This window comes from Drosophila willistoni, unplaced genomic scaffold (genome assembly GCF_018902025.1).
Source record: "Drosophila willistoni isolate 14030-0811.24 unplaced genomic scaffold, UCI_dwil_1.1 Seg861, whole genome shotgun sequence".
Taxonomy (NCBI): Eukaryota; Metazoa; Arthropoda; class Insecta; order Diptera; family Drosophilidae; genus Drosophila; species Drosophila willistoni.
In genome coordinates, this window is record NW_025814758.1 from 79,397 (window position 1) to 151,485 (window position 72,089).

Below are 72,089 nucleotides of genomic sequence, written 5' to 3' on the forward strand. Positions count from 1 at the left end.
AGCTTGCCAGCGGATGCCCAAGGTTTTTGCAGTGCTCGCGTCTTCCAGCTCGAGAAAGTCCTCTCGCAGCAGGTGCTCTCTCGGAATAGCTTGAAGTACTTCCTTCTTATTCTCGTATGGCGAGACGGGCGTCGGCTTCAGTGTGAGCGCCGGCAAGGACATCATAAACATACATGTAGTTCCGAAGGATTTCGCTCGCCTGAGGATACATCGCTTGCACGTCTTGTGCCAGTTGTAAAAGGACTCGGATCGCCAAGAATGGCGCGCAGTTAACCCCAAACGTGACAGTTTGTAACTCATAATCCTGAATATTGCCGCAGCGGTTTCGGTAGAGGATTCGCTGAAAGGGGGTATGCCTGGGTTCGACTCGGATTTGTCGATACATCTGCGTTATGTCAGCGTTGAAAACGAATTAAAAGAACCGCAATTTCAGTACCTGAAGCGTGAGATCGGCCTGAAGAGTAGGGCCGGTGTGCAAGACATCGTTAAGGCTGACGCCTCGTGTGGAGGGGCTCGACGCGTTAAATACCACGCGTACCTTGGTGGTGGTGCTATCGGGCTAATACACCGCGTGATGGGGGAGATAAAAGTTTTTCCCATCTTGAGGCGGCGTCACCCGAATCATATGACCCAATTCCTCGTACTCTTGAATAATGGCATCGTACTGCGTTTTTAGGACGGGATCCTTGAGAAGGCGTGATTCATTCCGCAGGAATTTAGCCAACTCGATCGGTCTTGAGTGGCCCAAGTCGACGCTATTCGGACCTTTGAACGGTAGGGACACAACATATCGGCAGCCCTTCCCTCTTTGGGTGGTCTCCTGGAAGTTCCGCTCGCAGAATACGTCATCCTCCTTTTCCGGCTTTGCGGGAAGGTCTTCCACCTCCCAAAACTTGGTGAGGAGAACCTCAAGTTTTGCTTCTGGACTAACTCGCGTCTGTGCAGCGAAAACTGATCGAGACACCGGAGGGTCACGCATCATAGCCCCACACAGAACCCATCCAAAGATGGTTTCTAGCCCGACGAACTTACCAATATCCTTTTTGATCCGTTCTCCGAGGATGTGGGGAAACAGGTCTATACCGATAATCATGTCAACAGGCGCGGGCTTGTTGTAGTACGGGTCCGCCAGGGGGCGATCGAGGCACTGCGTCGGAACCGTATTAAGGAATGGAGCCGTTGGAATGGCCCCTGACAATTTGGATACGACCAGGGCGGAGACCTCAATCTTGTTCAGTCTGTCACACGGGGGCGACAGCATTAGCAGACACACCTTGTCGGCGCAGCCTCCATCACTCTGGCCCATGCCAGTAACCGCGGCGTCTACTGGGTAAAAGGGGGCTGGACCATGTTGAAGACACGCTCGGAGAGAGAGAGTCGATCAACGCCCGAATGTGGTGATCCACACCACGATGGTGCAGAGTGACAATCGCAGTGCCTAAAAGGCCTCTGCCTGGGGTAGATGCAAAATAACTTTGAGCATTTGTGAGCTGGTTGCTCGTGGACGGACGCTCTGTGGCGCTGGATGGTGGGACTTGCGCAGCGGACGGCGAGGGCACGGACACATCACTAGGATGCAACAGAGTATGATGACGTTCCTTGCAGGTATGGCAATTATGCGCACTGGAGCAGCCCTTCACTTGATGACCGCGGGCAAAACAGTTCAGACAAAGTCCCTGCTGTCTAATGGTTTCCATACCCCTCTGAACATATCAAGAAAACTAGGGCAGAGCCGTATTGGGTGATTCTCCCGATGGCACAGCTTACAAGACGCCGGTTTGAGCTGAGCTTTCGCGGGAAACGCTTGGACCTTCATCGTTGCAGAGGATTTGCGGGGGCCAATGGGGATGGCTTGCACACTTGGGGCCGACTTATGTTCTTCGGTGGCATCCAGGACAGGATACCGATCGGTAAGAAATTGGTTCAAATTGTGACCAAGTTGAGACGCCAGTCTTTTTTGGCACTGATTGCTCCCACAGGAGGATTGTGGCCTTCGGCAATGTGCTAGTGCAGATGGCGATAAGTAAGATATCCCAATTCTCAGTACTAACACCCGAATACTCAAGCGCGGTAAGACACCCTTGAAACGCAGTCTGCAGCTCTCGCAAGGATTTGCCCGACTCTTGTGCCACCGCGGGAATCTGAAGGAGTTGTCTGGCTTGAGTCATGACAAGCAGACGGCTATTTTCGTACCGTGCGGTGAGGTTCTCCCACGCTGCCTGGAAACCCTCATTCGTCAGGGGGATTTAGCCACGATGGTTCTCGCTTACCCTCGCGGCTTGGTGTTCAAGTGATAGAGCTTCTCCAATTGTGACAAATACGGATTGGCGATATAAATGGCGGCGAACAAATCGCGGAATGTGGGCCATGCTAGGCTGTCGCCATCAAATGTCTCCACCTCACACGGAGGAACTCTATGCCCCGGCGGCCCCGACGGAGCGGTTGGCTGACGGATAAGACTCGTCATCTGTGCCGAGAGCTGTTCGATGCGTTTTCCGAACAACGTCCCGCATCGCACATACGCCGCGTAAGCGTATTGCCTTATGTTTGCCAAGCTTTCCTCGTCGGTTTGGACTGTCAAGGCCTTGTGACAACGGGAGTACTCCATCTCAACAGTTGACCAAAGAGATTTGAGCTGCTCTAAGTGTATTTTAATGGAAAACAAGGGCACTTCAGAAGTTAGAGCTTCACTCTCCCGAGCTTCGAACAGAGTCAATGCGTCGCACGCCAGAATGAAATCGGAGAGGGACATTCTGGAGTGTTCTCTGCGCTGTTGTGATACGGATCGGGTGACGGTAGGCTGGACGAAGACGGACGGGATCTTGGGGATTTTGCGCGAAATATCCGTACGCTTCACGGTCACCGGAGTTATCGGAGGCCGAACCTTCTCCGGAGTTGCAGAGGGAGACGAAAGACTGTTAGACTTCGGCGCAGTCTTGGACGGCTCCGTGGACATACTCAGGGGACGATCTTACCGACGAACACCACGACGAACACCACAGAAAATGAGAAGTGGACTGTATGAGGACGCCAGAACTTTCTCACTGTGCACCGCAGGATTGCGGGGGAATTCTCTCGCGTGTGGCTCGGAAACGGAGCCCTTTGAATGGGGATAGATCAACAGATGACGATGTGTGTATGTACGTAGATACGCGCGTGCGGCAATTAGTTTGGCATTAAAAATAATTATTTCAACACATAAGAAAACGCGGTGAACACTTGGATTATTATTTTTTTCTATTTTTATAACACTTTAATATTTTTTTTTGTTTTTTAACCCTTTACGCGGACTTGGCAAACAGCTGTGGAAATTACATGTACATGTGAATGCATATGTAAAAGAGGTGGATTTGGACAAGTGCGGGGAAAAATATAAATAAAGAAATGGAAATGTAATGGAAAACGAGAACGTTGGACAAACACGCTAAGGATTAGGAACTACCATGGACCCTTGAAACAGGTCAGGTATGTACATACAATATGTAAAAGTGTGTAGGTCGCTATGGAGAAGCGGGAAAACCTCACACTTTTATTAGTATGTAGGGGCAAATGAAACGAATAATGAAATTTTGTACTTATCAGGAATTCCGCCGATGCAAGCTGGAGGAGCGGAAGGATATCCGGCTCGAAGGACCAATGTTTGTGGCGGGGCGGAAGGACCCGATATAGTATCCAGTGGTTGGCGGGTGCCAATATCTTCAGGGTCTCGTACGTGAGTAGAGTGATTAATTCGTTTTAATTCTATGTTTGCTTTATTTAGTTCACAAGATATACCGGCACACACACGAAATGGTTCGGTTGGAGAAAGTGACAAATCGCAAAATTAAAGCTAAAGGAGATGAACGGGTGTTCGGGTGAAAATCTCGATTCGGAATAATGGCGATGCCCATTGGAAAAAACCCAGTCACCCCTCCTGGTGTGACCGTAGATGCCGAGGATCAAAAAACCCTCCTCACTCTTCACTGCTCTTCGCCGCTCACTGCTGTTCACCCGGTGGCGTGAACAGTAATGATTATCAAATAAGTTTTTTAATATAACTTATAATGATTACGGTCCCTGATTTAAGTAAGTAATTTAAAGAAAATAAATTAAAGATAAGTTATTTCGATCTGCAAACGCATAATAACTGATGTATGATGGATTGCTGTACTCTTACAGTGTTATGAAATAATTGAAATGTGCTTTTTCCAATGAAAGCCCCAGCAACAATTGAATTTAAATTGAAAAAAAAAAATGGTCTTAGGTTTATTTTAATCTTTTTTTCGACGGCTGGTTTGGACTCAGTTTTCCTATTTAAAAACTGCTTAAATAATTTTTAAATGTTCGGTCCGCATTTGTTGAACCTCATTCAGTTCCGCTGCTTTGACAATGCGTCGCGCTCTGTCGCTGCGCGCGGGGCATGATACAATAACATAAGGTAGTCTCGTCGGCAGCAGAACTGTCTTAGCTATGCTTGCAATAAGTGTGAGTGAGAGGCACTTTGTATAGTGAGTGCGAATGAAATGGCTGTACAGTGTGTTGATTAACCCTCCGCTGGCCCTTGGGGTTTGAAATGGCCAAAAATAAAAATAAACAAATAGAAGTAATTTTTTCATAGTTTTATTTTTAATAATTTTGAATTGCCTACTAAGCGTTGTTTTTGTTGCTGTACACTAATTTTTTTGTTTAAATTCTTAATTCTCATATAAATTCTTATCTTAAAATAAAAAGCCTTTACTAATTGGTCTAACAGCACATTTTGTGCAGCCAATATTAAATGTTGTTTAACATTTTGTGTTAAATAAAAATTTTCTTTTAAATTGCACCGAATTTCGAAGAGACGACAATATTAGATGAAGAGCGGCACTACAACAAAAGGTTCACCATGAAGATGTCCAAAAGTTCCAATTCAATTCAACTGCCGCCGTGTGCAGACGTGTTTTTTAATGCACTCCGCAAAAATTGAGTGTAAAAAAAAAAAAAAAAAGTCTGCGTTTGCAAAAAGTTGTGTAGGGCTCTCAGTCGCCTCAGAGACGCCTATTTACAATCATATTGCTATTAGATTGCTATAATAGCAATAAATACTAAGTTGCAACAACAAAGTGCGTAATTTTTACAAAAGCCATGTCCACCAATTCGGGCCCAAGCTCTCTCGATCCCCACCAGCAACAGCTACAAGAACTAATTGTACAACAACAACGTGAGCGTCGACTCTCGGTCAAACGCAACAACGCGTACTTTTCGGTGGTGTCGCCGACTCCACCGAATGCTAACGTAAGCAATAACACCGAAAGTGCCAGCCACTCAGCAATTAACAGCAACTTACCGTGGAGAGAGCAGTGTGCTTCTCCATCAATGTCGATAACTGGGTCACCGATTGCACCAACCAGCACCGTCAGCTCGTTGACAGCAACCAGCACCGTCAGCTCGTTGACAGCAACCAGCACCGTCAGCTCGTTGACAGCAACTACTGCAACGTCTGCCGAAGTATTGACCTGCCTCAAGCCGTCAACGACAAGTCGCCCAGAGTCAGCCACAATAGTAAACCCAACGACTTCTGTCCAAACTGGAATGGACAGATATATTAAAATAACTAAGCGGAAGCTAAGCCCGCAAAAGAAAAAAAGTGGCAATACGCCGAAAATAACCAAACCAAATGAACGAGTGGCACCCCTTAGCGATAAAGATAAAGTTAAATCGGCTAGACCACCCCCTTTATACATCCGTGGAGCCAACTGCAGCGCCCTGATTCCTGAAGCTAGTAGAAACAGTAGGGGCAAAAAACTTTGTTGTAACCCCTCTCAATAGGGGTAACATTAAAGAAATTAAATGTCAAGCCCAAACTGAGGACAATTTCCGCATCATCGAAAAGTACCTCCGTAATGCTAACATCAACTTCTATACCTACCAACGTAACCACAAGGCCAACTACAGAGGATGTCCTGTCTTTAAGGATCTTAAAACACACCTAAACGGGCGCAAACCCCCAGCTGGACCAAAAATCATCTTGAACGCCTCCAAAACTGCACCTTTGCCAAGTCTGCTAGATCATCCAACATGACTGCTACAACCAGTCCTAGTGTATCCTTCGCTAGTGTGCTCCGAACTGGACAGACGGAGCCCGCGAAAGAGACCCCGTCACTCCGCCATCTACAGAATCCGCAACCTAGCGCACCAGAGCTTGGCCAGCAAACTCCAAGTGGTCTAGAGGCCCTATTGATCTCACTCAATCAAAACATGACCACTTTTATGACGTTCATGCAAAACTGTATGCACGAACTGATGCGAAATCAAAACCTGCTTATCCAGAAGCTTATCGAGAATAAATAATGGCTTCCCTACGTCTATGTCTTTGGAATGCTAACGGCATCTCCAAGCACAAAAATGAACTGCAACTGTTCCTAGACTCAAGTGAAATCGACGTTTTGCTGATTTCGGAAACACATTTAACATCAAAAAATAATTTTCAAATACCAAAATATACCTTCTACGCAACAAACCATCCAGACGGAAAAGCTCATGGCGGGATCGGTATCCTAATCAAAAACCGTATAAAACACTCGTTCCTCAACAGATTTGAAACACAGCACCTACAAGCAACTGCTATAACCGTCCAAACCAGCTGCGGCAACACTACATTGGTCGCCCTGTACTGCCCACCACGATCCTTAATCTCTGAAAAGGAATTTACCGATTTCTTTAACACACTCGGAGATCGCTTCATTGCAGCAGGGGACTATAACGCCAAACATACGCACTGGGGATCTCGCCTGGTAAATCCTAAAGGAAAGCAGTTGTACAACACAATAGTCAACCCTCTCAATAAGATGGATTGCGTCTCACCGGGTAGGCCTACTTATTGGCCCACAGATCCACAGAAAGTGCCTGACTTGATTGATTTCGCAGTAACCAAGAGGATTCCACGTAATCGGATCACTGCGGAAACACTGCTAGATTTAACTTCCGATCACTCTCCAGTGCTATTCACATTATTAACAAGACCTCAAGTACTTGATCGCCCATATAGGCTTACAAACAACAAAACAAATTGGCTTAAATTTAAAATGTACATGAGTGCCCACATTGACTGTTCGCCGAAACTGGATGCTGCAGAGGACATTGATATGTGCGTCTCTGCACTTGAGTCGATGATGGGAGCTGCAGCAAGAGTATCTACTCCACATGCCTCTTCTTACACCAAACCTGTCGACAGGCCTACGAACCGGCGGATAGAACAATTAGTAACGGAAAAACGACGTCTAAGAAGAGAATGGCAGATTACTCGATCACCAGCAGCAAAACTTCGCCTAAGGCAAGCTCATTGCAACCTCTCCAAGGCGTTAAGACAAGAGGAAAGCTGGGCTCAAAGGAAATACATAGAAAAGCTGAGTCCAACAAGCACTAAACATCCTCTGTGGAAAGCCCACCCAAGGATAAGGAGTCCAACCGGTGGATGGGCCCGCAGTGACGAAGAGAGGGCATCCGTATTTGCCACACATCTTAAAATGGTTTTCCAGCCAAATCCAACATCAAACTCATCTGTACTTCCCCCTTCGAACACATTAACGGATAGTGAGTACTCGGAACTCCAATCGGACGAGATCACTGCAGTTATTAAAAACCACATAAAGCCGAAAAAAGCCCCTGGCCATGACCCAATCACACCGAAAATGATCCTAGAACTCCCTATCATTGCAATACAATATATCTGCAAACTGTTCAACGCTATAATAAAAATTGGCTACTTCCCAAGAACATGGAAAAAGTCCACTATCATCATGATTCCTAAAGTGGGAAAGGACAAAACCCAGCCATCATCCTATAGGCCAATTAGTTTGCTGCCATGTCTTTCGAAGCTTTTTGAAAAGGTCCTGCAGATCCGCCTAAACTCATTTCTGGCATCGGAGAACACAATCCCTTCACACCAGTTTGGCTTCCGCGAAAAACATGGTACAATTGAACAAGTCAATCGCATAACATCCGAAATACGAACAGCATTCGAACTAAAAGAATACTGTGCGGCTGTCTTTCTCGACGTTGCCCAGGCTTTCGATAGAGTTTGGCTGGAGGGTCTGATGTTCAAAATCCGGCAAAAACTGCCACAGTACACACACAAACTCATGGAATCTTACCTTTACAATAGGAAATTCGCTGTAAGATGTAATGGCTCCGTCTCCGCTGATTTTGAAATCAAAGCTGGTGTACCGCAAGGCAGTGTACTCGGCCCATTGCTCTACCTGCTGTACACTGCAGACCTACCAACGAGTTTAGGACTTACAACGTCCACTTTTGCCGATGACACGGCAATCCTTAGCAGATCCAAATGCCCAATACAAGCCTCTGCAAAACTAGAGGAACACCTTAAGGTGGTAGAGGAATGGCTAGCAACCTGGCGTATCCGGGTCAACGAGCAGAAATGCAAACATGTTACATTTACGCTTAACAGAAGAAACTGCCCAGCTCTAATGCTAAACAACGTACCAGTTCCTCAAGCCGTGGATGTCACTTACCTTGGCATCCACCTAGACAGAAGACTAACTTGGCGCAAGCACATCGAAGCAAAAAAGTCACAGCTTAAACTGAAAGCGAGTAGCCTACATTGGATCATCAATGCTCGGTCCCCTCTACGTCTGGAGTATAAAGTCCTCCTATACAACTCCGTACTGAAACCCATCTGGACTTACGGAGCCGTACTATGGGGAAATGCAAGTACCAGCAATGTCGATATTATACAAAGAGCGCAGTCGAAGATTTTAAGATCAATCACGGGGGCCCCGTGGTATATACGAAACGACAACATTCAAAATGATCTAAATATACCTAGCGTAAAATCTGAAATAGGTACTCAACAACTAAAGTATTCTGCGAAACTGGATGCACACTCAAATGTTCTTGCCAATTCCCTTACGCTAACTAATAATAGAACTCGTCTTAAAAGAAATGACAGACCAACGCAATAACAAGTGATTAGGGCCGCCTGCAATATCCCCAGGATTTATCTTAAGTACTAGTCTAAGAAAAATATCTCAAACTAGGCTCTAATTTAAGAGTAGATTCAACAAATATATATTAAACGTTAAAAAAAAAAAAAAAAAAAAAATGGAGATGCTACATATCATCAATACACCGAGCGCCACACGACTTAACTTTAAGACTGATACTGACAACTGCGCTCACATATACAGACATTTACTTGACAAGAATTAGTTCGTAACTCCACGAAACTGTTAAATAATGTATGTTACAAAAAATTTTGTTAAATGTCACATAATTGTTAAATGTTCTTGTATTTTATTGTAGTTGTAGTTTTCCGAAATATATCGGAAAATAAATAAACTTAAAAACAATGTTTTTATTCTATTTGAAAAAATGACCTAAAGCCTGATCAAAATTTTAATATAACAACACAAAGGTCGCAAAAACTACCATAATTTTCTTTTATAGAATTTAAAAATATTGCCTCAAGCTGTGTTATACTATTTTTAAACTCCGCAGACGGTTTTATTAGACCGCCATGTGATACCTCATCCATGTAGGTGAATGAGCAACGATCTGTGCTACAATTAGACAGCCTTAATTTTTTAATTACATAGCCCGCAAGATATTCGATTGCATCTTCTGTTAACTCATACATCTCGGTATCTTCAGGTATGCTGTTGGGAATGACTACATCAAACTCTTCAGGCTCGTTCTCTTTATTCGAAATGCGATAGCTGAAGTCAATGTTCAGCCAATCATCATCATTCTCATATCAACGTTTCCGTTATTAGACAACAATTCTGTGTTCTTTGCTGAAGAAAATAAAATCTTATTAAAATATACATAATAACAAATGAAGAAACAGACATAGCACAAAAGACATTCACGGACAAAACGTTTCTGAAATAAAAAGCTAAACATTTAATTAGTTTATGTTATTGAAATGAATTATTTGCTCATAGATTATTTTAATTTTGTCATACCTGTTATGTACTTTCTTAATCTATACTTAAATTGAAGCGGAGTTGGATGGTCATACCCCGCGACCGCATGGCGCCAAAAAAATTTTCCAAAATGTCTTGATTCAGACGACTTGTTATGATATATTCCTTTTTATACTTTTGCTTTAAGTATATATATAATGCATCAAGGGACGCATTACTAACTAAAAAGCCTTTCTTAAAGGGAAGTGTGTGAGATTTTCCAACAATATCACTGCTCATCAGGTTTGAAACTTCCAGTAAAACTTTCCTTTGAGTCTCAATTTGCTTTCCATAAGGCTGTGTTGTCTCAATGGAATTCGCCGTGCAAAGTTTTGTATTGAAAATGTCGAACCAATCGTTAATAAGTTTAAAGAAATCGGCAGTTTCACAAGCATTCTCTACTTCATACCCTAGAGCATAGCATCGTCTGATGGAGCTGGCGGTTGTATTGGAAAACAACTGAGTTGCCAATTTAACTTTTTGTTTAGCGAGAGAACGCACATTAGCGGACGTTGACGATACTATGCGCAGTACGTTCAAGTGGCCCCTACGACACCAGGACAAAGCCTGTTACGCGCGAGCCCAAGCAGATAACTGCCCACCTCCCACCCGACCGACTGAGGGGTGCAGCCGTATAACGCACGGCACGAATCGCGTGGACAAAATTCACAATAGAAAAGACAGACAAACACATAATACTATAGCTATCTATTAACTAAATGGGATAGGATAGATATTTTAAGCATATTAATAGAAAACTCTGAGCCGATTACAGGGGATAGAAGATTGTAATCAGAGCAGAGGACCCTAAAAGGTTCATGCATAGCATAGTTAGAAGAACAACGACTAAGGGATAAAGGTATTAAAGGATGTCTACTCCGTCTACATGGTACCGACAGATTCACCTGAGCTAATAACTCAGGCGAGTCGATATCACCAATTAGGAGCTTGTGCATAAAAATGACACCAAGCATAATTATACGGTTAGTTAGGGACAGAAGGTTAATCAAGAGAAGTCTACTAGAATACGAAGGCAAATTGACATTGCGATCCCAGCTTAAGCCACGAAGAGCAAATAGCAAGAACTGCTTTGAACGGATTCTAGTCTAATCTGGTGCGACTCATATTGAGGTGACCAAATGCAAGATCCATACTCTAAAATAGGACGGACAAGCGAAGTAAAAAGAACTTTAGTTGTATAGGGGTCATCAAATTCTTTTGACCATCTTTTAATGAAACCCAGGACACTCATGGCCTTTGCGACCGTGGTGGAAATATGGGTGGTAAAATTTAACTTATGGTCCATAAGTACGCCCAAATCATTCATATTATTTAGACGTTCTAAAGGGCTGTTGTTTAGAATATAAGTGACCAGTTGAGGAGAGTTACGAAAAAAAGTCATTACCTTACATTTGGTAGTGTTAAGATTTAGTAGATTAAACTGGCACCAGGATTGAAAGTTTTTAAGATCAGCTTGTAGCCGACTAAATGAATCTGTATCTTTATAAGTAAGACAAAGCTTGACATCGTCAGCATACATAAGCACACGCGAATGAACAATGACTGATGGAAGATCGTTAATAAATAGTGTGAAGAGCAGAGGGCCAAGATGACTACCTTGAGGTACACCAGAAGTCACAGAAATGGAAACGGAAAAAGAAGACTTAGAAAGTACCTTCTGTTTTCTATTTGTTAAATATTCTCGAACCCAAGAAAGGAAAAGGGGTGGAAACCCAATGTCGCTCAGCTTAGAAAGTAATAGGGTATGATTAACGGAATCAAAGGCTTTGCTGAAGTCAGTGTATATGACATCAGTTTGTTTACCATTTTTGAACCCCTTGATAATTATTGATGTAAATTCTAAAAGGTTAGTGGTTGTAGATCTACGTTTCACAAACCCATGTTGGGATGGCGAAATAATAGAGCTGCAAAAATGTTGCAATTGAGAAGTTATAATTTTCTCAAAAGCTTTCGGAATAGCGGACAATTTTGAGATACCCCTATAGTTAGAGGCTTCGGACTTTTTGCCATTTTTATGCAGAGGAATAATATACGACTCCTTCCAAATAGATGGAAAAGAGGAAGATTCTACAGACAATAGAAACAATTTTAAAATGGGTTTACATAATGCGTTTGCACAGAACCTGAGTATACATCCAGGAATACCGTCTGGCCCCGGAGAATAAACAGGTTTAACTAATTTAAGTTCGGTAAGAATAGAACTTTCATCAATCACTGGATTGAAAATGCAATTAGCCTTTTTTAAATGATAAGGATACGGACTTGCTCGATATTCCGTTGAGGAATAAGTTGTTTTGAAAAAACTCGCAAACATATCGGCAATTGCCTGATCAGTGCTCGCTTTTTTATTTTGAAAAGACAAAAAAGATGGGTGCACAGAGGTCTTACGTTTAGAATTAACAAAATTATAAAATTGTTTAGGGTCAGAAGAAAACTGAAGCTTACACCGCTGAAGATAATTCTTATAGCATTGTGTATTAAGCATCATGAATTTTGAACGAGCGACTGTATACAGAGCATAATCTGATGAACGACGTGTTTTTTGGAACTTCTTATAATATCGTGTCTTCACATTTTTCAAATTGGATAGCTCGCGAGAGAACCAGGGAGGTTTGTTAAGCCGCTCCAGCCTACCAAGAGGCACACAAATATCAAAGAGTGAATTCAGAGTATCATAGAAAAAACGAACAGCCGAGTTCATATCACTACAATTGTACAGATAAGACCAATCGGTAGTAGCAATGTTTTCATTAAGGCTGGCAAAGTCAGTCTTACGAAAGCACCTAGTTAGTGGTAACTCATTTGAACCAAGTAATGGTGAAAGCAAGGGCAAATCAATTTTTAAATTTAATGTAGGATGAAATTTGTCTTCTGGAAGAACAAATGGTTCGATCCTAGAAACCTCACAATAAGAAGAATCCAATACAAAAATAAGATCTAACGATTTTCCATTAGAATTTAAGACAGGATTGACTTGGGATAAAGATAAGCCTAGAAGGCCATCAATAAAGTCATGTGACAAAGAGGGCAGCAACGTGGTAGATTCATCTGTTAGTGACCATGCTAAAGCGGGTAAATTAAAATCACCTACAACTATGAGCATGTCTTGACTCGAAACTAAAGAGGAGACAAACACCATGTCTGACAATGGTGGAATATAGGAACAAGTAATGAAAGCATTAAAAGATTTAAAATTTACTTTAACACCGACAAACTCAATCTCCTGGGTACTAGAAAATTGAATCATTTCAGATGATAAAGCAGCATCCACAGCTATCAGAACGCCACCACCTATGCGAGAAATCCGGTCACGTCTGAAAATAGAAAAGTTTGTGGAAAAAACCGATGCATCAGCAATATCAGGCTTTAGCCACGTCTCTGTGAAAGCTAGAATGTTATGCTCAAAAGAAAGACTATCTACATAGAGATTAGGAAGTTTAGATTTCAGTCCTCTAACGTTCTGGTAACCCAGGTTAAGGGACGAAGCTAGTTTTTTGACACACCAGCAGATGCTGATGTGGCAGGAATAGTATTAGTTGTTGTTGTAGGCAAGCGAATCGGTTGCCGATTTTTCTTTTTTACAGTATATTCCTTAACTATTATATGTTTAGGCCAAAAATCTTCTCGACATATAGTGTCGAAGATATTGGCAGAAACACTAATTTTAAAGGACGAAATGTCCGAGAATAAGAAAATTTAAACTTCTCCACCGCAATATTCGAGACGTTAACTTTCTTCCGAATATAGGCTATTACATCATCAGATGTGACAACAGGGTCTAGCCTAGAAACAAATATATGTTTCTTTGGTGGTATGCCAACGAGAGGCCGCGGTCCCGAAGCGTCAGCCGCAGCAGTAACGTTGGACAAGTCACCCACTGCAGCAGTCAACTTGTTCACGGGGCCCTCGATACTTTTAGAACTATCGGCAATTTCCATTGGAATGGGTAATTGCCCAGACACATCGGACACTACAATAGGCATCGTTTTTAAGAGATCATTCCCTCATTACATTAGGAGTGGACGGTGCATGAGACCGGTCAGGGACGATAAGAGACGCTGGCGGATCTACAGATACAGAAACACCCCAAGGACTGGTCCTTTTACGTTTCGGAGACTCATTCATAAGCGATAAACTTCTGAACTGAGTCTCCACCGCAGTAAACTCCGCTTGGAGTTTATTAAAACATGACCTTAAAGTGTCAAAACTATCTCTAGTCCGCCTCATGAAAGAGCGCATCTCATTCTCGACCTCCCGGCAAGCATCACATCCATATTTTAAGCCACCACCTTTAGCAATAGACTCCTTGATTCTGCCTGTGTAACCTGCACACTTAACGTGAACCGCATTGTCACACAACCAACAAAGAATATAATCATGGGAGTCAACCACATTAGTGGCAACTATGCAATTATTTTTTGAGCAGACAACCATTTTATCAAAAGTTTAATTTAATTACAAAAGGAAATACAAAATATCAAAGAAGCTAACTTCGGCTATGCCGAAGTTTATATACCCTTGCAGTATACTTGGCAATAATATTTTTCCTTTTTGAAATTTCTTTCCCTGCAACTCAATTCATCAATACACAAACAAAATATTATTTCTCTTTTTACCACAAGTTTTTCTTCTTCCATCATTTTCTAAGCAAAGCACGGCACGCATACACATACAGTTCATGTAGCGTTGCGTCTGTGTGTGTATGCGTGTGCTCTGTTGATTTGATGATGGCAGTAGTAGGCAGCAAGCAGCGCTGCCGGCAGCGTTTGAACCGATTTATATTGACTGTAACTTGTGTTCTATTTATCGGATCAGATTCAAATTTTGGGATCTGAGATTTTATATCTATTACTATCATATTGGTAAATTTCATGGGGATACTCCAATTTTTGCAAAAATGTTTCTTCTAGAGCTATATGATTATCTCACCCGGGTAAAAAAAAGCTCCCAAAAAAAATTTCATCCCGATAGCTCTTAAGATGGCTGAGTAAAACGCGTACGCACCGACGGACAGACGGACAGACGGTCAGACGGACAGACGGACATGGCTATATCGACTTAGCTTCTCATGCTGATCAAGAATATATATACTTTATGGGGTCGGAAACGTCTCCTTCTGTGCGTTACAAACATCTGACCAATTTTATAATACCCTCTGCAAGGGTATAAAAAATAAAAAATAAAAATTCTAAAGGTAAAAAATCTGTGTATAAGAATATACTGACCAGTTCTGACACAAGGGTTAATGTGCAGAGTAAGCCTTCACAACTAAAGAATAAAAAGAAATGAAAACACAAAAACAAAAACACGTATCACAGAGTCGCGGGTAAGCAAAAGACGAGAGCGCAAATCAATCAAGAATAGGAAAGAGCGGGAGAGCGCGTCAAATTGAACACATGCAACAACAATTTGTACGCAAGAGCGCGAGAGTTAGTTAAAACGGTAAAGACACAAAAGCAAAAGAGATAAACAAAACAACAACACCGCTAATGCAAGTATTGTTGTAAGTTTTGATTTTATTTAAATTTAAACAAAAACGACAGCAAGAATTCGCGAAATGAAAATAAAATCCGGATGTTGTAATTGTTATTAATTAAACCGATAATTTAAGAGTTATATAAAAGTATTTAATCGCGAGAAAAAATAAAAGTTGATAAGCGCAAAAAAAACACGTCCGTCCTCTGCAACGAGTGAAAGTTAAAAAAGAAAAAAAAAAATGTGGTTATCAGTAATTTTGAACATTATTGACACATCAGACTTAGAACAGTGAGTCAATGCTTGCTGAATTGTAGTCTTATTCAATTGCTTTCCGTTTTTTTTTAATCCAGTTTCCAAGTAGTGGTTACGGACTAACTTTATAAGATGAGGGGCATCCGAAAAAACAAAAATCTTCAGTTTATCATCCACTGGATGGCTAAACCAGGTTTTTTCTAAAAACATACGAAAAACAATTAAAACTTCTCTCTGATTATAATTCTTGTAATACACTTACTTTCTGAAATACCAAGCTCTGTCCATAGTCGTTGGTTTCCGGCGCCCAAATCGGACACAATTGCTACTACTGGATATCCTCTACGGTGCAGCTTCCTTAAAATGGTGTTAAGTGTGTTCATGTCCATTCGGGTGTTGTAATCAAAATAAACTGGCTGCTTCCATGATTTTCGTAACCCGCGCACAATTGCCAGTTGCACTAAGTTGCTTGGCTTGTACACGACGTCCGCTGAGCTGTCATATTCGTAAGCAACTGTAACCTTCATCTCGTCGAAGGCCAATACGCAAAGCTTATCAGTTTCGTCCACTTCCTCATTTGCCATTAGGTCAATGACGACATCCAGGGTACCAGTCTTTATATCGACTTCTGATAACCATCTGTATAAGGTGGCACGACTCGGTAAAGGGAATCCCTTTTTATATAGATGATTGTACGCCCGAGGGCCTGCGGTATGGAGGCAAATAGCAGCAAACATATCATCTGGATTGAATAAAGTTCGTTTGCCACCATTTTTCAATATTTTTATCTGGGTTTCTGTAAATATTTTGCCCAGAGACTCTTCCAGTTGGCAGAACTCCTCAAGCTGTTGTCGTAAGCTCTGTCGTAAGCTCTTTTGCTTCAGTATACCATTTTCCGTATACAATGTTTTATCTATCACTTTATCTTTGCAATACCGTCACATATAGTTAACATGTACATATAGTCATATATCCGACTCCAATACCCAATAACATATAAATATTTCGCCCCCTAAAATTCATAACGTTAAAGTAAACATCCGTTTTTATAAACAATTGTCCCCCTCAAAACCAAAGCGTATGAACGCTAATCCATAAAATTAACATAAACAATTGAACACTTGTAATAATAATTGTCCCCCTAACAACCAAAAGCGTGAGAACGCTAACTCAGCAATTAAAATCGGACCAATCAAATCATCGAAATATCAATCACGCCACCAAAGGGCTCCCAAATTTAGCTTATAAATATAACCATAAGACATTTTTGTAATCAGTTCTAAGTTTTCATTCAAATAATAAAGTACATTGCTTTTAACTCACAAAAAATATCTTTTTTTTTCCTTATTGGGAAAATCGGATATTTAATTATATATACATTTATTTACACACTTAACTTACGTTGTTTGTGTGCTCGAATTAACATAGCCTTCTTTAATAATGTTTGATTGAGCCTCTTCTCGTTTTGGAACGGCATCTTCATTAAGGCGCCTCCTTTTATAAATTTGGCCGTTTTTAGATGCAAGCGTGAATTGAGAAACATCAAAATGTGTGTCGCAAATTCTGGAGTTTTCACCAAGGCTGCACCCAAGGCTTTCCTCCCACAACTTCCTCTTAACAATACATTTTGGTGCGTGAATGGTTTTCACACCCGGCACACTTTTGCGACAAAAATAGCAATAACTCATTGTTCTTTTTTTTTGGTCACACAAGGGTTAACAACTTTTAATAAATTCGTCCGCAGACAACCTTTTCATATGCTATGAAGCTAAGACATATAAACGACGAGCCTCTGATGACGACGAGACTACCTTATGTTATTGTATCATGAGCCGTACTCAGTGAGTTTGAAAGAATCATCGCATTTTTGGGTTGCGCGCACATTAATCTTATCTTCCACACACATATGTCTCGTCCCTGCTTGTCTCACTCTCTCGCCTTCTCTCTCTCTTTCACTGCTCTCAGTTCTCGCCCTCATCGTTTGTCGGTGCCTGCTGTCAACACCAGAGACATTGGAGGCCATGCTCCCCTCTCTTTGTCCCTCCAATATTGTCTTTGCTGAGATTTCTCGACCAAAACCACTCAACACTTAACAATCGCCTCGGTTCGCTCGTTTTAATGTCATATAAAAATTAATTTGTTTGTCGCTCCGGCTCCTCTCCGCATCGCAGTTTGGATCTCTTTTTTTTCGGTTCTGCTCTTGTGGCATTTTGTTTAGCGTTTTTCGATTAACTTCTGTGGTCTGTTTATGTTCCATTTCCACTTCCACTTCTCCCCACCTCTGCCTCTGCAGTGGCAGCTCCAAGTCATCACTGTTTAAGTGGAAATCGTTGTTTTGTTGTCGCATCACAAAAAGTTTTATATTTTCACATGTGTCTGTGTGTTTCTGTGTGTTTGTGTGTGGGTGGGTTAATTAATCTACATATAACAAATGTAGAAGAGTTTGAAACTTCCGTCTTGTGTTTTTTTTTTTTTGTTAATAGTTTAATGGCTTTTTATATGTAGCTTAATACTTGTTTCGTGTGTTAATTGTTTTATTATATTTTCCTTTTGTTTGCGGTCGACAGTTTTCCAAAATGCAGGCATAATTTATTAACCTGAAATGAAATTAACTTTTTTTTTTTATTTTCATTCACAGGATCTCTGATTATTTATGCGAGTAGCCCTGATTAATGCATATTCAATTTTCGTGTCTTTTTTTTATGATTTCTTTTATGCATTTTCTAATCTTTTGAAGTGATCCATCTTACCTCCTAATCACTAAGTTTTACTTGGGTGATTTAGTTGATTTTTTTTAAGTCCCAGAACATGTCTTACAGATTTAAATGGAATTTATAATTCCCAATGGATTTTATTTTTCCAATTCTAAGTTGCAGTGTTACCTAATAATCCTTGGTGGTAGTGTTTAAGAAGGCTTTATAGTTTAATTCCTGGGTAAAGCAAGTATTTGGTAGTAAATTAAAATCTGTGTAAATATGCCTGGATAAGCCGGGTAATGCGGCTCAGAGCAGGTAAAAACAATAAATATCTCTGATGGATTTATCTAGCTAAATCGTGATAATCTACTATACATACTTTCAAACTTGGATATTATGTGCAGAATTTTGCGTGTTGCTCATTTGCGTTAAATACCAAAATAAATATGCATTGTCTCTTGCCAGGCGTAAGTAGGGTATATCCTTTAAGTAATAGGGAAAATATCTTTTGGAATAAGATATACTTAAGAACTATGTTATCATTTAGATTTCCATATATCGATATGGGATAAAGAGACAGGGAATTCAAAATAAAAACTAGTAAACCAAATAATCACACAAACTTAGCCCAAATTATACTTAGTTAATAGAGAGATTTAGGCCATATACCTCATTTTTACAGAAGAGTATCTTAAAAGTCGCTGAACTCATAAAAAATTTTCAAAAAATTCGTTCACTCCTTCCCTTCTGTTTGTCGTTGTTGTTATATTTTTTACGGCTACTTTGTCAGCATCATAAATTATGCCTCCGTTGTATGTGAATTATTTACTAGCAAAAAGTGAGAGAGTGCGAAAGAGGTAGCCAGCAAATAAGACCGAGAGAGAGAGTGAGTAAGCAAGGGGAAGGGGGGCATATAAATAATACAAAAATATTATAAATTACACGCAGGAATGTAAGTAGCAAAAGTGAGAGAAGCCAAGTAATTTAGGTGAAGAACATTGTGATACCTCCCAAAAGTATGCTAATGTTCTGGCATAACAATTTTATATAAATGCCTCATTTATCAAATTTAATTCGTTATCTAAATTGTCGTAAGTTCCTCAATGCTAATTCTCTTTCTACATTCTGGAAACTATTGATCTCTCAGGATAGAAACATAATTTCCTTGGGATCTTAGTTCTTGGTTCTTATTTATTTACTTTTTATGCACTGTCAATTGAAAGACATTTCACTTCACAATTGAAGTGACAAAATGATGGTAAGATGGTATATTTCCCACAGTTTGAATGAATATCTTTCTGCTTCAGTTGAGAAGTTGGTCGTTTGATCAATCTTGATTGTTTTGCCCATTATACCCTGCTTTCCTGTTTGCGAAATAGAGAGAGTATAATTTGTAGCCGCGAAAACATTTATATGAAGAATATAAAAAGGAAGCAACTGCCGCCGCAGCACATAAAATTAACCACATATTTCTTCATTTTTATGGCATTTATTATCACAGAAATGTTGTGTGATAAAAGCAGAAGCAAAAGGCAAACGATGAACGACGACGACGACGACGACGACAAGAGGCAACGATGGCGGCAGCGGCAACGCCAGAAAGGCAGTCATAAAAATGCAGCCATTTACCTTTTGATTTATGCACAACAACAGTAGAAGGAGCACAAGGAGAAAGGGGCAACTGCTTGTGATGGTGGTGGAATGAACAGGAACGACAGCACCAGAAGTGCCATGGGTCTGAGGCACGCATGTAGCATGAAACTCCAAAAGGAAAAGCAAAAGCAGCGAAAAATAATGCAATAAATTTGACATTATCTATGGCAATATGAAGTGGGTGTAGTTCGGGTAAAGTCATCGTTCGTTGTCGTTGGCGTCATCAGGATTACGCATGAGCCAGGACGAAGGATTCCCCAGAGAAAACAGCAAAAACTACAATAATTGCTTTTCCAGGCTAAGAACTTTGAGGTCATAAATACTTTATGAGAAAGCGGAAAACGGAAGGAATAATAATTTTCAAAAATTATATTTTGAATTGATTTAAAAGTCAAAGCTTATTACTAAACTCTAAAAATAATATTAAACTAATCAAAAGATAATAAAATTTGTTTTTTGTACTTTTCCAATTTTTCATTTATCCTTTTGAAAAAGACTGATAAACAAAAATATTCCTGATAAATGTTATGCAGAAAAAAATTATTCAAAAACTCTTCAATAAGTTCTCAAATCTTTCAGCTACTGTGATATCCTGATTAGATCATTTGCTCATTTTATATAAAGGCTGGAATATATCCTTCCGTTTCATCTGTATTATATCCTCCCCGCCATATCAAACACGAACAATAATTCACTTTTGAGCATTCGAATGCCATTTACAAAATTGAAAAACAAACTGCAATAAATTCAGGAAAAAAAAACGAAACCTAAGCACACAATACATAAAACAAAATGCCCAAAAAAAAGAAAACACAGGATGGCAGGACCGAGGAACCTGGGTGTAAATAAAGCATAAAGGAATCAAAAGGGATACACACACACACACACACACATTTGCTCCCGCTGTGAGAAGGAAGAGCCACAGTGAGCAACTGCCACCGAGACTCGCCTGTCGATAATTTATCGACAACAATTTATCTCGTAATAGTTACGAGGGGACCAGCAAGAGAAATGGCAACACACAAAACTGCCAATGGTGACATTGAAATTTTATGGTAAAAAAGGATCCTTGCAGTGCTTTTATATGTATGTCCTTTTTTTGCGCAATTGTCTAATATTAAGGTAGACGGCTGGAATGAGAGGAGGAACTTTTTTATGGACATTAGGGTCTCAATGTCACTAGAGGGTGGCAACAATTTCGAGAACTTCGCCGTAAAAAAAACATAATGAAATATTTCGAGAAGAGAGGAATTATTCCTAATGCTTAAGTAATTCTTTTATGAGGAAGATTGAAGAGTAAATTTGTGAATGTAATTGACTTTATTCAGATAAAAGATAATGTCCAGAAAAGGAGCCTTAAAATATATATAAAATACACAGAATGACCATCTGCTTAAATTTCTTGCTTCAAATTGATTGATTAAATTAATAAATGGTTTACTTAAGACAAGATAAAATCCATCAGATACAGCTAGATTTTGTTATTGTAAAAATATTTCCATTGATTTACGCACAGTAAAAAGTAAATGAAATAATCATCAAGCGTCAGGACTAGAGGGAAACTGCGGTCAATCAAGGACATCGTTAAGCGTCCTTTACCTTTGATTTATGGCACACAATTCATTGTCAGCAGCAACCACCAAAGTTGATGCTTCTGAGACGAGTCACTCCTCTCGCTATCTGGTGCCGTGACCCACCCCTGGTCAAGTCTCGAGGAGTCTGTCCCTTCTCCTAGTCCTTTTGACACTTTGACAAATAATTTTATTGACGCTCACAGTACTTGGATCGCTGTTTGGTTTTTAATTGTCCTCGGCTCAGCTGCTCTGCACGTGATAATTGCTCATTTTATGAGGCATTTATCAAAGTGTCTCGAGGTCCATGCGGCATTGTTGTTGTTGTTGGCTGTCCTTGGCTGTTGCCCCGGGTGAGTTGAATGCCGCCAACATGTTGCTCAGTCAGTCCGACAAAACAGAGAAAAAAAAAACATACATATAAAAACCCTCAATCCGTCTCAACCTTCCATCCATCCATCCATCCAACGTTCCGACACACAGAGACCGACCCACGCACTATTTAATTTAGTACAAAATTATTATGCGCAACATTAGCACTCCGGCCGGGCTGGGGTAAGCGTGAGGTGCCTCAAATGAAGTGTGAATTTTGCTGTCAAACCAGTGAGACACAGTCTGACGAGTCGGACATACATACAGACGGAGGGACATACCGAGATAGGAGCAAGAACAGAGGCCAGAATGCCGACGACAAAGCCGTCGACCACTTTGTTTTTCAGCTCATTTGGTTTTTCTCGTTTCTTTTGGGTTTCAATTTTTTTACTGTTTCTCAAGGATTTTGTTTATGGTCTTGTATTTTTTGTGTGTCTTCCTTGTTGTTTGTTTTTGGTTCATGCCATGAATGCGTATTAAGTAATTAGTACTGACTAACGATAACGTTTTGATTATCCTTCTAAAAAAAACACACACACACACAGAGGGTAAAGAGGAATGTTAACATTGATTCCCGAAGTTTAAAGTCATTCGCACTAAAAACTATTCGATAGGAAATTAAGTTGATGTGATTAAGCATTAAGTCTATATATTATAACTGTCGTAGCTTATTTGTATCGTAGTAAAAGGCCTCGATCAATATCGATACATCTAGTATTTAAGTTTCGATTATTTAAATGTATGCTCAGTTTAACAATATACGGCCACACTCGAAAAAAGACCACGCCGCCAATAAGAACATTGTAAAGGCATACTATTAAGAAAAAATCAAAATAAAGTTTATAAGCGTCTAAAATATAATTAACAATAACATTATATAATAAATAAATATTGTAAATACAAAAACGCACATTTTTGGTAATTTTCTCACATTATTTAATTTTTAATTTGACGTGAGATTTTCAAGTTTGTCTCTCCCCTTGGTTGGTAGAATTGACTTTTTTTCTCCTTCGTATTGTGAGATTATCGTAATTAAAGGGTTTTTTAAGATTTAAAATATTTCAGGAGATATGACGTTTTTTGTGAGACAAAGTTCTCCTCATGTGATACAAACATAAAACTAAATTTTTTTAAAACTGGCAGTTCTTAACAAAGAACGGCGAATGACGACAAATCTGGTCCAGTCTTCATGCAGAATTTTAGAGTTTTGTATTCCCTTGCATATCTCGGATTCAGACGGATCGGACCACTATATCGTATAGCTCCCATACAAACGACAAAGTCACGAGTGACTTTTCTCAATAACTTTTTTGTTTTTTAAGCTATAACAATTAATACTTGTTAGTTTTATATATTTTATATATATTAATGACTTTACAAAATTTAATCAAGATCAGGTAACTATATCACCTGTATATCGTACAGGAACGATCGGTCAAAAACAGTGACATTTATGAATAACTTCGTTACTTTTGGAGCGATTGCTTTATTCACTTGTCAGTTTTTATAGATCTGTTTATGACTGTGCCAAATTTGATCAAGATCGGGAGACTATATCATATACCTCCAATAGGAAACAGTGACTTTGATCAATAATATCTTTGTTTGCTATGCTAAAATTGTAGCCCATTCTTTGTGCAAATATTAGACTTTTTAGATAAAAAGTTTTTGAAAAATTTCACGTTTGAAAAATATAAAAATATATTTCTTTATTATTTATTAAATACTATTTAAATATTTCCCAAATTCTAATTAAATAGTAGTCTTTGAGAAATAATTTATAGTAAATTCTTTTTTTTTTCTGTTTTTTGGTAAACATGGCAAACATTTTTGACACTATTATAGAAGGACTCCTTTGTCCGGATAATAATCGTATAAAAGAGGCTACAGTTCAGTTATATGAGGCCTTCAAGCAACCGGACGTTCTATGGAACCTGTGCGAAGTCCTGACATCCACTCGTGCTGTGGAGGTGCGTCAAATGACAGCTGTTCTACTGGATAAGCGTCTATCGGATGCTGGGGTCTGGAACGGGTTATCCTTTGATCAGCAGATGGGCGTCAAGAAATATTTATTGGAGGCTTTGGTAGCCGAAAAGGTGCGAGCAGTGAAGAGTGCCATCGGCCGAGCTGTTGGCACAGTGAGTCGATATCATAACGAGAAAGGGGATCAATGGATTTCCGACGTTCTGAAGTATACTTTCGAACGATGTGTTGCTCTGGATCCTAATAAGAGCGAACCGGATTCTTGTACTTTTTCTGCCATAGCCGAATCGGCTACAACACACTTAGCGGATGAGATGCCCACTGTATGCAAGATGTTTGAGACCATCATGGTTAATTCCGATGCCCAGAACACTTTAGCCTCACGCACTGTGGCCAATATGTTTAACGGAATGGGATATCTGATTCCATTTCTAGGGGAATACCCAGCAGGTGCTGAGTTGATGGTCAAGTTGATGCCTCTGATATTGAAGACAGTAAAATTAAATGCACTTAATGGCGATGGCGCGGAATTTACTGATGTCCTTGCAGAGTATGTTCCGAGGGCATTTCACGATACCGAAGCCGTGGCGAAATTACTTCTGGATGCGTCGGCGTGTGAGCAAATCGAGAAGACAATTCGACTTCAATGTATGTCATTCATTTCTGAGTTTATGCGTGTGAGTAAGACAGAAATTCTCAGACAGAATATGCTGCTGCCCATCGTAAGAGTTCTATTTGAATTGATATGCAAGCAACCGGCCGATAGCGAGGATGACGAATTGGATGGCAATAGTTATGCGGAGGGGGCCAGTCATGCCCTCGATGAGATAGCCATGATTGTGTCAGGTGACCAACTTTTGCCACTCTTGTTTCAGTTAATGGAGCCGGCTATCCAAAGTACGAACAATCTTACTCGTCGGGCAGCCTATAACTGCATGGGCACTATCTCTGAGGGTTGCATGGAGATCATATGCAAGCAATACTTGGAGATAATGTTGAATGTCATCAAAACGGGCACACAGGATCCCGATTTGAGTGTGCGCGGGGCTGCTTTCTTTGCCCTGGGTCAGTTCTCGGAGAATTTTCAGCCTGATATCAACAAATATTCTCCAGAAATATTGACAATGCTTTTGGAATATCTTCGCCAATTGATAGGGGATATGAAACGAGGAACGATACCAATAACCAAACATGTGGATCAATTGTTTTATGCCTTAGAAAAGTGTTGCGAATCAATGGACAAGATGATTGACCATCACTTACCCGGGGTAATGGATTGCCTCTTTAAAGCCTTGAATTCACCACACACGCTTACATTGAGGTCCTATTGCTTGTCGGCTCTTGCTTCTGTTTCTGGTTCGGGCAAGCTTATATTGCCGTATTTTCCTCAAATTGTCGCTGTGATGCAGAATTATTTGGTCAAGGACTGTGATGAGGAGATCGGTCGGCTACGTATTATAGCTATCAATACATGGTCAGTTTATGTTCGAATCGTGGGCGATGAAGTTATGGCGCCTTATTGCAACGAATCGATGGGCTATTTCCTACTGATGTTATCAAAAGGTCCGGATGATCCAGAGGTTCGATTTGCTATTTACAATCTTCTCGGAGCCCTTTCCAATGTTTATCGGGAGAATATGGCTGGATATCTACCCAAGATAATGGCATCCTTCTATCTGTTGTATCACCATGCGGTATTCTGGCCGGAGGCAAGGATTGCGGAGATAAAAAAGACGTTGATGGCGACGATTTTGATATGGTGGAAAATGATTACGTCACTGAAATGGAGGAGGCAATTTTCAGAAACTACGGGCGCTGCTTTTGCCCCTTATCTGCAGGCGGTGTTTGAGAATGTATATAAAGTGATTGAACATCCGTTACCATCAGTACGTAAGGCGTGTGTTGAGAGTCTCTCCAAATTTCTGACGGCTTTCCATCGCCTGGGCAATGAAACGGCCTTTACCGAATACTCTAAGATTATAGGATGCAAATTCTATGAGATGATTATTAAAGATGATAACCGGACTGTGGTTGTTAATATTGTGGATGATTTAATTGATCTCATCAGGGATTTTGAGGCAGCCGCTATACAATCTCAAGAGGTTGTGAAATTGCTCTTCAAGGCCACCCGTAGGTTATTGACCCAATCAACTAGATGTCAAAACTTTGAAGGACGTCAGTACAATCTAGACGCGGCGGAAGGCAGTAGACTAGATGAGATGCTTATTGGTTATGCTGCTGGCTTATTTGTGGAGTTGGGATATGCTACCGAACCGGCACAATATGCCGTATATTTTGACAAAGGTATATGCATACTGTCTAAAATGCTAAGAATGGCCATAGATAATAATTGTGCTGCACGGAGGACTCTGATATACGAAACCATCGCTGATAGTATCAAGCACCTGAACATGCAAGTTGTCGACTATTTTGATTCCCTATTTAATGTTTTCTTTAATGGGACAAATGACGCAGAAGCCAAATGTCGCCAGCATTGCTATTATGGCCTAGGAGAGCTACTATTTTATGGAGATACCAAATCTCCAGGAGCTTGGCCTGAGGTTGTCAAATGCATAGCCAATGCCATGACAAAGGAGACGGAACCAGCTGTAAGAGATCGCATTTGCAGTGCCCTATCACGTCTTTTGATAACAAATCCAACGGACTTTCAATTTGAAGAGATTCTATCAGCCCTGTTAGATCTCTTGCCCTTGCGTGAAGAATTTTCGGACTATGATGCAATTCTACAGGCTTTTCAATATGCTTATACAGAGCAACGTAGCCGTCAGCTCAACTTTGTACATCGGATATTGGAACTAACACTGCGGATTATGTTTAGCAAGAACTTGCCCGATTCAGCGACAGAATGCACTGCAATAGAATTATTTCAGAAAATTGCTGAAGAAAACCGACAAATTGTTACATCGATATGTGCTGCTAATCCCGAATTTCACTATTTTGTAATGTGTTTATAAGCTAAGAAATCCGTCTGATTTCTTGGCCCCTAAATTTTGTTATGTGCCTTTCATTTTTGCCATTTTGCCTAACGATTGTTTAATCAGTGTTCGAAATCAAAAGTAAATTAAAGTAATTGTTTCTCCGAAAAGTAGGTTCTTGTGTGACTACGTTTTGGCCATTAACCCTTTTTTGGCATAACCCTTAGCTGTGCTTAACCTCTTCATCTAGGTCGTCGCATACTTCAGATACACAAAGTCAACCAACTGAGTTGAGTCATGGGGCAAACAGAGTGAAAGCATCTCGTTTTCATTACATTTAAAATGCTGTCAGCACCTAACCTGACATGACTTTGCCGTCGCCTTCCATCCACCACCACCACCATCAGTACGTCCAAAGGTTGAGACATAGATGCGGGCTCTCAAAATGTCTTCATGTCCTGGCCTTCTATTCCATTTTCTTTTCTTTTTAAATTTTGTGGCACTTTCAACGCATCATTGAGTAAGCCGCGAAGCGTACTCATCATGAGAAGGACAAGAACATATATAGAAGGCATTCGGGCTGAAAATGAAGATGCTTAGAAATGGAGTGTGCGTTTATAATCAAATTAGAAACGATGCGTAAGATCAAAGCCAACGATGCGCAGTAGGCGCGACATAATACCGAAATGTTCAAAACACCAGAGAAGAGCGGTACCCCGAAAATGGGACTGGGACATCATCAAGAGGGGCGCCCTGACAACTTCAAGTGGAAAGTGACTGAGCGCTGAGTGCGGAATGGAGCTGCAAAACCTGAAGAAGACGTCTCATTAATGACAAACAAGGAGTCGAACAAGAGGTACGCGTAAAATGAAAAGGTGTATTATGCACTCAACTTGAAAACCAGAAATTTCTCTCTCTCTCTCTACCTCTTTCTCTTAATGTCTCTCATCCTGTCAATTCCTACTCAAGTATGCTGCTTTTTTTTTTTCTTCTTCGTTTACTCATTTGTAGTAGGTTTGGGCCTCGGTTCTGTTCAAGTGTTTTGTCGGGCACATTGCACACACTTCCTCGAAAGGATCATATCGCGTTGGGCATTAAAAGAAAACGACAAGAAAAAGACAAAAGTAAAATAAGGAGAGTCAGAATGATTTTCAATGTTAAAGACTGATGACAGGTTAAACGTTTTCATTATGAGCATGCCTCCAGTTTGCCTTTAGAGCTCCAGTGGTTTTTCCATAATTGGAGCTGCATTCAAGTGTCTTGAGAGTCTTGGAGTTTTATTTTTTTTCTTTCTTGTTTCGTTGTTCTGTTTGGAGCTCAATTAGTTCTTCGAAAAATGTAAAGAAATAAAAAAGATGAAATGATTTTCCATAACTTCCGCCGCCGCCACTTGAAGTGAGAATTAATTGTGTGCACTTGAGCCAATTGACGAAAGACAAATTGGAAAATGAAAATTCAACAATTTCTCTACTCGTTGAAAATTTAAAGAAAAATGTACATTTAGTATAAAATTGATTTCAATTTAGTTGATCAATATTTTGTTTTTTCAACAACAACAAAGAAACTCGGCTAAGTTTCAATTGCTTCCTGGAATTCGGACTAAATAAATCTCACTTTCTTCGACCGGAAATGCATTTTTATTTTTATGGTGACATTGTACTTGACCGAAAAGCCATTAATAAGAAACCTGAACTCCCTTTTTTGGCCAGAGAAAACCACTTATCTTTAACAAAAACTCTAGTGACATGTTTATTACCAACAATCGAAGAAGGAAATAGGGAAATATATCTACACACATGTTATAGAATATACAATTGCTTATTAGAATTTAGAATGCCACCTTAGAAGTCGTCGAACCTGTGGCAAGTAAAAAGGGTTAACTAGTTCAGTTCATTGGCAACCCTTTTGCCAACTGTGCGTTAAACAAACTTCCTGTTTAATCCCCCCCGCCCAGGCCAATGTACGCATAAACTCATGAATCTTGTCAACCCAAAACCAACCATACCCGAACCTGATTCAAACCCAACCCAACCCCCGTTTCTGTTTCCCATTCCTTGCCTTTGTTTGCCTGAAATTGACTGATTACCCACAAAATTACCGAATTTATTTGTACGTAATTTGAGACATTAATAAAAATAAAAAAAATAACCTGTTCCTCAGGCCATGTTTGTTTTCTTTGGTCTTGTATACAGTACATATATATATGAAATTATACGTATGTAAGTATATATTGTTCACCAGTTGACAGAATATAATCCCCTTATCCTTTCATTCGGGCAACCAATATATGTGACAGTTGGTTATGTAATATTTCAAAATTTCAAACATTTGTTACCATACCATTTTCCAGCAGCTAATTAGCTGAGACAGTTTTTATGTGAGTTTTTGCTGTTTGAGAGATTCGGATTACCAATTTTTCAAAATATTCAATACTTGTAACAAAGAATGGGAAATGTGAAGCATGATCCTTGGAATTGCTGGAAAAGTATCCCTTTTATTTTATAGAAGTGTTAGTTATTCTCTATAAATATTTTTTGTGTATATTAATCAGAAGATAAAATGCAGGAGATAGGAGAAAATTATTTTGTTATTTGAGTAAGTCATTAAATTGTGGGATTTCTGCGAAAATTTTAATCTAGTTGATATTTGAGTCTCAATTTTGTATACATATATTTGGTAATTTGCTGTATCTTAAACGATTAGAAAACTATTTATATTGAATATATATACAAATATAAGAAACAGATTCTTAAGATTTAATGAAAATAAAAACCGCATTCTCCTATTTTACATCTTTAACCATCTTTAAGGTAACTAGAAAAAACTAGAAAAAAAATGTATAGGATACATATTTTAAAATGAGAAGGAAATTTCCAAATATTTCCTTTTATTCGGAAAATCATCAGAAATCTGAAATATTCTGTTTATTTATACAGAAAATTAAGTTACAACAAGTAATGTTTTATTTAGTGTGCTTAAATAGTTCTGAAACGTTTTTGAATAATTTTCTAGTTACTTTAAAGATGGTTAAAGGTGTAAAATTGGAAAATACGGTTTTAATTTTCATTCAATGTCAAAACCTCAAACCTAAGAAAACGCAACAATTTTAAATAGTGAAATTCGTGTAGAGAAGTATTGAAACTGCTGATAACTTAAGACGGACCTTAAAGTGATAAGCAAAAAGTATTAATCCCGTTGACTAGAAATGTGCTAAGACTATTACAAAATGTACATACATCTCGAATAATAGCTTTATCTTGGAAAGAATATGATATTACATAAAAATATGTAATACTAAACGATAATATAGGAGTGGAGGAGGATGAAAACTACAATAATTTGTTTAAAACTATAAAAATAAAGATTGTGTAAAATAACAAAGAAGTAAAAAAGTTATATTAAAAAAGCCAGTTATATTTCTCCGTGATCATAGTGATATTTCTGATCAACCGTTTTATTTGTGGGGTTCCTTATCAAGTAATTTCCAATGTGAAAATCAAAAGTTCAAACGTATTATTTCAATTGTCGAATGTGGAAAATTCCAAAACATTTTATTTCTATATTTTTATGTGTGTGTGTGTGGTAGAGTGCTGCTGCCTTTTGGATAGAATGAGAGCTGGTGGGTGAATGGCAGTGTGTGTGTGGCTAGAAAATATGAAAATTAACTGCCGGTTAAAGCCAAATTTTCCTGTGCTGCTTCTACAGCTTTTTAGAGAGGGCAAACAATTACGCTACATTGCCATATTGTGTGTGTTCGTGTGTGCGTGTGTGTAATTTCATTCATGTTGGACAAAATGAACACAAACCATGTTGCAATACGACAGCATGGCTGGTCCTTGATCAATGCCCGGCGCTCGACTGCTGACTCCTTGCTCAAGATGGGATAAATTGCAATAGGATGGACGCTCTGCCCGATTCGGGAACGGCAATCAAAGCAAAGATGCTACAAATGCTTAAACTTCGGCCACACGGCGGCAAAGTGCAATTGCTCAATAGATCGCACAATGGTGTGGGGCTACAGATCACAAGGCAGCCTCATGCAGCAACTTTCCAGTCTGCTTCAACTGCGTAGACGCCAAACGTCAACAGGTGGGGCATTACACTGGCAGCCGACGTTGCCCAATGACGAGTGCAGGAGCGAACCAGCAGCAAACCTATAAATTTCTACAATTAAATTTGAATCACTGTGCGGCGGCGCATGATTTACTAGCGCAATCAGTAAGGGAAAGAATATAGACGTGCGATTCTGAGCGAGCCATATAGAATTCGGCCTGGCAGCTCATGGGCAACAGACTCTTCGGGAAAGCTGCAATCTGGTTGTGCGGCAATCGTACTCCGCCTATGCAGCACATCTACGCACATAGAGGATTTGTCAGAGCACACATAGGCGACATATGGGTGTACAGCTGCTACTGCTGGGCAAAACAAAATGCAGGCGACTTTAACTCGTGGTCCACGGAATGGGGTAGTGCACGAACAAACTCCAGGGGCCGTACAATTCTTGAGAGCCTCGCCTCACTCGAACTTGTCGTGATAAACACGGGCAACAACCACACGTTCTGTAGAGCTGGCTACGGATCAGTGATTGACGTCACATTTGCAAGCCGGCAATTGCATCACAGACCAACTGGCAATTGTGTAGTCATATACGGCTAGCGACCATTAGCCATTTGTCACTATCGGCAGCGCCCGCGAAAACGTAACCACAGACCAAAACGCAAAATGTTTAGAGTGGATACTTAAATACACAAAATTCGAGGAATCCTTCAGAATCCCAACTTACTGGAGACGCAAACAAGTTGCTAAAACGCTTGTAGATGCCGTACTAGCAGCCTGTGATGCCAGTATGGCTGCCCGTAGATGCCACAGCAAACAAAAGGCCCTGTCTATGGTGGAACGCATCAATAAACGAGGCGAGGAGGAGGTGCCTGCAATGCAGACGACAATACCAGAGGGCGCGTGGAATGCCAGAATTCTTTAGCCTCCAGGCCCAATACAAGCTTAGGCGAAGAGAACTAAAACTTGCTATTAAGGAGAGTAAACGCCAATGCTTCTTAGAAATGTGCAACGCCGCCGAGAACGACATTTGGGGGGCTGCTTACAAAGTGGCCATGAAGAAGCTCAATGCAAACAAGCCCGCGACTCCCAACGAATCCCAAATGAAACTCATTGTAGAGACTCTGTTCCCGAACACCCCAAATATATCGCCAAGACCCACTCGGATCGCTAATACGCGAGTCATTCGCGATATCAGCACCGAAGAAATTCTTGCAGTCGCCGCTAGACTGCAGGACCAAAAGCCCAGGCCCGGATGCGATACCAAACAAGGCGCTAAAACTGGCACGCCTCCAGCCGAAAATTGCAGAGTTTCAAAAATGCATGCACGATGGCATTTTCCAGACATTGGAAATGCAAAATCTGGTGCTTCTGCCAAGCCGAAGAAGCCGGCATAGAGGCCAATCTGCCTTCTGGACTCGGTCTCGAAACTGTTTGAAAAACTGCTGGTGCAGAGAGTTGAGTCCGCCATCAAGACTCTGGCGACCTCTCACCGATGCAGTTTGGGTTTAGACGCGCAAAGTCCACAATCGACGCGCTACAAAAGTAGTTGACATAGCCAGAATGCCATGAGGGCCAGCGATGGAAGGGTGGAAAAAAGAATACTGCTTGGTCACCACTTAGATGTGAAAACGCTTCAACACCGCAAACTGGAGTCGGATCCTAAGCTCCTTCGGGAGTTTCGGGTACCAGAGTACCTAGTCCTCATGGTGGAAGACTATTTCCGAAATCGTATCTGCGCTACAACACTCAAAGTGGCTGGCGCACACATGTCGTCAAAGGAGGTGTCCCGCAAGGCTCCGTTCTGGGTCCAATCCTTTGGAACGTGATGTATGATGGCGTGCCTAGGCTTTGTCTCCCACCTGGAACCCGGATTGTCGGCTTTGCAGATGACGTGGCGATAGTGGTGGTAGCGAAGCACCTACATGAGACGGAGAGCAAAACGGCCGTGGCAGTCGACACAGTCAAAGGATGGCTAAACAATGTTGGCTTGGAGCTTGCAGTCCAAAAAACCGAAGCTGTCTTGATCAGCAGCCGCAAAGTCGTAGAGGTAGCGGAAATTTCTCTAGACACATGCAAAATAATTCATCCAGGGCAATACGCTATCTAGGCATCCTACTAGACACCCGCTTAGCTTCAAGGAACACTGGAGCACGCAAAACAAAAGCTGCAGAAATAGGCCGCTGCATTACGCGGTTCTTGCTCAACTCCAGAGGCCCAAGCCAACGGCAGCGTATACTATTGGTAAATGTGGTGAGATCGATAATGCTCTATGGAGCTCCTATTTGGGCAACGGCTATGCGGCAGAAATCATATCGCCAAGGGCTCGAATCAACGTACAGACTGGGAGCCATACGAGTGTGTCGAGGCTTCCGAACAATGTCAGACGAGGCTGCGCTAGTCATAGCTGGACTAACACCTATCGACCTTCTGGCGAAGGAGTCCCAGTTCATCTATAATAGAAGGCAAACTAGCGAATGGACGCCACTGGCAAAACAAGAGGCAAAAGAGCAGCCAGAAGAGCGAGCTTAGAAGACTGGCAAGCAAGATGGCATCCTCATCCAAAGGCAGTGGACGTTTAGGCTGATCCCGAACCTGGAGCCTGGCTCTCGAGAAGTCACGGAAGGTACGTTCGAGTTAACCCAATGTTAAGTGGCCATGGTGCTTCACGCATACTACACCGATTTGGGCACGAACAGCCAGTATGCGTTCTATGCAAAAGATAAATGCGAAGCTTTTCGCTGATCAAGTGAAGAGGAGGGCAAGAAAACGTCATTGGCCAAGTGGTGCGTGTCGCGTTATGGAATTTACAGCTCATGGAAGCCAACAAAAAAAGCAAAACTCCATAAAAAACAAAAAAAAAAAAAAAAAAAAAAAAACAATGATGATAAACAAATAGGTAAAGTGGTGCGGTCCTTTACTCGCGGGCGCTCCTTTCAAGATCGTTTTCTGTGTATCCAGAGGCCTGAAATTTAAACTTCGACGGTTCAAAGAGGGCCTCCATAGGACTGTCTACGTACCTCGTTGCGGGGACTCCTCTGCCGCCTGTGTGCTGGCCGTGAAGCTTGTTTGCCAACCTCCACTTGGCTGGACCATTGGAGCCGGTAGGGGTGAGGGGGAGGCTGCAGATCGCCTCTCTTTGCTTTTTTCCCGCCTCTCTCATCGTTTGCTCCTGTCTTTGCTGGTGTGGGTGAGAAATATCCACTTTTATCCACCTTTCTCCACTTTCTTTTGTTGTTGCACGACGTGTTCTTCGTCTTCACACCGCTACGTATCAGCTGATCGTACCAGTGTTGGAAAACGAGGAAAGACATAGGGGAGCCCCTAGCCATAAATCGGCAGGTGGCGCCTCTGGGCCAACCGTTTCGAAGCTTCTTCTTTCTCCGGATTTGAATTCAAATTCAAATTTAAATTCAAATTCACAATCTGCAACCGATACTCTCCAGCTATCCATCGACCATTTCCATCGACCACCAAGCCCGATGCGCAATGGCAGATGTGCAGAATACCAACTGGGAAGAGTCTGCTTTCGGCAGTCGTCCACGGCTCTTGCGGTCACCGCCCCTGAGCACAGACACGCCAGTAAATGTAAATGGTGCTAAAAACCCAGATGCACGAGCTATACAGGTGCACGCATTAAATAACTTTGATGCTCCAATGGTAACTTCACAAATAGAAGAGCTAAACGAACTGGGAAATCTGATCTGGCAGCTCGACAGTATGTTCAACAGAGCTGATGATGGGAGGAAGCCAGTTCGCCACGTAAATCTGAGTACTAAGAACTCAATAGTGCGTATGATGGAGCTGCATGAAACACTGTGCCGAAAAATGACCGATAGCCACCCCGCAAAAATGGTCCAAAAGGGCGTCATCGCCACGCAAACAACACCGGTGATGAATAACCATCTGGGTTTTCCCATAAGTCTGAGCCAGCCAGCTAAAACAGCTACGCCCAAACGCCAGAGAGAGGATGCCGCCATTCAGCGGAGAACCCCACCAAAACGTGGGAAAACGACACAGGGTTCTCGACCAGAACAACCGGAAACCAAATTGGCGAATGCAAACACATCGTGGGCCAATTCAGTCAATGCAGCCGAAACGGATTCAGAATGGCAGACGGTGTCTCGAAAGCGACCTAACAAGCAACCAGCTCGAAGGGACAAGCCTGCGGCCATCGTGATCCAGGCCCAAGATGGCTTCTCTTACGCCCAAATTCTTGGAATGGTTACAAGACGGCAAACTCGATGGTGTCAAAAGCAACGTAAAGCGCACAAGAAAGACAGCCAAGGGCGAGCTGCTTCTAGAACTCAAGCGAGACGGCGATCCTGACTGCCAAAAACTGAGGAACGAGCTTAGCCAAGTTCTAGGCCAGCAAGCCGTCGGTAAGGGCAGTAGGAACTGAAGCTTGGATCGGAGATACCGCCAAACCTCGGATACCACTTGGTATCAGCCAAGACCCAATATTTATAGAAGCTTTGGACCGGAAAATTATTGCACGATACCACCGATGGACGAAATCAGCCCAGAATGCATGCTATGCGAAAACGGCGTGGTGGAGGACGCCGAGCATGTGCTTTTCTGCTGCCCGAGATTTCAGAGTGAACGCCATGAGCTCGAGGAAGCGTTTGGGGAACTACCTACGGTCGAGAACATGGCCAACATAATGTGTGCTAGCCAAGGAAAATGGTCCGCGGCCTGCACTTTTGCAAAAAAAGTTATGGACGCTCTTCGCCGCCTGGAGAGACAGCGAAACGCCGGAGGGGCATGAGGCCCGCCTTTCTAGCCTGCGAAGCAATACCCCCCGGCAGTCCCGCAGGTTATATTGGCACCCAAAACATCTACATCTATTTCTTCAATGTCCTTTCGCACTTCTACCTTTTCCACACTATACTCTTCCATCTTTCTCTAACTTGTTACATTTTCTTTGTTAAATAAATGAATTAAAAAAACACAAAGAGCAATTCATACAAACATAGACGAGGTCCTGACTAGGTCCTGGTCCTTCAATATGGTGAAAGAGGGGCACTAAATGCCACTAAATGAATTTATTTGCCAACAAGAGTGGGCAAATGGCAGTGCCACAAAGAGAGGAGAAGCTACTAGAACCCAAAAAGAGCAGGGGTAAAAGAGAGGGGGACGCACCGACGTCAACATTTTGAGAGTAAATAAAGCCCAAAATGAGATTTATGCAACGTGACCGAGAACAACGACAGCAACAACAACCAAAGCGTCGAGACCAAGTGCTGAAGTTGCCCCCAAGCCACAAGCTGCTCCACGCTGCTCAGGGGGGCGGGTTTGGGGGTTTTAGCTTTTAGTGGGCACCCACTTTGTGGGCATTGTGGAATGGCAATAGCCAAACCAAATGCCGTTCAGAGAATAGAGTGAGAGACTCTGTCTCTCTCAGTCATTGCATTTGAAGTCTGGATGTGTGTGTGTGTGTGTATGCCTTTTAAACCAACTAATTTTTGTCTAAAAGGAAAACACCGAAAAGGAACCAATATAAAAACAAAGTTTGGAATAAACTATATCCTTTGAGGGTCCAAAATTTTAAGCAAACTGTATAAGCTCTCTAAATCATAAAGAAATTAAAAGCTGATCCAGACTTATCCATGAAATTATAAGCTATTCAGATCCTAAGAATTGAAAGAGACACTGTTAAATCTGAATGGGATATTGAATCGAATCTTTTTCTAATCTTAAGCTAAATATATTTATTATGATTTAATTTGAGACTGACATGGTTTAATATCTGGAATTTTTTATTATTAACTCAAAAAGTTCTCCTTAATTAAACTAATTTTATTTGTTGACTATGTCACACCTGCAAACCGTTTACTTATGAAGCACATAGCTAATCTACCCTGCTTAGGTTAGCTATGGTCATCATATGAGGGACATTTAGTACTCGCTCCTGGGTGCCCTCTTTGTGCGTCTGTGTGAGTGTGTGTGTATGGGTATACAACCATTTATTCTGCACAAAATTGTCACATAAATTTTACAGCGTCCAAGGCATGTCGAGCGTACTTCATTTTGTATTTTATGATATTTTTTCCTAGCCCTCCCCACCCCTCACCACTTTATAACATAATAAGATCCACCTTCCTCTCACCGAGTTGGTTAAAAGGAAATTTATAGCAACAGAGAATTGGGATCTACGTGGTAGGTAAGGGAACTAAGTTGACTTGATATAGATTGAACTAGATTGGAAATGGCAATCACAAGAATACCAAAAAAAAATATGAAAAAAGAAAACTACTATAGTAAAAGTTCTGCCACGAAAGAGATAAAGACAGAGAAAGAGAGAGAGAAAAAAAAATGGAAAACAATGTGCACATTAATGAAAAATCTAGATGGCAGCTTTTTGAAAGGAGCAAAAAATGTGACAAAAACCTCAGAAACAGATAAGAGCAGCAAAAGAAAACGTTATATAAATTAAACACTTCCTTCACTCACGGGTTAAAAAAATGAATTTTTATTTATAAAGTCACTTTTATTACAATACAGTATGTTTTAATTATAACTGAAAGATGCTGACTTTGGTGAGCGAATTCGGCGGAGTTTAAGCGAAGTTACCGGTTGGTTTGTACTTAGGCTAAAGACTGATTTGCTATGGTTCGATTATGTTGGATGAAGGCTTGGGTAATCGACGTCGTCGCAGGCGGCGGCGTTGGCTGAGTCCAATAGTCCACTTTGAGTGCGTGGGACCATTCTTTGTTTACACAAGTGTTCAGGACCATTCTTTGTTTATTGCCTAAATTTGTGGCGTGATTCTGCGTATGCACCGAACCCGACACCATTCTTCTAGGGCCTGGGAAAATGGGGTGCAGGCTTATTGTATTGAGATTGGCGATCATGCGACAAATGGGCATGTGACGATTGAGTGGGGTTGACCAATGGGTATTGCATGTGATGATGAAATAGGGTCGGCCAATGGGCATGCGGTTAATGGGCATGTGTTGACGGACTTGGGTTTATGGCTTCTATGTTATGGTATGAGTTGTGATAGAAGTGCTTAACTCCTCCCCCTTTAAGTGCGGACGTCCTCGGTCGCAACAACATATTGGACAGGCCCGATTGAGACTTCCATTGGTGGACCATGGTTGCCTGTTCCGTGGCTGCAGTTTTTTTTGATGATGCAATATGTTATCATCGCAGCTACTAGAAGGGTTAGAATAATCCAGTTTGATGAAGACATAATCAAGTTGTTTCTTTGGATACGCTCCAGATTATTAGTATTATTGATGTGTAACTCCTTGATCATTTCCAGCGATAGCTTTTCACCTCTCTGCTGCTTATTTGATAGTAATTGTAACAGCGGCGGTTGAACCTCGGCTTCAAAGCGTGTCTTCACAATATACCAGGAGTCTTCTATAATGACTGTCGCGTTTTCCGCTTGGATTATGAAGGTGCCTTCTAGGGTGATGTTTTCTCCATTGATGCTGATGTCCCCTTGGAATTGGTTCAGCAGCAAGGTACCGGGCATTATTTCCGAATGGGATTTTACGTGCTGGTTGTTGATGACCTTACATTGGGGATTCCTTCTTTGCAAGTAGGCTCCTATACATTTACTGTTTTCTAAACTAGTCAGATCTTCCAGTTTACAAATTGTCTTACCATTATGAATTTTACAATTACTCTTATTGGTTAACCCGAAGTATTTCTTGTTACATTTCATGATGTTTTCATAGTCTATTTCTTCTATAAGTTTTTGATATTTAATTGGTATTGCTAGGATTTGTTTACAAATTTCATTGATTACTCTGGGAAGGCTAACAATATTTACCATCTGAGGCTACACTGACCTCAGCAAACTCTATTAATTCTTCAATGTTTATAAATGTTAAACTTTCTTCTTTAATTGTTTCGATGAAATCTATTTCGGTAGAGGATAATATTAGTGAATTTACTGTATTGGCCTTGGCCCAATCGATTGCATAGATAATATTTGTTATTTCTTCTCTTAGGAGACTCAATTTAAATTTGGTTATTTCAATTTCTTTTGACTTATTGTTAGATTCGGGCTTACCTTTAATTAATATGGTATTAGTAAATAACTAAAATTAAATTAAATCGTTTATGTTATTCTCTATTAGATTATTAATTACGACCTGCCGATTATGGTTTACCAATTGTTCATTGATCTTATTTACCACAATCATATGATCTTCATGATCAGGTGTGCCCGCTAACCATTTCCATGCCGTGCCAAGTATATCAAGCGATCTTTTGATTCTAGACTGCATCGGCTGAAGCCTCCTCAGTTCAAAAAAGGCTGATACGGACTTAGGTTTGTCGAATTTTTGACGACTTCTTTTAAAACGGATATGGACATTTGATATTTTTCTAGTTCGATGACATGGACGATTTTAAAGGTTCCATTCTGGCGCGCGGCTAACCCGGTTTCCAACATGACCACTCTTAACTTAGTGTAGTCTAATATGGTTGTGTGACCCCAGCAAAGTGGTAACATAAGCAATCTGTCGGAAGAGGATGTTTATCAATATTTCAAGTGGTTTTTATGAACTATCCTGCCTGACCTGGTTTTAACTTTGGTATTAAGATCTTCGGCTACTATTTCTTTTTTATATCTAGACGTTAGTTTCGAACCTAATCGTTTATCAATCCTAACGTAGATGATTTCACCTGGATCGTAAATTTTTATGGGTTTTTTTATAACAAAACTGTTATGGTACCCTAGGTCTTTGTTTTGTTTCTTTAAGATGTTTTCTGAAATCTTTTCCCTTTCGAGTGCTAATTTTTCTGGTGTATGGATTAAATTTGTTGCGAAAAATGCTTCTATTGGCTTTTTATGGGTTGTACTGTGGATTGTTTTATTGTATTCATCTACAGCCTTGAATATTAAATCCTCAAATTCCATTTCGGGGTGCTCTAAATTCAAGCACCTCATTATTTCCGTATATGTGGAATGAAATCTTTCTATTTGGCCGTTGCTGGTTGTTGATGACCTTACATTGGGGATTCCTTCTTTGCAAGTAGGCTCCTATACATTTACTGTTTTCTAAATTAGTCAGATCTTCCAGTTTACAAATTGTCTTACCATTATGAATTTTACAATTACTCTTATTGGTTAACCCGAAGTATTTCTTGTTACATTTCATGATGTTTTCATAGTCTATTTCTTCTATAAATTTTTGATATTTAATTGGTATTGCTAGGATTTGTTTACAAATTTCATTGATTACTCTGGGAAGGCTAACAATATAAAGGAGTGATTTACCATCTGAGGCTACACTGACCTCAGCAAACTCTATTAATTCTTCAATGTTTATAAATGTTAAACTTTCTTCTTTAATTGTTTCGATGAAATCTATTTCGGTAGAGGATAATATTAGTGAATTTACTGTATTGGCCTTGGCCCAATCGATTGCATAGATAATATTTGTTATTTCTTCTCTTAGGAGACTCAATTTAAATTTGGTTATTTCAATTTCTTTTGACTTATTGTTAGATTCGGGCTTACCTTTAATTAATATGGTATTAGTAAGTAACTAAAATTAAATTAAATCGTTTATGTTATTCTCTATTAGATTATTAATTACGACCTGCCGATTATTGTTTACCAATTGTTCATTGATCTTATTTACCACAATCATATGATCTTCATGATCAGGTGTGCCCGCTAACCATTTCCATGCCGTGCCAAGTATATCAAGCGATCTTTTGATTCTAGACTGCATCGGCTGAAGCCTCCTCAGTTCAAAAAAGGCTGATACGGACTTAGGTTTGTCGAATTTTTGACGACTTCTTTTAAAACGGATATGGACATTTGATATTTTTCTAGTTCGATGACATGGACGATTTTAAAGGTTCCATTCTGGCGCGCGGCTAACCCGGTTTCCAACATGACCACTCTTAACTTAGTGTAGTCTAATATGGTTGTGTGACCCCAGCAAAGTGGTAACATAAGCAATCTGTCGGAAGAGGATGTTTATCAATATTTCAAGTGGTTTTTATGAACTATCCTGCCTGACCTGGTTTTAACTTTGGTATTAAGATCTTCGGCTACTATTTCTTTTTTATTTCAATCTAGACGTTAGTTTCGAACCTAATCGTTTATCAATCCTAACGTAGATGATTTCACCTGGATCGTAAATTTTTATGGGTTTTTTTGTTTTGTTATGGTACCCTAGGTCTTTGTTTTGTTTCTTTAAGATGTTTTCTGAAATCTTTTCCCTTTCGAGTGCTAATTTTTCTGGTGTATGGATTAAATTTGTTGCGAAAAATGCTTCTATTGGCTTTTTATGGGTTGTACTGTGGATTGTTTTATTGTATTCATCTACAGCCTTGAATATTAAATCCTCAAATTCCATTTCGGGGTGCTCTAATGAAATCTTTCTATTTGGCCGTTGCTGGATGAAGTATAAGGTGGTAAAAATACTCAGATAAAATTTGCTTTTTATTTTCGATGGAATTTCTATGTGCTCTAAGGTGTTCTTTAATTATGATTTCTTGTTCTTGGGTCTGATCATGGACATCTACAGTTTGGATTTGTGTGAATCTTGCCTTGTAATTCCTAAAATGCTCCGTAAAAATTTGTTGAATTTTACCCATGATACTTTCGGAAGTGAAAATACCATTTACTATTCTCGGATCCATTTTTTCTTTTAGAATAGTTACAAGATCGTCTTCCGAATAATTACTTCTCACTATTGTGTGTCTGTGGTATGTGGGGAATGGTATTTCGAAGGTGGTGGATTCGTTATCACCAGTGAGGATAAACAATTGGTTTTTAAAGACATTGATGGGTACTTCCATTGCTGGAATGAGCTCATGCCCTGAGCTTTCATCACTGTGGACTGTAGTTGACGTACTACTAGCATTTATGTTAGTAGGGTTCCTAGAGAGTGCGTCTGTTACGACATTTAAGCTACCCGGTTTATATTTTAACTCGTAGTTATATTCCTCCAGGTAACTTTTCCATTTCTTCAGCTTTATGTTGTTATTTTTTGGGCTGAGAGCATAAGTGAGAGTCTGGTGGTCGGTGTAAATGATCACCTTGGATTTGCCGTATACATACATTCTTAGCTTATCCAATGCCCATACTATTGCTAGCATTTCTCTTTCATTTGTGGCATAGTTTTCTTCAGCTTTGGATAACGCACGGGAAAGAAATGTAATGGGTCTCCCATTCTGTTCTAGAGAAGGTTCCTAGTGCAATGTTTGAGGCATCGGTGGTTAGATGGAACTCTTGTTTAAAGTCAGGGTATGCTAGCATAACGTCTTGTGACACTAATGCATTTTTTACTTTCTCGAAGGCATCGATTTCGGCTTCACCGAATCGGATTTCGATCTTGCTTGAGAAATTTTTCTTGGCTCTGCCATGTTCTCCTCTCAATAACGCAGTCAAGGGTCTAGCTAATTTAGCAAAATCTTTGATAAATCTTCTGTAATAACTAGCTAGTCACAGGAAGGACCTTAGTTGTTTTAGGTTTTTCGGTATGGGGAACTTTTTAATGGCTTGGATTTTCTCTGGATTGGTTTTAACTCCTTCCCTTGAAATTACTACGCCTAGGAAGTCAACGCTATGTCTTAGGAATTTGCATTTATCTACTTGGACCTTCATATTTGCCTTGGACAAGGTAGAAAATACCAAAGCTAGATGTCGGAAATGCTCTTCCTCTGATTTACTGAATATTATTATGTCGTCGATGTAGACGTAACAGATCTTTCCAATGAGATCTCTCAAAATATCATCGAGAGCTCTTTGGAATATTGATGGGGAATTCTTTAGGCCGAAGGGGAGTCTCGTGAACTCGTATTTCCCTCCATTCACGGCGAATGCCGTTTTTTCAATATCAGATTCCTTAAGGGAAATCTGATGAAATCCGCTCCTTAGATCAAGAACAGAGAAATACTTATTGTTGCCCAACTGCGCAACCATTTCTCCGATTTCGGGGATAGGATACCTAGCTGGTCTTCTACTACCTTTCTTAGAGAGGCTGGATATGGGTAATGCTTGGTGTTGAGTTTGGCGCTAAGGTTCGATGTTTTAGCGGGCCCACAAGAAAACACTCCACTTTTCACGTGATACTTCATTTATTTCTTCCACGTGTATTTCTTATGCTAATGGGGTGTGTATGGTGTGTGTGCCGTATGCGAGTCGTTATTATGCGAGCCGCTATAAATTAATCGCCCTCACTCGCGGTTGTAACCAAACTGTTCTGTCCGCCGCTTAGTAACAAGCATAGAACCTAACATGTAAGCTTAAAGCGCAAGATGCAACGGTTAATTTCCCAGTACGTAGGCTGGCGCTTAAGAATAAGTATGAAAATGAAAGAGAATGAGTGATATGGGTTAACCCATTGGTGGCTGCGTCGGGTCTGCTGGGCAGTTAGCGAATTTCGGCGGCAACATTCCCCCCCCAGTAAAGCTGCTCTCTTCAGGGGGTTGCTTTGCTCCAAAACAGCCGACGTCTAATACAGCTACTTTAGCCACGGGCCGTTGAAGAGTCCCGTTGGCAGTTCTGATGATCACTCGACGCACCTGGTTGTCTTTGGCCAGGATTGTTTGCTCGACTATACCTTTTGGCCATCTATTTCGGGGCAGAGTCTCGTCCAATATTACAACGACGTCTCCAGCTGCTATTGGTGGTCTCTTCGTAAACCATTTTCCTCGCCTGGCTAAATCTGGAACGTATTCGCGTACCCATCGTCGCCAGAATTGATCGGCGAATTCTTGTACAGCTTGCCACATGTGCTGTACGGTATGTGTGGTTTCGAAGACTGGTTTATAGCCGCTTGCTGATCCTAGTAGTAGATGGTTAGGGGTGATAGCCTCGTCGTCTTTGCAGTCCAGAGAGACAAAAGTAAGCGGTCTGGAATTTAGGATGAATTCCACTTCCCAGAGTGCGCTTTGTAGGCCCTCGCTGGTGAATTTTCTCGCTGGGCAGATTGCGTAGAGTACAGTCTTGACGGAACGAACAAGTCGCTCCCATGCTCCCCCCATATGAGGAGCGGCTGGTGGATTAAATTTCCATTTGATGTCATCGAACGCCGGTTGCACGGCGTTGAAGTTGATCGTCTGCGCTTTGTCACAGATAATCTTTTCGGCAGCTTTGAAGTTAGTGCCATTGTCGCTGTAAATTTCTCTCGGGGTCCCGCGCCGATTGATGAAGTTTCGGATGCACATTATGCACGATGCAGTGTCCAAAGAGCACGCCAGTTCTATATGCACTGCCCGTATGGTTAGGCAGGTGAAAATAACGCCCCATCTTTTTTCGCTTCGCCGTCCTACAGCAACCAAGAAGGGCCCGAAGTAGTCGATACCGACGTAAGTGAAGGGACGTTGGTAGGCAGCCAGCCTGGCGATGGGCAGGGGAGCCATTTGCGGTGGAACAGGCATGGCGCTATCATTTTTACAGCGTTGGCAAGACTTCCGCATGCCTTTGTATAAGACTCGTAGGCGTGGTATGTAAAACATGCCTCGAATCCTGTTAATACACGTCTCATGGGATGTGTGGTGCATTTCCTGATGATACCAGTTCACTATGAGCCGAGTAATGTGGTGCCCATATGGGAGCAGTATTTGGTTTTGGCCGTTTAGGTTTTCTGCTCGCCCTCGGGTACGTAGGAGCTGGTTTTCATCTAGAAAGATATTCAAACATATGAGTTTAGAATTTGTTTTTAAAGGTTTACCTCTCGTTAAGTTGCGAATTTCTGGGTTGAATTCAGATGACTGCGCATGCCGCAGTAGGAGTGTGCGTGCCTGCTGAATCATCTCGTAAGACACCTCTGTAGGTGGCGATGCCTTCTTTTGTTTCGCTTTCAGTTTCTCAATGTAGAGAATAAAGCGCGCTAAAGCTCGATATAGCCTGCGCCGGTCGGAAAAATATTCCGCGTTAAGTTTTAGCTCCATCGGCGAATTGTCGATGAAGAGTATGTTATGCCTGACTTCAGCATTGTTTGGTGGCCCCAAATCATCGCATTTTGGCCCCTCGTGTTGATCCTGCAGCAAATATTCTGGACCGTGTAGCCAAGTTTTATATTTATTGGCGTTGTTTGTTTTAGTAGCAAGATCTGCAGGGTTAAGGTTGGTTGGAACCCAGTTCCATTGGCTAACGTTTGTGAATTCCAGTATTTCGCCCACGCGGTGCATGACGAATTGCTGAAACTTTCGTGGATCCATACGAAGCCATTTGAGAACAGTCTTTGAGTCGGACCAATAACAACTCGAGTTAATTGACAAACTTGGATTGCGTTGGATTCGGTTACTCAGCTTTGCTCCGATAACTGCGGCCTGCAGTTCCATCCTTGGTATAGATAGTGGACTCAACGGTGCCACTTTCGCCTTGGAGGCCACGAAGCTGAGGTAGGTTCTTTCCCCCTGGCGTATCCGAAGGTAGCAGACTGCTGCGTATGCCAATTCGCTGGCGTCAACGAACGTGTGTAACTGGACATCATGGATTTGATCGCTGCTGTTGAAATAACATCTCGGGATGGTCAATCCGGCGATTGTTGTAAGGATCCGTTTCCATCGTATCCATTTGGGTAACAATGCGTCGGGCAAACCAGTATCCCAACCAATGCCGCTTCTCCAGAATTCTTGCAGTAGGATTTTCAGCTCTATTGTAAAGCATGAGATGAAGCCGAGTGGGTCGTACATTGACATAAGTACTTGCAAGAGCTCGCGTTTGGTTGGTGTTTTGTCACTGTCTAAAACGTTGCGCTTCAGCCTGGCGAACTTGCAGATGAATGTGAATACGTCGGAGTGCGGCATCCAATATAAGCCGAGAACCTTTTCTGTTGCGGTAATTTCGACAGCTTCGGGGAGTAGCGAATCGCTCTTTAGTATTCGTAGGACCTCCTTTGAGTTCGAAGACCAATTGCGTATGTGGAAACCACCTGCTGCATGGATGTCTCTGACTTGAGTTGCGATGTTTCCGACTTCCACGTAGTTGTCGCCGCTGTATATAAAATCATCCACGTAGTGGTAGTCCTTCATGGCTTGTGCTGCTTGAGGGTACTGTTGGCAGAATCGATCTGCATTTTTGTCACGAATAAAGTGTGCAATGCAGGGTGCGCAATTGATTCCGAAAGTAAGCGCTTCCATAACATAGACGTTAGGCTCTTGCCTCTCGGATTTGCTGTCGAACCACAGAAACCTTTGCGCATGGGTGTCTGCTGGTCTCACTCGGATCTGGTGGAACATCTCGGCGATATCGCCACAGATCGCCACTCGTCCCACTCGGAATGAGAGTAAGAGGTCAAACAGGGAGTTTAGGAGATCTGGACCACTCCAGATGTAGTCATTCAGGGCCTTGCCGCCGGATTGGGCGGCTGCGTCCCATACAAGCCGGACCTTCTCTGGTTTATTTGGATTTTTAGTTATGAAGGTTGGTAGATACCATGTCCGTCTGTTTGGTGCAGCTATTTCCTCCGGCGTCAGCATGCGAGCATAGCCCTTTTCGACGAGGTTTTCGATTTGCTTGGTGATTTGCTCCTTCAACTGTGGTTGTCGGGAAAATTGCTTTTGTAGGCATTTAAGCCGTTTTAGTGCGTTTGCGTAGCTATCAGGTAATAAAACTTCAGGGTCTTTCCACATTAGACCGACCTCGTACCTGCCGTTCTTCAAGGCGGTAGTAGATTCAAGTCTGGTTAGAGCTTGAGTTTCTTCTGGTGATGATAGCGGTTTTGCTGTGGTAGCGTCTTTGACGCTATTGGTTGGTGCCATGCCCCCTCTTTGATTTTAAGGGGTACGGCGAGGTTCCAGTTATTTGTGCCGATTAGGATGTTTGGGCGTGCGTTGGTGTATGATGCTATCGGTAGTCCCGCTAGGTGGGGGAATTCTTTGGCGAGAGCCCTTATGTCGATAGACTGTACAGGTAGATCCAGGGTATCTACACTGTGAACCTCTTCCAAGTAGAATTGATTGCCATTATGTGGATTGGCAACCGTAAGCGTGACACGTTCCGATGCATTTTCTTCGCGTGTTGTATCGTTGGTCCATTTTAGGCACAGTGGATCTGGAACGCCTTTTAAGCCGAGTTGCTTAAAGACCTTGTTGTCGATGAGCGTTAGTGCCGATCCCTCATCTAGAAATGCAAAAGTGTTAGTGACTTTCGTTTTAATGATGATTTGTATTGGAATGACACGGAAATATGTTGAGCCAGATTCTCTTGATCGTTGGGTGTGCTTGCCCTCCGGCGTATGCACGTTGGTGACCATAGCTGGTCTGTTTGGGCTGCTGGATTTCGCAGCCTCTGGCATCGGCTGCATCTCATGGATCAATGGGTGATGTTTGCTTCGGCAGCCTCGTATGCCGCAAACCTTTTCACGTTGGCACTTTTGGTGATGACGGTTTAGGCATTGTTGGCAGAGCTTGTGATTTTTCAGAAAAGACATCTTTCGTTGATGTGGCGTGGTTTTGAACGACGGGCAGCTGTGTATTTTGTGCCCAGGTTCGTTACATACGACGCACGTAATTTCCTTGACCTGCTCTTTAGGTGCCTCTGTGTGATGATTTAGGCTTCCGCTCTTCTTATGGTAAAGCGGCGATGTTACCTGGCTTGCTGCTTCAGCTATGTCGTAGATCCATTTGCTAAAAGATTCCATTGATGGTACCTTTGTGTCTTTGGGAAACATTGCCCACTGCAGCTTCAATTGTGTGGGGAGTTTCTCTAGTAGCTGTTGTACGAGCATTGGGTTTTGCATGTAGCCTGTGAGTCCACATGCTTCCATCGTTGAGTAGATGTTTCGTACACACAGTGCGTATTCGATAAGTGGTTCAAGCTTATCTTTTATTGCGGGTAGTTGCCGCGTTTTTTCCAGTAAGTTGTGCAAAATATGCTCTGGCCGACCGAAACACATACGTAATGTTTGTATGATTTCAGGGACCATTGCTGGTAACAGAAGTTTGGACTAGTTGAACTAACTCACGTGCTTTTCCCTTCAGGCTAGCTTGCAGCCGCATAAGATTTTCTGCATTCGTATACCCAGCGATTTCCGTACTTGTCTGAAAACTACTGTAGAATATGTAATGTACACAACCCGGAATGAATCCAGATCATGTACATCCCCTCTTAGTCAAAGAATCTTCTTTGATCCAAGAAGAGGTCAGGTTCAGCCTATATTGGTGGTCTCTCTCGCAGTCCCTTATCATCAGATGTTATGATGGGCAAGAGTACCACAAATTAGGCCAAAGCCAACACTTCTACGGGCTTAGTGTATCGAGAAGTTTGGTCCGGGTGGGACTTCTGGCTGTCGGCTAGCAAACAGTCTTTGGGGGGGTTCTTTGGACCAGCTTTACTCAATACACCCGTAGTACATAAAATAAAACAAAGTCCCTAGAGCACGAATATTACACAATTATTTAACCAAAAGAGATGAACTAGAAGGATAGAGAAAAAGGGTATATTAGTATCGCACGAATAGGGAAGCTATGAGGATGTTATTATAGCTTCGCGTCTAACCCTCCCAACCAATGATTTTCCTTTCGCAAGATTCTGGAAAATCCCAAAATAATTCAGCTCACCGCTCACATTTCGCTACAAGGAAGATCACATAAGTTTTACTCAAACATTACAAAAGGATATTTATTCACGAGGGTTACGGAATTCCAAAATACTTCAATAAGTCGGAAACATAATCCGAGTTGACTAAACTAAAATGATGATTCTTATAATCTACGGTAATCAAATTAAATAATTGGATCATTTCAGGCATCCAAAAGCCAAATTAGGGATAATATGTTTTGTTTTGTGAAATCTTAATTGTAAGGTGGATATATATAAACTTATAGATATTCAAAAATGAAAATGTCAATTGGAATTTGGAAGTCTCCAACTTAAATTACGAGACTAATTATAAATAACTGTAGGCTCGCTCACACAGTCAAAGGCGATTCTCAATATCGATTTAATTACTCAACACTGATTGGCAATTTTCTTTTTTCTTTGATCTTTTCTTTAGCTTTACTGTATGCGAGAGAATTTTTCTTATTTGCTGATTATTTGACACTGAACTCGTATTCTTTTTGCATACAACCAGGGAAATACCAGATCGAACATGATTTTTTCAAGAACTTAGGACTTACCCATCCGTCCGGTCCGTCGAAGGCCTTCGTCGTCCGCTGGATGATGCTTAGGAATAAAATGTTAGGTTAAATCAAGCGTCTGGCATTCCTATGCAACAAATTCGGTCTAAGGGACTCTCAATCCGCAACGAAGAAACTTCTCTGCCCGTATCCGATTCGGGCGGCTACTCCAAGCTGGTCGTGTTTGTCGAATTGTTTCTGTGCCTTTCACGGTGTGCAGCTTTCGAGCCCACGGTGTCTCAAAAATTATCCCTGGCAAAATTCTCGGAATTCAAATATAAAATTCCTTGCTTAGGCTTTCAGCATTCCATTTGATTAGGGCTAAGTTTTCGAAAGAACTTATTAGAAACTTCCAAAGATTCAAATATCCACAAAAATTTAACTTACGATAATAAGATTCACAAAACTTTATATTAATTGCTGTCCTAGATGCTCCAGATTAGTATTTAATTAATAATTTGGCTTGATGGCCAAGAAAATTTCAGATTTAAATTTTTAAATTAATTCTGGAGGAGCAGCGTGGTTTATGCGTCTAGCCAGGGCGGAAGTTCGTCAGAAAAGAGTGTGACCAATGCATGCGATCGCGCATGATGCTATTTCGCTAGGGTTGCACTAGTAAAACTATCGAACTTCTAAGCTCAGCTGATTATTTTTATCGACCCAATTACCCACCACTACTGAAATACAAACTAACGCCTTAAAATTTAAAAATAAAACTAACGGCAGAAACTGGGCACTACAACCACAGGATAATACTAGAGCTTGCTTCGGAGTATTAACCTGAAAAAAGACAGTTACTGCCTAATGTCCTTAGCATGATAGGTTCCTATCAGTTTACCATTTAAATCCTCTAACACATAATAACAGTTTCCTAATCTCTCTCGAACTCGAGACTTTAACCACAACAAGTTTAACTTAGCACTAACGCATTTTTGGAAGTTACTCTGTCCAAAATTACGTCTAAAGACTTCTTGTCCTACCTTGAAATTAACCTCCTTGGTCCTCAGATTATATACCTTTGCATTCTGCTCCGCTGCCTGTGCTATATTCTTCTTGAGAAAATTACGCCGTAATGCTAACTGATCGTCCTTTCGCAACACGTTATTCGATTCATTCAGCATGTTAATCTTTTCGAGAAGAGTATATTGGGAACCATGTGTGGCCATGTCAAAGCCAAACAAAGCATGGAAAGGAGAGCATCCTATACTCTGATGATACGAATTCCTTAGTGCACAACTTATAGCAGGTATGTGTAGATCCCATTCGCGCTGGTCCTCTTTGAGATAGGCGCGTATTGCTGCAATTATGGATCTGTTTACCCTCTCAGAGGCATTTGACTGTGGGGAATAAACTGCTGTATATATATGTTTTATACCCAACGTCGTCAACCATGCATTAAATTCGCTTGCCTTGAATTGTGATCCGTTGTCGCTAACCAATATCTCGGGAACTCCGTATCTAAAGAATATATTATCCTGCAGGTACTCTTGAATAACATTGCTCTTAAATACTTTAAGGGGTTGAAGCCAATGATACTTCGATAAATGATCAACCACTATCAGGAGTTCAATATGACCCCATTTACTTCTCGGATATGGTCCCAAAAGATCAATGTATAATCGCTGAAAAGGTCTCTCTGATACTGCGGGCTTACCCATTGGTGGCTTTTAGATTTGGTTTGGTGCTTTCGTTGACTTGCACGTCTCACAGTTTCGTATATAATCACGCACCTGTACCACCATGCCAGGCCAAAAGAATGTCCGACGTATGAGCTCCAAAGTTTTTGCCATTCCGCCATGAGCAGATATCGTGTCTTTATGAGCTCGTTTTATAACTTCTTTGGACAAACTTTGTGGAATCCATAATTTCCAAATATTGACTTGACTGGATTCTGTTCCATCATCATGCTCCGTGCGTATATAAACAAATTGATCTATTATTTTCAAATCCGGGTATCTTTCCTGTTCTTTTTCAATTTTCTGTCTTAGTTGTTGATACTCTTCGTCATTGAAACTAGGAGAGTTCAAATCGACTAAGGGGCGGAGTTCTTCCAAAGCACACAAATCCTCTGAAAACATTCTGGACAAGGCGTCGGGTACTACATTATCTTGACCTCGTCGGTGACTTACTTCAAACTTATAACCTTGCAGCTTCATGGCCCATCTCGCGAGTCTTCCTTTCAAATCTGACTGTCGCATCAACCAAACTAAACTGGCGTGGTCGGTTATGACTTCGAATTCCTGTAGTTCCAAATAGCAGCGGAATTTTTCAATTGCTTCCAAAGCAGCCAAGCACTCGCGTTCTGTTACGCTATAGTTTCGTTGAGCTGTTGTTAACTTCTTCGACATAAATGCTATAGGCTTCTCAGCTCCTTCTTCGTCCAGTTGTACCAACATTGCTCCGATGCCGTAGTTGCTTGCATCACAATGCACGAAGAATTTCTTATTGAAGTCTGGATTGATCAAGATCGGTGCAGAGGTAAGCTTTTCCTTAAGTTTTTCGAAGGCAATTTGAGCTTCCTGTGTCCATAAAAATTTCTTTTTCTTAGTTAGCAATTGGGTTATCGGAAATGTAATATCAGAAAAATTATCAATGAATCTACGATACCAACCAACAACACCCAAGAAACCTCTGGTTTGCTTTATCGTTTTCGGAATTGGCCAAGTCTTTATTGCTTCTATTTTAGCAGGGTCTGTTGAAATTCCTCCTCTTCCTATAATATAGCCCAGATATGGCACTTCTGTAACACAAAACTTTGTTTTTTCTATATTTAAAGTTAGATTTGCCTTTCTAAATTGCTGAGACATACGAATTAGAATTTCTAAATGAGTATCAAAGTCTTCTGACACCACACAGAGATCGTCTAGGTATCCGAACACACAGTATTTCAGATCTGCCGGAATTAGATCGTCTATTAATCGTGCCATGGTTTGCGAAGCGTTGCATAATCCGAATGGCATTACAGTGAACTGGTACAAGGGGCGGCCGGGTATCGTGAAAGCTGTTATGGGTTTGGATTTTTCTGAAAGAGCAATTTGCCAGTAGGCATCTTTTAAGTCAATTTTTGTTATAAAGTTTGCTTTGGGCAGTCGCGCGAAAATTCCATCTATGCTTTGCAGCGGATATGCGTCCTTTTTGGTGACTTCATTTATTTTTCTTGCATCCAAACATAATCGCACTTTTCCGGGTTTTATAACCAGACGCATAGGAGAACTCCAAGGACTATTGGCTCTCTCGATCACTCCCATTTCCAACATTCGGTCGATTTCTTTATACATCAACTTTTCAACCGCTGGCGACACAGGATAGAAGCGTTGTTTGATTGGAGTTGCTTCTTTGATCTCTATGTCATGAACAATAAGTGGAGTTCGGCCTAATCCCTGTTGTTTAAAATCCGGAAACAATTGAATAACATCGTTTAATCTTTTTTCTTGCTCTGGGGTTAATAAACATTTCTTTTCGTCATCAATCGAGTGAATGTTTTTATCTAATATGCTAGTCTTACAACGGTATGAAAATTCTGGACATAACTCAAAAGATTTCCAGAAATCGATTCCTAAAATAACTCGTTTCGCTAATGACGGGATAATAAAAAGAGAAAGAGATTTTCGCTTGCTTTCGTATTGTACCTCTGTTCTTATTGTTCCGGTAACTGGATGTCTTTTCCCATCTGCTGTGGCCACACTTGAAACAATAGTCGAAAATCCGGGATATTTCGTCCAGTCTTTTGCTGCTAAATCTGATCCGATACAACTGATATTGGCTCCAGTATCCAATAGACCAAGTTCAGAAAATTCGAGAAACTTCACTGGAGCGTAGAAACGGCCATCTGCGGCTTTGTTAATCATAGACGCTATTATTCGTCTTTGGACATCTTTCACTTTCTTCCAAAAGCGACGCAGACGTTCGCTTGAACGACTTCTAATAAACTGGCAAGTTGCAACCTCCTGTGCAAATATTTTATCTCGAATCGCTAAATAGTTTTGCAGCCGTTGATGGTATGGTAGTCTGGGATACGGCTGATTGTTATTTGTCAAATCTGGTGTTATGTTGTTTGTCGCTGTGTCATTCTTGACATCTACTGAGGGTCCACTCGGCTGCGACGGAATGATGGGCCCTGATTGGAGTTTTTCGAACGGGATAGGCATACCTCACATTGTGGTTTGTAGACATTTTTCTTTCCACATCCGTAGCAGAAAATGCGGCGCTCTTTTAAGCACATGTCCCATCTGTGTCCTTCGATGTCACAATTCCAACAAATGTATTTCTTTTCCTTGACTTGAATTGCATTTAACTCCGGTTGAATATCTTCTTCCTCGGGATTTTCGTCTGTCTCTTCGAGTAAAGCGATATTCTTCCTAACATTTGTATACTTCGCAATGCGTTTTCCTGATTCTTCACGGAGAAATTGCTCTCGGCGGTGCACCAACTGGCGAAGCTTAGATACCGATTCAATTGGAACGTATAATAAAGCTTCTCGTACTTCTGAAATCAGGTTTCTTTGTAGCTGATGTACGAGTCGTTTTTCCTCCAAAGGTATTACCAATCTCGATATCAAAGTCATTACGTCTTCATAGTAAACATCGAATGCTTCACCATTCCTTTGTTTTCGGTTACGTATTTCTTCAAAAATCAAATCATCATCCTTAAAATCGTCGTATTCTTGTTTTAAATCCATACAAAATTCTTCCCAAATAACTTCGTCATGTTCTTTTCGATAGCGCCAATACCATTCCTTGGCTCTTCCGGTTAACAGTAGGTGTAAATTTCTGCACACCGGTGTAAAATCACTCTGAAAATTGTCTACAGTTAATGCTTTTATTCTGTATAGAAACTCTGATACTGTAGGACCTTTAGGAGACGCATCAAATTTAATACCCCAACTTTGTACTAATTGGGCGGCTTTTCCAGGATTAATATAATGGTGTGATATTGAATCTGATCTTGGGGTTGGAACGCGATCATCGTGGTTGTTAGATCGTCCAACTGAATTATTTAAATTCAAATTTCCTAATCTCTGATCAATTAAATATTCCATTCTCTCATAAATTGAATTAACATTTATCTCAGCTGCTCGATTTGAAATTGATTGTTGCTGTGACCGAGCTGAACGCTGTTGATTCGAGTTCTCCGGTTTACGTGCCGTTGAAGATTTAGGTTTTCTACCTCTACCTCCTGATTTTGACTGACTAGCCGGAGATGCTACATTGCTTGATTGTGATTGAGCTCTAGTATTATGGGTTTTCTTGTTTTTATTAACTATGGGACCCTCTGCTTGATCTGACAATATAAATTGGACTAAATCTTTCTGGTGGCATAGTTTCTTACAAAAATTACATTCCTGATGTTCTTGTATATAATTTTCTATACACTCCTGATGAAAAACATGATTACATTTAGTAATCCTAAGCTCTTCTGTTTCTAATAAGGCTTTCAAGCAAATTGTACATTCTGCTTCTGGTAGCACACTCAATTCTTCATTACTCCGAATTACTGGCATTTTGATTATTTTTCCACAAAAATTACTTTAGATACTTTATTTAATTTGTTTTAATATATTATATCATATAACGATTATCTTCCTTGTTTTGAAAGTGAGAGTGAGCAAAATTATAGGTGCGGTACTAATATAGAGGGAGAATTGAACTAATGGATAGTTCAATCTCAGAAATTTATATGTGAGGGGATAGAGAAATCTTGTCGTTCTAGACCTAATCATCTATATCAAATCCAAAACGAAAAGACTAATTTCAACCAACATCATAAACTGAACTCACTTTGTATCATCGGTCAGAATTCGGGCCTAGCCAAATCTCTGCATTCCAGATGAACAAGCAGTCAATTCATTGATATCCGCTGAAGCATTTGTTCTATTGTAATTACAAGAAATGAATGGAATCAATAAACTACAATGCTAACGCCGACATCACAAGCCTATTGTGCTTTCTGGTCGTAAAATCGAAACAATCAAAATTGACGAATTCCAAGAAAAACACAGCCTATAATATACGTCTGTTACTATTTTGTAGAGTTTGTATATGTTTCTAAGTATATTCACCGATTAATGCTCAAGCGCCTTATCACTGGTCAGAACTCGGATTCTCCAAATATCTGCATTCCTAATGAATAAGTCACTCAACCAACCATCCGTGAATACAAAAAGAAAGCGAAATGAAAAGAAATATTTGATTGCAAAGGATAGATTAAAAGGCTGGGGATTTATTAAGAGATAGAATAAGAAGTAGAAGAAGGAAAAAGGAACCGAAATTCTTGAACCCTTCAGTTCAGCCTGAATCCTATAAAGAAACACGATTGAACCGAGAAACTGTATACAAGTCTAACAAGCCCCACGTTGGGCGCCAAAATTATGTAATGTACACAACCCGGAATGAATCCAGATCATGTACATCCCTCTTAGTCAAAGAATCTTCTTTGATCCAAGAGGTCAGGTTCAGCCTATATTGGTGGTCTCTCTCGCAGTCCCTTATCATCAGATGTTATGATGGGCAAGAGTACCACAAATTAGGCCAAAGCCAACACTTCTACGGGCTTAGTGTATCGAAAAGTTTGGTCCGGGTGGGACTTCTGGCTGTCGGCTAGCAAACAGTCTTTGGGGGGGTTCTTTGGACCAGCTTTACTCAATACACCCGTAGTACATAAAATAAAACAAAGTCCCTAGAGCACGAATATTACACAATTATTTAACCAAAAGAGATGAACTAGAAGGATAGAGAAAAAGGGTATATTAGTATCGCACGAATAGGGAAGCTATGAGGATGTTATTATAGCTTCGCGTCTAACCCTCCCAACCAATGATTTTCCTTTCGCAAGATTCTGGAAAATCCCAAAATAATTCAGCTCACCGCTCACATTTCGCTACAAGGAAGATCACATAAGTTTTACTCAAACATTACAAAAGGATATTTATTCACGAGGGTTACGGAATTCCAAAATACTTCAATAAGTCGGAAACATAATCCGAGTTGACTAAACTAAAATGATGATTCTTATAATCTACGGTAATCAAATTAAATAATTGGATCATTTCAGGCATCCAAAAGCCAAATTAGGGATAATATGTTTTGTTTTGTGAAATCTTAATTGTAAGGTGGATATATATAAACTTATAGATATTCAAAAATGAAAATGTCAATTGGAATTTGGAAGTCTCCAACTTAAATTACGAGACTAATTATAAATAACTGTAGGCTCGCTCACACAGTCAAAGGCGATTCTCAATATCGATTTAATTACTCAACACTGATTGGCAATTTTCTTTTTTCTTTGATCTTTTCTTTAGCTTTACTGTATGCGAGAGAATTTTTCTTATTTGCTGATTATTTGACACTGAACTCGTATTCTTTTTGCATACAACCAGGGAAATACCAGATCGAACATGATTTTTTCAAGAACTTAGGACTTACCCATCCGTCCGGTCCGTCGAAGGCCTTCGTCGTCCGCTGGATGATGCTTAGGAATAAAATGTTAGGTTAAATCAAGCGTCTGGCATTCCTATGCAACAAATTCGGTCTAAGGGACTCTCAATCCGCAACGAAGAAACTTCTCTGCCCGTATCCGATTCGGGCGGCTACTCCAAGCTGGTCGTGTTTGTCGAATTGTTTCTGTGCCTTTCACGGTGTGCAGCTTTCGAGCCCACGGTGTCTCAAAAATTATCCCTGGCAAAATTCTCGGAATTCAAATATAAAATTCCTTGCTTAGGCTTTCAGCATTCCATTTGATTAGGGCTAAGTTTTCGAAAGAACTTATTAGAAACTTCCAAAGATTCAAATATCCACAAAAATTTAACTTACGATAATAAGATTCACAAAACTTTATATTAATTGCTGTCCTAGATGCTCCAGATTAGTATTTAATTAATAATTTGGCTTGATGGCCAAGAAAATTTCAGATTTAAATTTTTAAATTAATTCTGGAGGAGCAGCGTGGTTTATGCGTCTAGCCAGGGCGGAAGTTCGTCAGAAAAGAGTGTGACCAATGCATGCGATCGCGCATGATGCTATTTCGCTAGGGTTGCACTAGTAAAACTATCGAACTTCTAAGCTCAGCTGATTATTTTTATCGACCCAATTACCCACCACTACTGAAATACAAACTAACGCCTTAAAATTTAAAAATAAAACTAACGGCAGAAACTGGGCACTACAAATAGAGGCCAGTTCTGAGGATTGCCATCAAATGTTGGAAGCTCTTTCGGTATCGCTTGACGGGCTGCAAGTTGTGCCGCGCTTGGTATTGCTGTGTTTAGGTCTATGTCCATTCGCACTTTACTTTCTGGATAGTACGATGCAGCCCTGGTTTGAGTATTTGTGAAATTCCAGGGAGCCATCGGCGTAGCATTTAGGTGCGGTTGTTCGCGTGTCGTAGCACGCGTGTTGTTTGAGGTTAGGAACGGCAGCTGCGGTGCCTCGTGATCGTAATGCCACGTGTCACGCACAGCTGAGTGTTTGACCATCGCTTTTTGTTTGGCAGAAGTAAAAATAGGAATAGCCGTCCTAGCTGTGTCCGGAAATACTTTTGGCGGGCATAGTCCAAAGTCCCGATCCGGTTCTGGTAGCGGCGCCGTTGGTTTTGCTGGTGACGAAGTAGCCTGAGGTTCGCCTGCTCGTGTGGTATTTCCGAGGTTCTGCAGGGCGTTGCTCAATATGGTTGTGATGACTTCCGATGACACGTTGACGCAGTCGCAGTTCCAGCTGTTCTCAGATTTCTCGTCTATTACTCCAACGCAGTCGAAATGATACCAGGAACAGCATCGATTGCATTGCACCATGCGGTCATTGTCTTCCTGCATGCATTTCTTGCAATGATATATTCCACTTGATAAGTCTTTTGTTGCCATGGTTTACCAATGAGTTTATACTTTTAAGCGATGTTGATTAGTTATGTGACCTATGTAGGTCGTAAACGGTTGACCGTTGAGGTTATGTATCACAATTTAGTGATTGGTTATGCAATCATCGAGGTTAACCTCTATATGATTGGCGTGTAGAACCGTGGGTTGACCCGTCGAGTTGAGTTAAATAATTAACTTTTCCGGTTCATTTAGTGGTTTACCACTGTAAGATTAATTTATGGAATTAATTAGTTAATTAATTAATTTTTAGAATTAATTCATTGCCTTTATGGCGTAATTTATAGAATTAATTTATAGAATTAATTCCTGGCATAATTTATAGAATTAATTTATAGAATTAATTCCTGCCATTAATTTATAGAATTGTTGAGTTTGGCGCTAAGGTTCGATGTTTTAGCGGGCCCACAAGAAAACACTCCACTTTTCACGTGATACTTCATTTATTTCTTCCACGTGTATTTCTTATGCTAATGGGGTGTGTATGGTGTGTGTGCCGTATGCGAGTCGTTATTATGCGAGCCGCTATAAATTAATCGCCCTCACTCGCGGTTGTAACCAAACTGTTCTGTCCGCCGCTTAGTAACAAGCATAGAACCTAACATGTAAGCTTAAAGCGCAAGATGCAACGGTTAATTTCCCAGCACGTAGGCTGGCGCTTAAGAATAAGTATGAAAATGAAAGAGAATGAGTGATATGGGTTAACCCATTGGTGGCTGCGTCGGGTCTGCTGGGCAGTTAGCGAATTTCGGCGGCAACACTTGGTGTAGACTGGAGTGTCTGTTGTCGTTCGGATTTCTCTTGGACATAGTAGTATAAGTCAATTTTTTATTTGGGTCCGCGAATAGCGATTTGTACTCCTCTTGGAGCGCCTTTAATCCTAATTTCTGCTGATTAGTGAGCTCATCTGATTTGATGGTAAGGACCTGATGGGCTCGCATCTGCTTCACTTTAACAACATGAGAGTTGTTGACGTATAGCAGATCTTTCCCTACATCAATGATAGCGTTTAACTCTCTTAGTGAGTCATTACCTAGAGTTCCATGGAACGGATTCAGATTAGGTAATAGGAAGAACGTTATTGGTTTATTGGGTTCGTTAAATAAACCTAAATGGATATGGCTGGTTATTAAAATGCGACCACTTACGGTGTTCGCGTAAAACTTGTGTTCATTCATTTTGATATTTTTTGCTATTTCTGGTTGGACATAGTTCTTGTTCGAGCCGGTATCTATTAAGAAATTGTATGAGGTTCCGTCTTTGTCCCGGACAACAAAGTACGGCAAAGAGGAACACTTTAACCTAAAAAATTAACGGTGTCCTCGATTTGTGGTTGTTGAGGCTCCTGTGATTGTGGTCTAGTTTCCTCTTTGTTCTGTGGGACTAACTCTGAGTTGTCTCCTTGTGAGGTAAAATATTGCTCCTGCTGTTGATATTGTTGAACCTCAGGATATGGGACTAATTCAAAAGGGTCTTCTTGGCCCTGATAAGCAGCCTGATAATCGGACATATCGGAGTAATGCTCCTCTTGAGGCGGTATGGTGATATATTGTTCACCTGACGGACCGGTTTCGATATGGAATTGCCTCTGCACTTTATTGGGAAAATTTGCGGTGGACTGGTTGACTCTCTTGAGAGCAAATTGTTGTGGTAAATTAACATTCGGTTTGTTCATGTAGTTAACTTTTTTGGTTAAAATAGAGGCGTCGACGTCCATTGGAGTTGGTGCCGGCTGAGGTTTCGGGACAAATGGTCTCGGTGGTGCGTTGAAAAATATGGGGTTATTAGATTGAGGGACTCTATTTTGCGGAATGAACACGTTTTGCATGGGTCTCTGATTATAATAGTTGTTGTTGTTGTAAGGTTTGGGTGGAATTGTTGGTATGAACGATCGTTGAGGTTGCACGTTAATTTAAGCATACTGTGGGGGTTTTGGTCCTACAGGTGGACGAATGTCACGATGGCCGATAATGTTTCTAGCCCTCTTATTATCCAACATATCGCACAATTGCAATGCATGCCTCAGATCTTTGGGTTGAGCTAAGCTCATTCTGTCTGAGAGATCTCCGTTCAGACCTCTGATGAAGGTATCTAGAGCCCTATCTCTGACCTGTTTAGCCATGGCTTCCATAGTCTCGGGAGTATAACCCATCGTTTCGATTTGGTCTAGTATTAGCGACATCTGTTGGTGAACTGCGAACTAGAAGTCATGAATGGAGGTGCCCTTCTGGGTCATGGTAAACAGCTGATATTCTAAAGTGCTTAAATCTCGTTTGTCCGTGTACTCAGATAACAAACACTGCGAGATTGCACACCAATGTAATGCGGTGCGATAGACTTTCAACAATGTATTGGCATGGCCTGTAATTTTTCCTCGAATGATCATAAGAATTGCATAGTATTTGGGTGTTCCCAGAATGGGGGCATACAATTCCATCAATTGTGTGGCGGTAGTAAACCATGTTGAGGAATCTTCACGGCTACCTGAGAATTTGTCAAGATTCTTTACGATGTCTCTGGCACTTTATCTAGTTCATGCCAATCATCCTGAACGCCAGCTGTCTGGTCCCTAAAGGGAATATATCCTGACTGAGAATGATTTAATTGTTTCACTATTTCCTGTAACTGAGAAGACAAAATTGTCTGGATAGCTACATCTAGTCCCTGTATTGACAGTGCCTCGATTCTATTTGCGGTTGATGCACTTGAGGTGGATGCTGTCGGAGTATCAGAACCTGCTGCATGAATACCACCCTGCTGAAGGACTGCGGCTTTAACCCAGTTGTCTTTAGTCATTTTGGAAATGGATTGTTTTTTTTTTTAATTAGGGTTAATTCAAGGTGTTACGGTATCGCAAATACGGAAAATATAATCCGCGAAAATTAAATTTTTTGCTTATATTGATAAAAATATAGCGGTATGTCCGCTAATCTTGTATTGATAAAAATATAGCGGTATCTCCGCTAATCTTGTATTGATAAAAATATAGCGGTATGTCCGCTAATCTTGTATGGAAATGGCTTGTGGTATTATACAAAAATTTTATGTGGTTATTTTTTCCAAAATTTCAAAATTATTTTCTCTTCTTTTTTCAATATTACTTATTATTATTTTCTTTCTTAACTTTTCATTATTTTCTTTTTCTTTTTTGAATATTACTTATTATTATTTTCTTTCTTAACTTTTCATTATTTTCTTTTTCTTTTTTGAATATTACTTATTATTATTTTCTTTCTTAATTTTTCATTATTTTCTTTTTCTTTTTCGAGTGGGGAAAAAATTTAATTAAGGATTTTATATAAAAAAAATTTTTAACTTCTACTTTTCTTTTTTTTTTCTTTTTTAACAAGAGTTGATTCTTGATCTTGATTTACAATTTTTTTCACCCACTGTGTTTTCACAATAAAAAATTTTATTTTTGCTTAAATTTATCTCACTTAACTTACGTTAATGCTATCATCCTCGGTGCTTTTTACTGATTGGTTTGTAGGAGGTCTCGCTTTTCCAACGTTGAAGGTACTAACGCTCCTGGGCAAACACTTTTGGGTTTTCAGTTTTCCTCCGAACTAGTCTTAGAGGAATTCGCTCGATTGAAATGACCCTGTCTGATTCGTGGTATAGTTCGATATAGTGTTTTTGTTTCACTGACTCTAAATGCCTTTAACGGGTTTTTTGGTCACGAATCACTGGTATCTTTCACTAACTCACGATCACGTTGTATTTAGCAGGGTCCCTGCTCGGGCGCCAATTAAAAACTTCCTTCACTCACCGGTTAAAAAAATGAATTTTTATTTATTAAGTCACTTTTATTACAATACAGTATGTTTTAATTATAACTGAAAGATGCTGACTTTGGTGAGCGAATTCGGCGGAGTTTAAGCGAAGTTACCGGTTGGTTTGTACTTAGGCTAAAGACTGATTTGCTATGGTTCGATTATGTTGAATGAAGGCTTGGGTAATCGACGTCGTCGCAGGCGGCGGCGTTGGCTGAGTCCAATAGTCCACTTTAAGTGCGTGGGACCATTCTTTGCTTACACAAGTGTTCAGGACCATTCTTTGTTTATTGCCGAAATTTGTGGCGTGATTCTGCGTATGCACCGAACCCGACACCATTCTTCTAGGGCCTGGGAAAATGGGGTGCAGGCTTATTGTTTATCCTAGCGATCGGACTGTTACTTGAGATTGGCGATCATGCGACAAATGGGCATGTGACGATTGAGTGGCGTTGACCAATGGGTATTGCATGTGATGATGAAATAGGGTCGGCCAATGGGCATGCGGTTAATGGGCATGTGTTGACGGACTTGGGTCTATGTCTTCTATGTTATGGTATGAGTTGTGATAGAAGTGCTTAACTTATATATATATATATAGGTATATGATATATATATATAGAGAGAGAAAGCAAATAAAACAGAAATAAGGAATAAAAGCAAACAAACAGCAGCAGTTGACAACTGTCAGTGTCAGAGAGCTGCCAGTGCCACTGTCACTGTTGCTTCTTTAACTAAGGTGGCCATAAATTATATTACAAATGTTAGACATAAGCAAATGTATATTCTATAACATGTGTGTAGATATATTTCCCTATTTCCTTCTTGGTTTGTTGGTAATAAACATGTCACTAGAGTTTTTGTTAAAGATAAGTGGTTTTCTCTGGCCAAAAAAGGGAGTTCAGGTTTCTTATTAATGGCTTTTCGGTCAAATACCATAATGTCACCATAAAAATAAAAATGCATTTCCGGTCGAAGAAAGTGAGATTTATTTAGTCCGAATTCCAGGAAGCAATTGAAACTTAGTCGAGTTTCTTTGTTGTTGTTGAAAAAACAAAATATTGATCAACTAAATTTAAATCAATTTTATACTAAATGTACATTTTTCTTTAAATTTTCAACGAGTAGAAAAATTGTTGAATTTTCATTTTCCAATTTGTCTTTCGTCAATTGGCTCAAGTGCACACAATTAATTCTCACTTCAAGTGGCGGCGGCGCAAGTTGTGGAAAATCATTTCATCTTTTTTATTTCTTTACATTTTTCGAAGAACTAATTGAGCTCCAAACAGAACAACGAAACAAGAAAGAAAAAAAATAAAACTCCAAGACTCTCAAGACACTTGAATGCAGCTTCAATTATGGAAAAACCACTGGAGCTCTAAAGGCAAACTGGAGGCATGCTCATAATGAAAACGTTTAACCTGTCGTCATCAGTCTTTAACATTGAAAATCATTCTGACTCTCCTTATTTTACTTTTGTCTTTTTCTTGTCGTTTTCTTTTAATGCCCAACGCGATATGATCATTTCGAGGAAGTGTGTGCAATGTGCCCGACAAAACACTTGAACAGAACCGAGGCCCAAACCTACTACGAATGAGTCAACGAAGAAAAAAAAAAGCAGCATACTTGAGTAGGAATTGACAGGATGAGAGACATTAAGAGAAAGAGGTAGAGAGAGAGAGAGAGAGAAATTTCTGGTTTTCAAGTTGAGTGCATAATACACCTTTTCATTTTACGCGTACCTCTTGTTCGACTCCTTGTTTGTCATTAATGAGACGTCTTCTTCAGGTTTTGCAGCTCCATTCCGCACTCAGCGCTCAGTCACTTTCCACTTGAAGTTGTCAGGGCGCCCCTCTTGATGATGTCCCAGTCCCATTTTCCAGGGTACCGCTCTTCTCTGGTGTGTTTTGAACATTTCGGGTATTATGTCGCGCCTACTGCGCATCGTTGGGCCTTTGATCTTAAGCATCGTTTCTAATTTGATTATAAACGCACACTCCATTTCTAAGCATCTTCATTTTCAGCCCGAATGCCTTCTATATATGTTCTTGTCCTTCTCATGATGAGTACGCTTCGCGGCTTACTCAATGATGCGTTGAAAGTGCCACAAAATTTAAAAAGAAAAGAAAATGGAATAGAGGGCCAGGACATGAAGACATTTTGAGAGCCCGCATCTATGTCTCAACCTTTGGACGTACTGATGGTGGTGGTGGTGGATGGAAGGCGACGGCAAAGTCATGTCAGGTTAGGTGCTGACAGCATTTTAAATGTAATGAAAACGAGATGCTTTCACTCTGTTTGCCCCATGACTCAACTCAGTTGGTTGACTTTGTGTATCTGAAGTATGCGACGACCTAGATGAAGAGGTTAAGCACAGCTAAGGGTTATGTCAAAAAAGGGTTAATGGCCAAAACGTAGTCACACAAGAACCTACTTTTCGGAGAAACAATTACTTTAATTTACTTTTGATTTCGAACACTGATTAAACAATCGTTAGGCAAAATGGCAAAAATGAAAGGCACATAACAAAATTTAGGGGCCAAGAAATCAGACGGATTTCTTAGCTTATAAACACATTACAAAATAGTGAAATTCGGGATTAGCAGCACATATCGATGTAACAATTTGTCGGTTTTCTTCAGCAATTTTCTGAAATAATTCTATTGCAGTGCATTCTGTCGCTGAATCGGGCAAGTTCTTGCTAAACATAATCCGCAGTGTTAGTTCCAATATCCGATGTACAAAGTTGAGCTGACGGCTACGTGGCTCTGTATAAGCATATTGAAAAGCCTGTAGAATTGCATCATAGTCCGAAAATTCTTCACGCAAGGGCAAGAGATCTAACAGGGCTGATAGAATCTCTTCAAATTGAAAGTCCGTTGGATTTGTTATCAAAAGACGTGATAGGGCACTGCAAATGCGATCTCTTACAGCTGGTTCCGTCTCCTTTGTCATGGCATTGGCTATGCATTTGACAACCTCAGGCCAAGCTCCTGGAGATTTGGTATCTCCATAAAATAGTAGCTCTCCTAGGCCATAATAGCAATGCTGGCGACATTTGGCTTCTGCGTCATTTGTCCCATTAAAGAAAACATTAAATAGGGAATCAAAATAGTCGACAACTTGCATGTTCAGGTGCTTGATACTATCAGCGATGGTTTCGTATATCAGAGTCCTCCGTGCAGCACAATTATTATCTATGGCCATTCTTAGCATTTTAGACAGTATGCATATACCTTTGTCAAAATATACGGCATATTGTGCCGGTTCGGTAGCATATCCCAACTCCACAAATAAGCCAGCAGCATAACCAATAAGCATCTCATCTAGTCTACTGCCTTCCGCCGCGTCTAGATTGTCCTGACGTCCTTCAAAGTTTTGACATCTAGTTGATTGGGTCAATAACCTACGGGTGGCCTTGAAGAGCAATTTCACAACCTCTTGAGATTGTATAGCGGCTGCCTCAAAATCCCTGATGAGATCAATTAAATCATCCACAATATTAACAACCACAGTCCGGTTATCATCTTTAATAATCATCTCATAGAATTTGCGTACTATAATCTTAGAGTATTCGGTAAAGGCCGTTTCATTGCCCAGGCGATGGAAAGCCGTCAGAAATTTGGAGAGACTCTCAACACACGCCTTACGTACTGATGGTAACGGATGTTCAATCACTTTATATACATTCTCAAACACCGCCTGCAAATAAGGGGCAAAAGCAGCGCCCGTAGTTTCTGAAAATTCTTTGAGGGCAAACATCGCCTCCTCCATTTCAGTGACGTAATCATTTTCCACCATATCACCAAAATCGTCGCCATCAACGTCTTTTTTATCTCCGCAATCCTTGCCTCCGGCCAGAATACCGCATGGTGATACAACAGATAGAAGGATGCGATCCATTATCTTGGGTAGATATCCAGCCATATTCTCCCGATAAACATTGGAAAGGGCTCCGAGAAGATTGTAAATAGCAAATCGAACCTCTGGATCATCCGGACCTTTTGATAACATCAGTAGGCAATAGCCCATCGATTCGTTGCAATAAGGCGCCATAACTTCAACGCCCACGATTCGAACATAAACTGACCATGTATTGATAGCTATAATACGTAGCCGACCGATCTCCTCATCACAGTCCTTGACCAAATAATTCTGCATCACAGCGACAATTTGAGGAAAATACGGCAATATAAGCTTGCCCGAACCAGAAACAGAAGCAAGAGCCGACAAGCAATAGGACCTCAATGTAAGCGTGTGTGGTGAATTCAAGGCTTTAAAGAGGCAATCCATTACCCCGGGTAAGTGATGGTCAATCATCTTGTCCATTGATTCGCAACACTTTTCTAAGGCATAAAACAATTGATCCACATGTTTGGTTATTGGTATCGTTCCTCGTTTCATATCCCCTATCAATTGGCGAAGATATTCCAAAAGCATTGTCAATATTTCTGGAGAATATTTGTTGATATCAGGCTGAAAATTCTCCGAGAACTGACCCAGGGCAAAGAAAGCAGCCCCGCGCACACTCAAATCGGGATCCTGTGTGCCCGTTTTGATGACATTCAACATTATCTCCAAGTATTGCTTGCATATGATCTCCATGCAACCCTCAGAGATAGTGCCCATGCAGTTATAGGCTGCCCGACGAGTAAGATTGTTCGTACTTTGGATAGCCGGCTCCATTAACTGAAACAAGAGTGGCAAAAGTTGGTCACCTGACACAATCATGGCTATCTCATCGAGGGCATGACTGGCCCCCTCCGCATAACTATTGCCATCCAATTCGTCATCCTCGCTATCGGCCGGTTGCTTGCATATCAATTCAAATAGAACTTTTACGATGGGCAGCAGCATATTCTTTCTGAGAATTTCTGTCTTACTCACACGCATAAACTCAGAAATGAATGACATACATTGAAGTCGAATTGTCTTCTCGATTTGCTCACACGCCGACGCATCCAGAAGTAATTTCGCCACGGCTTCGGTATCGTGAAATGCCCTCGGAACATACTCTGCAAGGGCATCGAATATAGCAAAGACTAAGGTAAATTCCGCGCCATCGCCATTAAGAGCATTTAATTGTACTGTCTTCAATATCAGAGGCATCAACTTGACTATCAACTCAGCACCTGCTGGGTATTCCCCTAGAAATGGAATCAGATATCCCATTCCGTTAAACATATTGGCCACAGTGCGTGAGGCTAAAGTGTTCTGGGCATCGGAATTAACCATGATGGTCTCAAACATCTTGCATACAGTGGGCATCTCATCCGCTAAGTGTGTTGTAGCCGATTCGGCTATGGCAGAAAAAGTATAAGAATCCGGTTCGCTCTCATTAGGATCCAGAACACATCGTTCGAAAGTATACTTCAGAACGTCGGAAATCCATTGATCCTTTTTCTCGTTATGATATCGACTCACTGTGCCAACAACTCGGCCGATGGCACTCTTCACTGCTCGCACCTTTTCGGCTACCAAAGCCTCCAATAAATATTTCTTGACGCCCATCTGCTGATCAAAGGATAACCCGTTCCAGACCCCAGCATCCGATAGACGCTTATCCAGTAGAACAGCTGTCATTTGACGCACCTCCACAGCACGAGTGGATGTCAGGACTTCGCACAGATTCCATAGAACGTCCGGTTGCTTGAAGGCCTCATATAACTGAACTGTAGCCTCTTTTATACGATTATTATCCGGGCAAAGGAGTCCTTCTATAATAGTGTCAAAAATGTTTGCCATGTTTACCAAAAAACAGAAAAAAAAAAGAATTTACTATAAATTATATCTAGATATTTATGTTACAAAATTATTGTATTTGATGTGCGTGTTACTAGTTGAGAGTCAGAAAATATACTGATTTCTGTTGAGCTCAAACCTTAGGTGATGAAAAATATGGCTTACTACGATTTGAATTTTTCTTTTTTAGAAATCCAAAGGCCTACTTTGATTTTAAAAATTTAAATGACTACTACGATTTGTTTTGTTTTATTTTGTATTTCTCAAAGACTACTATTTAATAAGAATTTGGGAAATATTTAAATAGTATTTAATAAATAATAAAGAAATATATTTTTATATTTTTCAAACGTGAAATTTTTCAAAAACTTTTTATCTAAAAAGTCTAATATTTGCCAAAGAATGGGCTACAATTTTAGCATAGCAAATAAAGATATTATTGATCAAAGTCACTGTTTCCTATTGGAGGTATATGATATAGTCTCCCGATCTTGATCAAAATTGGCACAGTCATTAACAGATCTATAAAAACTGACAAGTGAATAAAGCAATCGCTCCAAAAGTAACGAAGTTATTCATAAATGTCACTGTTTTTGACCTATCGTTCCTATACGATATACAGGTGATATAGTTACCTGATCTTGATTAAATTTTGTAAAGTCATTAATATATATAAAATATTAAAACTAACAAGTATTAATTGTTATAGCTTAAAAAACAAAATAGTTATTGAGAAAAGTCACTCGTGACTTTGTCGTTTGTATGGGAGCTATACGATATAGTGGTCCGATCCGTCTGAATCCGAGATATGCAAGTGTAAGATTCCAATTATTTACAGAGTCTGTTAAATGCTCATGCATATACCGAAACCAGTATTGTAGTATCGATTGTTAGTGATAAGTATCGATTGTTAGTAATAAGTATCGATTGTTAGTACTAAGTATCGATTGTTAGCGATAAGTCCTCGATAGGTGGCGAGACGGCATCTCTCTTCTCTTCCGGCGACGCAACGAACAAGTTGTCTCTGCGCAGAAAACCAAGATTAAATCCGGAAAATACAAACTAATCATTATCATGTTTACCCAATAATTAGGTGTTTACAACTCAGAAGTGGGATGACCACCCGAAAGGATAAATATTTCGGGACACGGCAGGCCACACGTTCCACATCTAGAACGGCCGCCTCCACGCCCACCGCTGCTGGTGCACCCACTGCTGTGACTACCGCTGCAGTACCGGCGGCCACTGGAGACGCCGCTGCAGTACCGAGAGCCGCTGTGCCAAATGCCGACATACTCGCCCCTGCTGGGCCCGCCGCTCCTGGACCAACTGCTGACATACTAGCCCCTGCCGGGCCCGCCGCTGCTGGGCCAACTGCCGCCACACTCGCTCCTGCTGGGCTCGCTGCTGCCGCATCCGCCCCTGCTGGGCCAACGGCTGCCATACTCGCCCATGTTGGGCCAACTGCTGACATATTCGCCCCTGCCGGGCCAACTGCTGCTATACGAGCCCCTGCTGGGCTAACTGATGCCACATTCGCCCCTGCCGGGCCCGCCGCTGCTGCATCCGCCCCTGCTGGGCCAACCGCTGCCCCACTCGCCCCTGCCGGGCCCGCCGCTGCTGCATCCGCCCCTGCTGGGCCAACCGCTGCCACACTCGCCCCTGCTGGGCCCGCCACTGCTGCATCCGCCCCTGCTGGTCCAACCGCTGCCACATTCGCCCCTGCCGGGCCCGCCGCTGCTGCATCCGCCCCTGCTGGGCCAACTGCTGCCACACTCGCCCCTGCCGGGCCCGCCGCTGCTGCATCCGCCCCTGCTGGGCCAACCGCTGACACACTCGCCCCTGCCGGGCCCGCCGCTGCTGCATCCGCCCCTGCTGGGCCAACCGCCGCCACACTCGCCACGGCCGGGCCCGCCGCTGCTGCATCCGCCCCTGCTGGGCCAACCGCCGCCACACTCGCCCGGCCGGGCCCGCCGCTGCTGCATCCGCCCCTGCTGGGCCAACCGCTGTCACACTCGCCCCTGCCGGGCCCGCCGCTGCGGTGTCCGCCGCTTAGAGGCCACCTCTGCAGACTGACGCCGCTGCACCCGCTGCCGCCTCTGCACCCGCTGCCACTGCTGTACCCGCTGCCACTGCTGTACCCGTCACTGGTCCCGACGCGGACCCATGGGAAGAGATGCCCGCTTTAGTGCCCTCCGTACCGACTGCCGCGGCCGCCATCACACCGGCCACTTCCGCCTCCCCCAGCCTGGATGAGCAACTGGTGACGCTGCAGAAACAACATGAGTTGCTACAGCTACAGCACCAAATTCTCAAACTGCAGCAGGGGATTGACGAATTCCAAGCACCGAGGCAGCAAGTCAGTGACGTGAGTGTCATTGAGAGCATGGTGGCTCGATTTTCAGCGGATAACGCATATGACGTGAAGAAATGGCTGAACGATCTGGAAGACGCATTTGGAATTCTGCAGTTGAACGACCGCCTACGTTTGATCGCATGCCGTCGTATGCTGGAAGGTACGGCGGCGGTGCTGCTGCGCACGGTATCGGTGCACAGCTACGAAGAATTGAAGGCAATCCTCTTGCGAGAATTTGGACGCTCGTGTAGCATCGAGGAAGTGTACCACGATCTGCGTGGCCGGCGCACCAAGGCAGGCGAGGGATGCTTAAGATTCGCAATCGAGATGCAGGAGATTGCCATGAATGCGAGAACGAGCTGGTCGACCTGATAATTGATGGATTGCGGGACAATTCTACTCGAGTCGGCATGCTGTACTCAGCTCGGACGGCGGCTGAACTGAAGCCCCTACTGGAACGCTACGAGCGCCTCCGTATGCAGGCCGCTGCCTCCAGACAAAGCAATAGCGTGAAGGCGCAGCCAACAACAACTGCCGTGGCGCCTGGAAACAAATCGTCAGGCACCGCCACGAGTGAGACCAGATGTTTCAACTGCTCAGGATGGGGGCATTACAAGAGTCAATGCCCGAAACCAATGAGACCTCCGAATTCATGTTTCAAGTGTGGCATAGTGGGCCACATCTACAAAAACTGCCCGTCTCGAATTGGAAATGCCACCAATTTCATTGCTGCCGCCGCCGCTGATGAAGCAGGAGTTCGACTAGACCATTTACAACTGGTGAGTGTTGCTTTTGTTTGTGATGAAGTGCAAGATAGGAAATTTATAGATATGTTTTCTCTCCTTGATTCGGGCAGTCCAAAGAGTTTTATCCGTCAATCTGAAGTCCCCTCCAACTGCCGTCTTAGCCCCCGTACATTGAACTGCCGTGGCCTAGGAAATAAATACGTTCGAAGTCCTGACGAACCAAGCAACCGAACTGCCGATGATTATAGGTAGAGATCTTCTGTATAAAATTAATATTAGACTCTGTAAACTGAAAGAACTGAAATATGAAAAAGAATCGTTGATACTCATGAATAAACCGAATGAATGTATAAATCCAAAACTTACTGATGTTCTGAAGTCTTTTAAAATATTGAGGAAAGATCTATCGGTACTACCGCACGACAGGAATGAGATTGTGTCTGCCGAAGTGTTGTCTGATTCTCCCCTTCTAGAAACTTCTGCTGTACCTTCGGAAACACTGAACGATGCACTTATGGCGATAAATGCCATTGAGCTCCCCGATGTCAGTGAGTTAGACTTTGATATAGAGCCCACGTTATGGGAAGAGCAAACCGCAGCCCTTAAGTCTATTATTTCCACTTCGTATGTACAAGTTGATCCAGATTTAATCAAGCCCATGAACTATGAGATGAAAATAGAATTGACTAGCCAAACTCCGATTTACTGCCGCCCCCGCCGTCTGTCGCACCACGAACGCATCGAGGTGCGTGAGATTTGTGACGATCTCTTGAAAGCGGGTATTATTCGCCACAGTAGTTCTCCTTACGCTGCCGCTATTGTCCCTGTCCGGAAAAAGGACAACACAATGAGGAAATGATTACCGGCCGTTAAACAAAAAACAGTTCGAGATCATTTTCCGATTCCTCTGTTAGATGATTGCATTGAACATCTGGGTGGCAAATCATTCTTCACTATCTTGGACTTGAAGAACGGTTTCCACCATGTGAAAATGCACCCAGACTCAATCAAATATACTGCCTTTGTAACCCCTGATGGCCAGTTTGAATATGTACGCATGCCCTTCGGACTTTGTAATGGCCCTTCCGTGTTCGCTAGATTCGTTTATTTTGTCCTTAAGGAATTTATAAACCGAGGTCAACTGGTGATATATATGGACGACATTCTAGTCGCGTCGCATGACTTTGAAACCCACCTTGAGATTCTGAAGGAAATATTGTATGTGTTAAGAGTGAACGGGCTATGCCTGAAGCTGACTAAATGCCGTTTTGCGTATAGGGAACTAGAGTACTTGGGCTACTTAGCCAATTCCGCCGGTATCACGCCTAAACCAGCTCATATTCAGGCGATACAATCCCGTATCCATAGCCCATTCCAAGGGATAGCAAGGAATTAGAGCGTTGCCTAGGCCTATTCTCATACTTCCGCCGATTTGTATCAGGTTTCGCTAAGATTGCGTGTCCGCTGTCCCGATTGTTAAGAAAAGATACCCCTTATGTCTTCACCGAGGAATGCCTCGAAGCTTTCCGAACACTGAAGTTGAAATTGATCGAATCCCCCGTGTTATCCGCCTCTGCACCCGCTGCCACTGCT

The 72,089-nt window shown here is 41.4% G+C and overlaps 3 protein-coding genes across 3 annotated transcripts; 1 reads left to right on the forward strand and 2 right to left on the reverse strand.

Annotated features, from left to right (window-relative positions):
* Nucleotides 1–23,801: 23,801 nt before the first annotated feature.
* On the forward strand, nucleotides 23,802–31,884 carry LOC124462035 (importin-4-like). The gene is made up of 2 exons (XM_047013431.1): nucleotides 23,802–26,745; nucleotides 31,721–31,884. Exons 1-2 carry the CDS (start codon nucleotides 23,802–23,804, stop codon nucleotides 31,882–31,884), a joined length of 3,108 nt encoding a protein of 1,035 aa, XP_046869387.1.
* Nucleotides 31,885–43,600: 11,716 nt separating this feature from the next.
* Nucleotides 43,601–46,127, reverse strand: LOC124462036. Its single transcript, XM_047013432.1, has 3 exons — nucleotides 44,615–46,127; nucleotides 43,818–44,563; nucleotides 43,601–43,726 (listed from the first exon to the last, which is right to left on the reverse strand). The coding sequence occupies exons 1-3, from the start codon at nucleotides 46,125–46,127 to the stop codon at nucleotides 43,601–43,603; spliced, it is 2,385 nt and encodes a 794-aa protein (XP_046869388.1).
* Nucleotides 46,128–64,006: 17,879 nt separating this feature from the next.
* Nucleotides 64,007–67,397, reverse strand: LOC124462037 (importin-4-like). Its single transcript, XM_047013433.1, has 2 exons — nucleotides 64,415–67,397; nucleotides 64,007–64,029 (listed from the first exon to the last, which is right to left on the reverse strand). The coding sequence occupies exons 1-2, from the start codon at nucleotides 67,395–67,397 to the stop codon at nucleotides 64,007–64,009; spliced, it is 3,006 nt and encodes a 1,001-aa protein (XP_046869389.1).
* Between the last annotated feature and the right edge of the window lie 4,692 nt (nucleotides 67,398–72,089).

What these genes read in the sequence shown, in the direction of transcription:
- LOC124462037 (XM_047013433.1), bottom strand. Translation starts at nt 67,397, where the DNA reads ATGGCAAACATTTTTGACACTATTATAGAAGGACTCCTTTGCCCGGAT. An exon ending in ATATGCTTATACAGAGCCAC is followed by an intron (nt 64,030 to 64,414) that starts GTAGCCGTCAGC and finishes CATAACCCTTAG; the next exon opens with CTGTGCTTAACCTCTTCATC.
- LOC124462036 (XM_047013432.1), bottom strand. Translation starts at nt 46,127, where the DNA reads ATGTTCCACCAGATCCGAGTGAGACCAGCAGACACCCATGCGCAAAGG. An exon ending in AATTCGCAACTTAACGAGAG is followed by an intron (nt 44,564 to 44,614) that starts GTAAACCTTTAA and finishes ATATCTTTCTAG; the next exon opens with ATGAAAACCAGCTCCTACGT. An exon ending in TACAAAGCGCACTCTGGGAA is followed by an intron (nt 43,727 to 43,817) that starts GTGGAATTCATC and finishes ATCTACTACTAG; the next exon opens with GATCAGCAAGCGGCTATAAA.
- LOC124462035 (XM_047013431.1), top strand. Translation starts at nt 23,802, where the DNA reads ATGGCAAACATTTTTGACACTATTATAGAAGGACTCCTTTGTCCGGAT. An exon ending in ATATGCTTATACAGAGCAAC is followed by an intron (nt 26,746 to 31,720) that starts GTAGCCGTCAGC and finishes AAACGCTTGTAG; the next exon opens with ATGCCGTACTAGCAGCCTGT.